The following is a 72,089-nucleotide window of genomic DNA, read 5'->3' as shown; positions in this document are numbered from 1 at the left end:
CTCATTTGGGGCAGGGTGGAGGTGGCACCCAGATGGGGCATATTGTCTGTGTTTCCAAAACCCCTTCCAATTTGTCATGACATGAAATGGGTCCAAAGATTTTGAATCCACTATGAGGGATCTTCGCCTTGCTGTTGTCCATGTGAATTCCACCCGAGTGGATTTGTCTGTTGCTGAGGGGCTGTAATCTTGGATTACCTCAGCCATGAATCACCTGAAAGAATGGGCGGGATTGGGAGTCATGGCAGTTATGCTGGTAGTGGCCTGTCTGGTGGGCTTATGTTGCATTTGCAAAATGAGGTTTGCTCAAAGGCGGCATGCAGCTATGGTGGCGCAAGCATTCGTGGCTATGGATGCTGGCTAGTCCCCTCAAGTATGGCTCTCCATGATGAACGAATAATCGGCACGCACAGGATGCAAACCTAAGCACTGCACTCCAGGTCAGCTTCTAGAGGCCCCGAGAAGAGCACGTCCGATTGCATACAGGTTGACATCCCAGATCCAATCTCTGAGAAAAAGATGTCACACTGGTCTGACCCTCACAGGGTGACAAGCCCTGCTATGAGTCGGTACAAGGTCCTTAAAATGGTTACAGAGATTGGACCTCTACTCTTTCCTGTTGCTTTTTATGAATAAAATAAAAAAGGGAGAACTGTGGGGAGCCATTTTGACGGGCCCTAAAGATGGCGCCTGGCTGTGCACCAGGCTCTCTGCCCGACAAATGGGCAGGTCCTTGTTTGAAAGAGCTTGAGCGCCTAGAACGCTTCTGCATGCAGCAGCCTATGAGCATCTGCCAGGTGGCTCATGGGGATTGGCTCACTATAATATATTCAAGGGGGTAGGGGAAGTGCCTCGGGAGTCAGAAAATTGTTCAAGGTTCCTGAATAGACCGCTTAAAGAAGAGTTCGTGTGTTGCGTCTTTCCTCGCTGGTCGAGATAGGCACGACAGTGGAGTACTTTTAGCATGTGCAAAGCCCTTGGTTTATTCCACAGCACCCCATACATATAAACGGGCAGCCAAAGAGATGAATAAATATGAAAATTGCTTATTATGCAAGCAGAAAAGCTTGGGTTCAGATTCCCAGCACCCATAAGAATGGTGGTGTGCATGCCTAATCCCATGTGAGCTCCAGGTTCAATAAGAGACCTTGTCTCAAAAAGTAAGGAGGAAGGCCGTTGAGGGAGGTCGGTGATTAAAGTTGTCGGGATTTAAGGTGAAGACCTGAGTTCAAATCCCAGAACATACCTGGTAGAAGAAGAGAATTAACTCCTCCAAATTGTCGTCTGACCTTCACGTGAACACACACACATCTTGGCACCTCTGCCCATACACAGTCACACACACACACACACAAACACATACACACAGGCGCACAAACACATGAACACATGCCTACAAATGTCTGTGGAAACTGGCATGAGGAAGTTCAAAAAAGTTACTAATGGATGAATATCAAAATTCTGAACAACAAACTAAATAACATGATATTGGATTGGGCTATAATAGAGAAATCACATATGCTGGTGTGGTGGCTGCATGTCAGATAAATAAATATGGATATAAGTCAGTGTTCTTACATCTTACAGAAGAATTCCTAGGGATCTATAGATGTTCCTCCTAGGAGTTGACCTCCCTTGGTGTGAGTTGTATTACAAGCTCTAAAGTTCTACATGATGGCCCAGTCATTGGAAAATTTGATGGGTGTACACACTTGAACCCTTGAGTTTCAGCCCTCAGAACCTGTGAGGTCCTCCAGGGACAAAGTGCACCCTGGTAACGTCAGTCCCAAAGAGTCCACCCAGGGCTCACTGGTCAGTCCATCTAGCCAAATCAACAAGCTCCAGGCTTAATAAGAGGCCCTGTTTCAAAAAATATAAGGTGGTCTTAGCTATAAAGAGGACCCAGATTCATTTCCATCACACACAGGGCAGCAAACAACCATCTGTAACTCCAGTTCCAGGGGATCCGTGCTCTCCTGTGACCTCCACAGGGAAAGCAAACATGACTGCATAAGATACTCAGGCAGCCACAATCCCCTCATACATAAAATAAAACTAAATAAAACCGATAAATCACAGACATATGTTTAAATATACATTTATATGTGTATGTATATACACATATATGTATGTAAAATGCATACATACATATATATAGGGTGGAGAGCAACTGAAGGCACTCACTGTCTGTCCCTGACCACCTGTTGCATACACATATGTGTGCCATGTGTCTTAGTTAAGATTGCTGTTGCTGTGATATGACACCATGACAGAAAACAGAGTAGTGTAGGGTCACCCAGCAGTAGACACTGGCTTAGCCACACTGTGTGCTTGTCCCCATTGCCAGCCCTGTACAGACGAGAAAGGCCCCCAGTGGGAACATTATACAGGCCTCCAGAGCCCTTGGAACATGGAAGACCATAAAAGCAAACACCAGTGGGCTCAGCAGACAGTTCACAAGTAGATGTCAGAACTTGGCACCTAATTGCCCAAACACTTACCGGATGTGAATCCTGTTTGGCACAGCTAACCAGTAAGTCTTTAGCAAACTTCATTCTGTCACCAGCTGATAGAGAGAAAGTGACAGTCAAGTGCCTTTTACAACAAACTGCTTAATTCTGACTTATCAAAACACTTACAAACTTTACTTTTAAAATGAAATACCAAACAAATCACACAAACACAAAGACTTATGGAATATAGGCATGGCAGGAGGAGCAGTTTGAGGCCAAGCATGAGTTATGAGGGAAAATGGTATTGGACATTTTAAGAAGGGTCTTGTTTATAGACCTGTGAGAAGTGATATAGCCCTTCAGCCAGTCTAACCAGCATATGTGAAGACCTCCTATGTGTGTTAATCCTGGGAGAGAGGATGGCCTTGCTACCCAGAGCCTTGAGACATCTAAAGAACAACAAAAGGCATCCAATACAAGAGAATCTAGGAAAGAGGAAGTGGAGTTTAGAACCTTCAGTATGGTGGAGGTGGGGAGATTTCTTATACACAAGGGAACCATCATGTACCCTGCTGGGTTGTAATCTGTGTTGTGTTGCTATGACAAAAGACACAAGACTAGGTAATGTATAATATAAAGAGATTAATTTGCTTCTTGGTCTACAATCTTGAAAGTCAAATATAAGACAACCTCAGGTATCCATGGCCTGGTGCTGTTTGTTCACTGGGTGCACAACAGAAGGGCAGCAGGGGACTATGGAAGACAGAGAGCAGAGACTCCACCCTACTTCTCAAGCACCTGCCATACACTGTTAAGCACTGCCACACGGGGACCCAGGCTTGACACGGGTCTTTGGTGTGTGCCCTAGGCATGTTGAAACCATACCTGACCCTCCCTCAGATATTCTGGTTTAGATGCAGTCTGGGAATTTAGGTGACAAATCTCCCAGACAGGTGAAGGAAAATCATTTCAAGCAGGGAGAGCAGAGCATATGAAGGCCCTGGTTCTCACTTGGCTCAAACTTATGGAAAAATCGTGTCCTTCCTCCTACAGAGGCACTGCACATGACAAACATGCTAGGTAAATGGCAAGTTCCAGGTTCATCTGTACACAGTGCAGTCATTTGGCTGGCAAAGTCCAAAGAAATGAAGTAAAGATGTGGCCCTTCTCTCCCATGATCCCCAGTTGAATGACTGGGATCCCTGTAACTTTAAATTTTTTCACACTCTAGTATTAATGATTATTCTTAAACACTTTAACATCCCTTTTAACCAAGCACACACCAGAGGTAGTGGGGAACAAAAGGCTATGAGGGGTGTGAACCTGTTTGGAAATGGTTCTTGGGAGCAGCTGCTGTGTATGTTTTCTGGAAATCGGCAGTTCAGTTCAGTTCACATGTTGACAACAGTACCTTAATCCATTAACAAACACTTCACTGATAGATCAGCAGTCCATTTCGGTAGATTTGGGATAGCAAGCCTGAATGAGTAGTGGTGGCACTATCTACCAGAGACAACCAAGTCCCAGCTGCAAGTTCAGTCAGCAGGCGGGGCTGGGGAAGAATCCCAGGAGAGGTTCTCTTGTGTGCCTCTCCTAGGGAAGAGAAAAATCAGCAGAGATCCAAGACCAAATAGACTGGCACAGTTAGCTGTACCAGCAAATCAAGCCCAACCTCTGTCACTGCCTGTCAAGTTCTATTTATACTCCCTCCAAGAACCATGTGTCCCCCATGGGTCCTGTGTCAGATGTGTGTCTGTCTCATCTGATATCACTCTGCAACACACCACTGGAAGTATTTTGGTAACTTTCTCCTATGGAGTCCTGAAAAACAGAAGTCAACTACACATTTAAGTCAAACCCATACATGTGTGTCATTATCAAAGAGTCCTTCATCCCATATCCTTTCACATGCTTGCTGTAGCAGAAAATCCTTTTGCCTGTGTCTGCTTCAGCCAAATGTTCCATCACAGGTCTGACTTTGCCTTTCACACCTGTTTACTTCAGGAAAACACTCCTTCACATCTTTGCTCCAGCAAAACAACATCTAACACAATTGACTCTTCAATGACCTCTTAAGTTCCCACTTCAAATCCTCTTATTCACAAAGATAGCAATTGTGCCTGGGCAAGGGAATGCTCTTTGGGGCTAAGTTTGGTCTCTTTCTTTGCCCACCACATGTGGCAGCAGTGAGCCAAAGCCTGCTGTAAATGAAGTATATATTCTAGCTAGCCTCTATTAAACACACAAAGGCTTGTAATTTTATTTGAAGTGCTGTAAGCCTAGATTGGCAGGTTCTGTACTATTTTAACTAATGACCAATCCATAGGCCCCGTGTTACTTACTGTTTCAGTGTTGCTCCCCATTATTCCTCCTCCATCAGCCTGTCCCTGAGCTCCACTGCTCCTGGTCACGTGCTTTTGAGCCATCAGGCCTCATGGCATCCTTCCTCTCTCTCCATCCTCTTTCTCCTCCTCTCTCCTCTTCTCTTGTCTTCTGATCCCTACATATGACTCCAGCCGGGAGAAAAAAACAAAGCCCAAAATACCACTCTTTTTTCCATCATTGGCAGAAAGACACATTTTTTTTAACGAGTCACAGATTAAGATGAGCAGATTTTACAAAGCAACATTTGGCATATGTGAGAATTTGTTTACCAAATTACCCAAGAATCAGAGGGTAAGGGCATCCAGATCATGGCATTTGAATGCACAGCAGCAGGAGACCAACCCCAAGAGCTGGAGGTGGTAGAGGCAGCAGTGGTGCCCTATGGTGAGCAGTCCTCACACTAGCATGGAACCCTGAGGTCTACCTATGCAGCAGATCCTCCACAGCATGGACAGGAAGCCTAGCCTCCCTGGAACTCTGCAGTGAGATGGTTCTAGACCCTGGTAGAGTCTTCAAAGCCTATACAGATCCCTAGATCTATTCTGGCAAACAGGAACAAAAGAGTCAGTCCTCTTGGTCCCTTTTGTCCTTTCTTAGAGTCTACCTCTGCCCTCTCTTCATTCCAGACCTTTCTATCTTCTGCCCTGCACCCCTGTCAAATGCTTCCACTACCACAGGGCAGCTGGCTCAAGGTACTTGGCCTAATTCACAGATAAGCCTGGTGACTACTCACCCCTGCCTCAGCCTTTGCTGTCTGCTGCCTCCTCCACTGCCATCTGTTCAACCCATACTCCTGATAGGAAGGCAAGAATCAGACCGCGCAATGGAAGACTTTCATGAGGCCTAACTGGCAGTGCCAGGGGAGCCATCTTGAGTGTGTATCCTGGCTGAGCGAGTGGGCCCAAGCAGTCTGCTTCCATCGGTGAGAAGAGCAGGTGCTCCACTTCCGGCCCAGGTAGAGATGGTTGAAGTGTCATCTGGAATTCTGTGGTAGCAAAGCTCATCTGGACACACTGGCACAGATGAACAGATGCTGAGCCCTCAGGAGCTGGGGTAATTCACTGAGATTGAACTCTACTTTTTAAAAAGAAGCTGTGGAATATTCAAAATGGCCATCACACTGGCTTTTGGACCAGCAGTCAGAGTAGCTAAAGTAGCAACACATAGTCTGGCAGTGGCCAGTTAGGGCATCAGGTTGCTCCAAACTGAAATATCCTTGCTGAGTTCTGAGAGAATGAATACCAGGCACTTGCAGCATGAACTTAATGAACACACTAATGATGTTTATAAACAAGGTCTCCCTGTATAATACTGGCTGGACTGGAACGCTCCAAGTAGACCAGGCTGACCTCTAACTCACAGAGGTTCGCCTGCCTCTGCCTCCTAAGAGCTGAAATCAAAGGTATGAACCACCATAGCTGGCCATTGTTAACAGATTTTGTCAGGGCTTACCACCAGCCCTAAGGAAACCTGAATCCACCACACACACAAACATACGGCATGTGTACACACACACACACACACACACACAAACACACATACACACACACCCACATACACACAAACACACACACACATACACACACACACACACACACACACACAAAATATTCTCAGGAGCGTTATAAGCTCAAGACTAATCCTGTCTCAAAAAAAAAAAAAGAATGAATGAATGATAGGAAGGAAGGAACAAAAAAACACAAAACATAAACCTCAAACAGGGGTTTAAGAGGTCAAGTTTAGCCAACTGTGGCAGTGCTTGCCTTAAGTTCAGCAGTCATGTGGTAGAGAGTCACAAAAACCTCTGTGAGTTCTAGGCCAACCTGGTCTACATAGTTTCAGGACAGCCTGGGATGTGTACAAAGATCCTATCTCAACAAAACAACCAACAAAGATAGATCAAGTTGAGATGCCTATACCAGCAGGAGGAGCTTGGGTTGAAGAGACTTGTTCAAGGGAAGCCACGAAGCAAATGGAAGACAGGCAGGATAGAGACAGGGCAGGGGTCACATGGACAGTGGTCTGAAGTCGGCCTTGTCTAGACACAGACTGTGAGCAAGGTTCTTATCTAAACATTGAGGTCCCCACTGTGATGGTGGGACACAGGCCTTACTTCTCACAGTATGATTGAGAGGCCATTTCACTCTCTCCCTAGTCATACTTTCCTTTGACCATCACATGACTTGTGACCTTAAGATCACTAAGATCCGGACTAGGCTAAGCCAGGTTTTCGACCAGGATCTTATTGTCTTGCCAAAATACACACCTTCCCAGGACACAAACATACAGTCCCAGGAAGTTTTAAGATGTGTCCTGGGAGGAACCTGGAGGGGATCAGACATGGGCCCCTCCCTGCCCACTGAGCAGACCAGGGCAGGGATAAAAGAGCACCAAGCTGGGAGGCAGCACCTGCCGCCATTACCATGAAGCTCCCTGGTGCTCTGGTGTTCCTCGGGGCTGCCCTGCTCCTGACTTCAGGGGGAGGTAGGTATTATTGTTAGGGGACAGGGATGCAGGCTCTCCAGGCTCTCACTCCCTCTATCCCCTGGGCTATGCTGATGCCTGACTTTGAAGGGAGGGTCACCTTGTTTTTGTCTTCCAGATTGTGGCCTTTTCCCAGTAATAGATAGAAAAGTTGAACTATATTTTCACGGGAACTCGAAGGACTATCTTCAGCATGTGAAAGCATACACTAATAACCCTGTCTTACTGGAAGAGGCTGAAAGAATGAAGAACTGTGTCGATAGCAAGTTGACAGAGGAAGACAAGACACACATAACCAATGTCATCCTGAGTTTCTGTGTCTGACTAGGGGTGGGGCTTGTGCCCCTCCCCACCTCTGAAGCTTCTCTGTGAATACTGAAATGTGACACACCTAATTGAGGATGGCAGGAGGATGGGGTAGGAAGGGACTCTCAGGCTGCCTGAATGGGGCCAGGCTGCTCAGCTCAGACAAGCCACACTAGATCCCTGCTCAAGTGTGGCCTCCAACAGTCTTCCTGACACAACCACCCAAGTCTAGCTGCACAAGCTTGGGGCCTGGCACCATTTCCCAGCCTGGGTCTTTTATCTTGACCTATCAAGCCTACCACACCAGCTCCAAAACAGTCCTCCTTTTTCCTGTTCTCTGTACCTCCAAGGCCACTGTGTGGATGCCAGGCCTGGGGCATTCGAGGATAGAATTAAAGTGAACCCTTATTGTCCCTAGAACTGGTAGGAAAATTCACTGCCTTAGCTGCAGAACTCTGAGGGTCATCATCACCATGCGACAGGAGTCAGTTCCCTGTGGGGACCCAGCTGCCCACAGGTTCACATGGAGCCCTGTCAGCTCCTCCCCTTTCTGTCCCACAGGTAAATATGGTATCCCACAATGTGCCCTCTCCCATCTGGCTGGATTGGAGGCTATTGACAGAGCTAGTCTCAACAGGTTGGGGAACAGGCTCCCTGGTCCTGGTGAGACACAAGAGAAATTGCAAATAGGCTGCAGGTCCTTCCAGGAGGTTTCTCGGTGCATGGTCAGTGGGGCATGAGTTCTCCTTTCCCTCTGAGGCCTCATTTGGCTTTCTCTTTGCAGGAAAGAATTAAAGCCAGCCCCTCTTGTTGATGTGAACCTCTTTGCTCTCAAGGAAGACTCAAGGAAGCCACTTGCCTGCTCACCTGCAGAGATGCAGCAAACCCCACCCCTTCCCCAAGGTGTCTAAAAACAGGAATCCAACAATAAAAGCCTTGCAATTCACAAGGGAGCCTGGAGTTTTAGATCCCAGGTTGGGACTGATTGGGTTGAAGGATACTGCAGGGACAACCAGGGTGACTTTAAAGTGCCACTTCTCAATTATGGTGCTGCCAAAATGCCCTGCAGACTGCATTAGAAAATGCTGAGACCATATTCACTGCACTTCTGTCTCTCTGGGACCTAGGGGTGGTCTAGGGACTGTCAAGTTGATGTGTTGTCTCTCCTCACTACACATGTGGGACCTAGAGGCTTGTCTACCATGCTACTTTCTACAGATTAAAATAAAAGTGTGTCTCCATCTGTTGCATAGCTTAGCTCATGCTGGCCTGGGACTTAATCAAAGCACTACAAAAACTAAGAATCCTGAGCTTCCCAGGAGATTGGCGACAGATGGGTTGGGTAGGCCTGGTCTTAAGTAGATAGAGTCCCAGCCCCCATGAGCCTGCCGGTGTCATATGCGAGACCTCAAAGTCTGAGCAGGACATGAGTGACAGTTTATGCTCCCTAGAATACAGCTGCCCACCCCTGCCCCCCCCCCACACACACCCAGTTCTTTGGGGACTTGCTCCAGAGTGACATTAGCTACTGTCCCTTCAAGGTCTTAGTTGTTTTCTCTGGCCTGAAGAGTCAGAGCCACCGGGGGCCAGAAGTAATCAGTATTTTTGAAAAGATTTATTTATTCTATGTAAGTACACAGTAGCTATCTTGTGGCACTCCAGAAGAGAGGGTCAGAGCTTGTTACAGATGGTTGTGAGCCACCATGTGGTTGCTAGGATTTGAATTCAGAAACTTTAGATGAGCAGTCAGTGTTCTTAACTGCTGAGCCATCTCTCCAGCCCCAGGAGTCAGTATTATATGACCTCCCAGATCTTTCTCTGTCTGACATCCAAGCCAACACACTGAGCTCCCCGCAGGCTGTGCAGGGTGCTCCAGGCTCCCAGCTTCGTGAGCTGTCACCCATGCTACTGTAAGTGTTAGTGTTGCAGCTGTCTTTGAGTCAGTTCTGCTCCTGTCAGTAACCCGGGAGAACTCACTGGGTCCCCCATTGGACTTCTGTGGGATCCGTCCTTTTGCTACTGACTCCCTATCTGTAGTGAATAATGACTTGATTACATCTTCCCTGGAGTAGTGTCACACAACAGCCAGTGAAATGGCTTGGTGGGTAAAAAGGTCCTTGCCACCCAGCCCGACCGACAGCCTGAATCTGACCCCCAAGATCCCTGTGGTGGAAGGAGAGAACTGACTCCCACACACTGTCTTGAACTTCCACACAGCTCCCTGCTGGGCACAGACTCATCTGCATACATACACATTCATTTCCAGTACTTGGGAGACAGAGGCAGGCAGACCTCTAAGAGTTCAAGGCCAGCCTGGTCTACACTGTGAATTCCAGAACAGTCAGACCTACTGTTGTATAAGAACTTCCTCCAAGATTGAACTATTCCTGCCTGCAGGAAGTTCCTTAAGCAGGAAGGAAAACAACTCAAAATAGCTCTACGAAGTCCCTAAAACAGAGTCAGTAAGCCAAAGAAAGCAAGAAAGGCTTAGAGCCCAAGGGCCAAGCTACCTGCATGCTGTAAGGTTTGTTCCAGGGCTCTCAGCTTTGTGACAACGGTGGGGCTGAGGTGGGCCTTGGTGATGCAGCTGTCTTTGAGTCACTTCTGCTTCTGTAAGTAACCCCCATAAAACTCATGTGATCACCAAGTTGGATTTCCAAGTTGATCTGTCATAGATTCCCTATCTGAGGTGGATAGATGTTGAGTGCTGCATCTCCCCAGGAAGGGTTTTGTCACACGACAACTACGTAGTAAGATTCTGACTCAATAAAAGAATGAATGAATGAATGTATAAACAAGTGAGATCTCAAAGAGACAACTTGTAGATCCATCCATGTTCATAGCAGAACTGTTTGTAAGCACAAAAATATAGCAATAACTTAACCTTGCAGAGGACAGGGGTTCAGTTACCATCACCTGCAAGAGAGCTCACAGGCATGCTGGTAATGCACATACATACACACAAGGAAACAAACACAAAAAAAAATATCTGAATGGATATTTTTTAAAAAACTGAAGAAAGAAGCATAGTCTGCCACCCACAGGGTGTCAGGCCAAGTGCAATGAAACAGCCCAAGACCTGGCTTGTTCAGCTCCTGGGAGTGTGTCTTAGTCAGGGTTTCTATTCCTGCATAAAAATCATGACCAAGAAGCAAGTTGGGGAGGAAAGGGTTTTTTCAGCTTACAGTTTTGCATTGCTGTTTATCACAAAAGAAGTCAGGACTGGAACTCAAGCAGGTCAGGAAGCAGGAGCTGATGCAGAAGTCATGGAGGGATTTTCCTTACTGGCTTACTTCAGCCTGCTCTCTTATAGAACCCAAGAAGGCCAGACAAGGGATGGATCACTAATTGAGAAAATGCCTCTCAGTTGGATCTCATGGAGGAACTTCCCCAACTGACACTCCTTTCTCTGCGATAACTCCAGCCTGTGTCAAGTTGACACACAAAACCAACCAGTACAATTGACCCCTTGTCAACTTGACACAAACACATCAATATTAAGCCTCAACCCTTACTTTCTTACTCATCCCCAAAATGTAAATTACTTTAAAAGTGCCACAGTCTTTACATATTAAAAGGTCAATCTCTTTAAAATGTCCAATATCTTTAAAATTCAAAGTCTTTTGAAAATTCAAAGTCTCTTAACTGCGGGCTCCACTAAAATACTTTCTTCCTTCAAGAGGGAAACATATCAGGGCACAGTCACAACCAACAGCAAAACTCAAATTCCAATGGTTCAATGTCTGGGATCCAAATCATGATCTTCCAGGATCCTCCAAGGGCTTGGGTCACTTCTCCAACTCTGCCCTTTGTAGCACACAGCTTGTCTTCTAGGCTCCAGCTGCCTGTACTCCACTGCTGCTGCTGTTCTTGGTGGTCATCCCATGGTACTGGCATCTCCAAAACACTGCTATCTTTCACTGTAATTAGGCTTCACCAATAGCCTCTCATAGGCTCTCTTCATGGTGACAAGCCCCTGCTCCTAAGCATGGACCATCAATTGCAACTGAGGCCTCACCTTCACCAATGGCCTTCCGTGGCCTCTCACTGTGTACCAAGAGCCTCAGCTGCTCTTCGTGACCCCTTCATGCCTTAAAAACCAGCAGCATCTGGGTGACTCTTACCCAGTACCAAATCCAGCGACAGCACAAAATACAACTGTGGCTATCTCTGGAACAGAGCCTCTGTGCTCTCAGAAAACACTTCCCAGAGGATTTCACCTCAGTGATGCTGGTTTCTTCTTAATCACCGCTAATTTCTTAGCTCCAGCCAACCAGTATCAATAGTCCCAGTAACACAAAGGTTTGCTTTAGTGGTTCTGGTATCTTGTTAATCACAGATGATTCTTCAACCCCAGCTAACCAAAACCACTGAATCTTCACAATCAAAACATGGCTCTGATAAGAGTCTTTAATCTTCCCTCTGAAATTTCACAAGTCAGGCCTCATTCTTCTGTAATGTTCTCAACATTATCTTCCAAGATCCTACAGATCATTACACCAAGTTCTTAATACCGAATGGATCATCTGACCCAAAGTTCCAAAGTCTTTCCACAGTCCTCCCCAAAACATGGTCAGGTTGTCACAGGAATAACCCCACTACAGAGGTACCAATTTGTCTTAGTCAGAATTTCTATTCCTGCACAAGTATCATGACCAAGAAGCAAGTTGGGGAGGAAAGGGTTTATTCAGCTTACACTTCTGCATTGCTGTTCATCACAAAAAGAAGTCAGGACTGGAACTCAAGGAGGTCAGGAAGCAGGAACTGATGCAGAAGCCATGGAGGGATGTTCCATGCTGGCTTGCTTCAGCCTGCTCTCTTATAGAACAAAAGAATGCCAGCCCAGGGATGGATCCACCCACAAGGGGCCCTCCCCCTTGATCACTAATTGATAAAATGCCACACAGTTGGATCTCATGGAGATACTTACACAGCTGAAACTCCTTTCTCTGTGATAACTCCAACCTGTGTCAAGTTGACACACAAAACCAGCCAGGACAGAGTGAGATGGCGGGATTAGTGTTTCTCTCCACTGTATGTCAAATACCTGAGAGAGACAACCTAGAGGGGGGATGGTTCATCTGGCCTCAGCCATCAGAAGTTTCAGTCCAACATAGTGAGGGATGTACAAGGGCCTGGTGGGATGGCAGTTGCTCCCCTTCCGGCCCAGGTAGAGATGGTTGAAGTGTCATCTGGAATTCTGTGGTAGCAAAGCTCGGGTGGACACACTGGCACAGATGAACAGACTAATGATGTTTATAAACAGGGTCTACCTGTGTAATTCGGGCTGGCCTGGAACTCTCCAAGTAGACCAGGCTGACCTCTAACTCACAGAGGTTAGCCTGCCTGTGCCTCCTAAGAGCTGGAATCAAAGGTTTGAGCCACCGTAGCTGGCCATTGTTAACAGATTTTGTCAATGCTTACCACCAGCCTCAAGGAAACCTGAATCCACCACACACACAAACATACGGCATGTGTACACGTGTGTGCGCGCGCGCGCACACACACACACACACACACACACACACAAAACTTTCTCAGGAGGGTTATAAGCTCAAGACTAACCCTGTCTCAAAAAAAGAAAGAATGAATGAGAGGAAGAAAGGAACACAAAACATAAACCTCAAACAGGGGTTTAAGAGGTCAAGTTTAGCCAACAGTGGCAGTGCTTGCCTTAACTTCAGCAGTCATGTGGTAGAAAGTCACAAAAACCTCTGTGAGTTCAAGGCCAATCTGGTCTAAATAGTTTCAGGACAGCCTGGGCTGTGTACAGAGACCCTATCTCAACAAAACAACCAACAAAGATAGATCAAGTTGAGATGCCTATAACAGCAGGAGAATTTGGATTGAAGAGACTTGTTCAAGGGAAGCCACGAAGCAAATGGAAGACAGGGGCAGGATAGAGACAGGGCAGGGGTCACATGGCCAGTGGTCTGAAGTATGCTTTGTCTAGACACAGACTATGAGCACGGATCTTAACTAAACATTGAGGTACCCAGTGTTATGGGGGGACACAGGCCTCACTTCTCATGGTCTAATTGAGAGGCCTTTTGACCCTCTCCCTAGCCATACTTTCCTTTGACCATCAAATGACTTGTGACCTTAAGATCACTAAGAACAGGACTAGGCTGAGCCAGGTTTTTGACCAAGATCTTATTGTCTTACCAAAATACACACCTTCCCATGACACAAACACACAGTACCAGGGAGTTCTAAGATGTGTACTGGAAGGGGTCTTGTGGGGCTCAGACACAGGCCCCTCCCTGCCCACTGAGCAGACCAGGGCAGGGATAAATGAGCACCAAGCTGGGGTGGGGCACCTGCCACCATTACCATGAAGCTCGCTGGTGCTCTGGTGCTCCTCTGGGGTGCCCTGCTCCTGACTTCAGGGGAGGTGGGTATTACTGTGTGGGGGCCATGGATGCAGGCTCTCCTGGCTCTCACTCTCTGTATCCTCTGGGCAGTGCTGATGCCTGACTTTCAAGGGTGGGTGACCTTGCTTTTGTGTTCCAGATTGTGGTTTTTGCCCAGTTATAGATAGAAAAGTTGAACTATTTTTTCAAGGGACCTTGGAAGACTATCTTAAGCATGTGAAAGCATACACTAATAACCCTGTCTTAGTGGAAGAGGCTGAAAGAATGAAGAAATGTGTCGATAGTTGACAGAGGAAGACAAGACACACATAACCAATGTCATCGTGAGTCTCTGTGTCTGACTAGGTGTGGGGCTTGTGCTTCTCCCCAACTCTGAAGCTTCTCTGTGAATACAGAAATGTGACACACCTGATTGAGGATGGCATGAGGATGGGGCAGGAAGGGACTCTCAGGCTGCCTGAATGGGGCCGGGATGCTCAGTTCAGACAAGCCACACTAGATCCCTGCTCAAGTGTGGCCTCCATCAGTCTTCCTGACACAACCTCCGAAGTCTAGCTGCACAAGCTTGGGGCCAGGCAACCTTCCCCATCCTGGATCTTTTATCCTGACCTTTCAAGCCTACCATGCCAGTCCTAAAACAGTCCTCTGTTTTCCTGTTCTCTGTACCTCCAAGGCCACTGTGTGGATACCAAGCCTGGGGCATTCGAGGATAGAACTAAAGTGAACCCATGTTGTCCCTAGAACTGGTAGGACAAGTCACTGTCTCAGCTGCAGAACTCTGAGGGTCATCATCACCATGTGACAAGGGTCAGTTCCCTGTGGGGCCCCAGCTGCCCACAGGTTCACATGGAGCCCTGTCAGCTCCTCCCCTTTCTGTACCACAGGTACCTATGGTGTCCCACAAGGGGCCTTCTCCCAACTGGCTGGATTGGAGGCTCTTTACAGAGCTAGTCTCAACAGATTGGGGACTAGGCTCCCTGGTCCTGGTGAGACACAAGAGAAATTGCAAACCGGCTGCAGGTCCTTCCAGGAGGTTTCTCGGTGCATGGTCAATGGGGCATGAGTTCTCCTTTCCCTCTGAGGCCTCATTTGGCTTTCTCTTTGCAGGAAAGAATTAAAGCCAGCCCCTCTTGTTGAGAGAACCTCTTTGCTCTCAAGGAAGACTCAAGGAAGCCACTTGCCTGCTCACCTGCAGAGATGCAGCAAACCCCACCCCTTCCCCAAGGTGTCTAAAAACAGGAATCCAACAATAAAAGCCTTGCAATTCACATGGGAGCCTGGAGTTTTAGATCCCAGGTTGGGTCTGATTGGGTTGAAGGATACTGCAGGGACAACCAGGGGACTTTAAAGTGCCACTTCTCAATTGTGGTGCTGCCAAAATGCCCTGCAGATTGCATTAGAAAATGCTGAGACCATATTCACTGCACCACAGTGTCTGTCACTCTCATGGGACAGGGTCCACAGAGTACATACATGACCTCCTAGACTGAACTCCCCAGGAACATGGAACTGAGTAGGATGAGGGACACCAAGGGTCTGCTGAGGACCACACAGGCTCTAAACAGCAGACTCTGTCCCTGCTCCCCAGTGTTGGGACATGAGCCAGTTGTGCACTGTGTGCATGTGTCTGTGCATCGGTGGTTGTCTTGGCTTCTGTGCCCCCATCTAGAAGACAAAAATAAAACTATCTACAAGGCTGTCGTGAGGCTTCTCACCCATCACAGTGAACAGAAGTTCAGCCTTGAAATGAGTGTGGGACCTGGCCAGAACCAGAAATCACTTCATCCTAATGTCAACTACCCAATTCTGAACCGAGTTACTTCCCCCTGGGTCTTACATGGAGTGGGACCCAGGGTGCTAGAGCTTTAGGACCTGTCCTGTGGCTCTGCTCTGAGGACATGACAGGACGTACTGTCCCACACCAGTTAGCAAACAGTTGCCTTGTGGCCAGTCCTAAGTCCACCTGCCTTACTGCTCCATCAATGAGCCATGTCCTCACATGGATCCCAGGCTTCACACCACCAGGCATACCCAGAAGAATACAGATAGGTTCCTCAGGATGCAGAGGCTTATGGAAGGCCCAGCGGGGGCAGGCTCTCTCATTACAGGGCATGCACTAAAAAGAGTAAAGTGTATTATTCTTTTTCCTAAGGATGTGATAAAATAACAAGCTGAGTATTTATAAAGAAAAACTCATCATATTGAAGGCTCCAGGTCCACAGTCCTGCAGCCTCACTTTTTAACCTCTGTTGAGGACCCGCTCACCAGCATGGAGTCAGAAAATAGCATGAGTCATGTTGCCACATCAGTGTGTATGTGGTCTCCAGCCTAAAGTACCTGGGGCCTTATTCACCCAGTCTATAGGATTTGTCCCTTCCTAGAGCAACACCCCAGAGACCTAATCATCCTGCTTCCTCATGACACCATCTCTAATGTTACCACACTGGGGACTAAATTTCCAGCACAGGAACTGGGTACACAAGGAAACCAGATTCAAACCACACAGCACAGGAGGAGGCCATCTTGCATAGACTGAGGCCTGATGTCTGTGAACCATGCCTCCAACTCACCAGTGTCTAGCCACAGCTTGCTTCTGAAGGGGGGCCTCCTGCCTCTCTGGGGCCTAGGGGTGGTCTAGGGACTGTCAAGTTGATATGACTTAACTATCCTCACTACACATGTGGGACCTGGAGGCTTGTCTACCATTCTTCTTTCTACAGATTAAAAAAAAAAAGAGCATCTCCATCTGTTGCATAGCTTAGCTCATGCTGGCCTGGGACTTAATCAACGCACTACAAAAACTAAGAATCCTGAGCTTCCTAGGAGATTGGGGACAGATGGGTTAGGTAGGCATGGTCTTAAGCAGATAGTGTCCCAGCCCCCCATGAGCCTACAGGTGTCATATGTGAGAGCTCAAATCTGAGCAGGACATGAGTGACAGTTTATGCTCCCTAGAATACAGCTGCCCACCCCTGCCCAAAGAAACACACAGTTCTTTGGGGACTTGTTTACATCTTCCTGGGAGTAGTGTCACACAATAGCCAGTGAGATGGCTTGGTGGGTAAAAAGGTCCTTGCCACCCAGCCCGACCTACAGCCTGAATCCCACCCACAGGATCCCTGTGGTGGAAGGAGAGACCTGACTCCCACACTGTCTTGAGCTTCCACGCAGCTCCCTACCATGCACAGACTCCTCTGCATATGCACACGTTCAATTCCAGTGCTTGGGAGACAGAGCCAGGCAGATTTCTAATAGTTCAAGGCCAGCCTAGTTCCACCTGGCTTCCAGGGTTCCAGCTCACTGATGACAGACCAGGACAGAGTAGCCCACTTGGAACTTGTGGGGACACCTCAGTGGTCCCTGCTGTTAGGCTCCTTTGAGTTGCTCCCAGGTGTCCTTTCTGACAAGTTCAAGGGCCTTTAAGTGGACTAAGAGGGGTTGGGAAAAAGAACCATCAGGGTCAAAAATCCCTCCTGCTTCTGCCAAAGGGGTTGGTCCCCCATGGTGGAGCTCAAATGGTGTGAGTTTGAATTTCTCTGAGGTGTTCCTTACTCAGGAGTGGGTAAAAGGAAGGAGGACTGTCCGATCTTTCCCCGCTGGTCTTCAAGGCTAATGTAGTCAAGGTCTCTTTTAATGTTCTATTCATCCTTTCTACCTGTCCTGAACTCTGGGGTCTATAAGCACAATGTAATTTCCAATCAATCCCCAGTTGTGCAGCCAGTCCCTGACTTACCTGGGCAACGAAGGCAGGGCCATTGTCTGATCCAATTACCTTAGGGATGCCGAATCTTGGAAAAATTTCTTCTAATATCTTCTTTGCCACCACGTTGGCCATCTCCTTTTTCGTGGGGAAGGCCTCCACCCATCCTCAAAAGATATCTATGAAAACAAGTATCTGTTACCATATTTTGCTGGTTGGACTTCTGTGAAGTCAACTTCCCAGTATACTCCTGGCCTATCTCCCTGCAGGCGCTTACCAGATGTGCCTATATGATGTGCAGCATTGGTTAAAGAACAAGCTTTACAATTTTGTACTGCCTCTTGAACAATATCTGAGAGGCCCATGACATGATAGTCAGAGTGGATTATAAGGTCTTTTAATTTCTTAGCTCCCAAGTGGGTCAATTGATGTAGATTGGTGACATAGTGTTGTCCCTCTTTTCAGGGTAACATAGATTTCCCATCTTCTGTCTCTGCTACTCCGTGGGGGGTGTAGTTATGTACTATTTTTAATCTTTCCATCTGATGGTGATCCTCAGGAGTATATCTGAAACTGGTCTCTCTGATGTTGTAATAGTTTTTGGACTCTTTGGCCCCTTGATTGGTTATAAGGATCATGGTCCCTTGGGCCACTTGTTTGGCCACCATGTCAGCCATCTGATTTCCTCTGGCAATGGCATCTGGGCACTTTAGGTGGCCAGGGCAATGTATGATGGCCAATTTTTTTCGCAGATGTACGCCTCTAGTAAACTCAGGATTTTGACTTTGTTTTTATTATATGCAAGTACACCTTAGCTGTGTTTAGACACCAGATATATTTATGGATGGTTGTGAGCCACCATGTGGGTGCTGGGATTTGAACTCATAACCTTTGGATGAACAGTCAGTCCTCTTACCCACTGAGCATTCTCTCAAGACCCCTCTTCTTTATTTTTAATGTCCTTTCCCACTGATATGAGTAGCCCCCTCTGTTTGTAAATTGCCCCATGTATTTGTGTGGTGGCGAAAGCATACCTGCTGTCCCTGTAGATGTTGACAGACTTCCCTTCTTCCAATCTCAAGGCTTGGGTTAGTGCAATCAGTTCTGCCTTCTGAGTCAATGTTCCTTCAGGCAAGCTACTGGCCCAGATGGCCTGTTTTCCATCCATCACCTCTGCCCCAGCTTTCTGCTTACCTTCAACCACGAAGCTGCTGCCATCTGTATACCAATTAAGGGACCCTGGCCAGGACAGGTCTGTGAGGTTCTTCAGCATTCCGGTTTCTTCTGCCAGGATGTCCATACATTTGTGTACAGGCAGAGAGTCTTCTGCCTCAGGTAGTAAGGTAGTGGGGTTGAGGATAGCCGGTGGGGCAAAAGTCACTCGCTCAGTTAACAGCAGGCTTTGATAGTGAGTCATGCGGGCGTTCATCATCCACCAGTCAGGGGGCTGCAGTTACCTGGTGTCCTAAGGTCAGTTTGACAGAATCCTTGAGCAGTAGGTTTGCTGCAGCGATGGCTTTCAGGCAAGATGGCCATCCACTGGCTACAGGGTCAAGACCCCTTGTGCAATTCCTGCTCTCTCATCCACATAGAGGGTGAAAGGCTTCGTTAAGTCAGGCAAGGCCAAGACTGGTGCACTGAGTAAAGCCTTTTTTATTTCTTTGAAAGTTTTCTGGGGTTCATGAAAAAGCCCCAGTTTCTTTGGTGAGAGGGTAAAGGGGTGCTGCTAAGGTGGCAAATCCTGGAATCCATAATCTACAGAAACCTGCAGTGCCCAGGAATTCTCTTACTTGCTTTGGGGTAGTAGGAGTGGGGATCTGGGTCACAGTTCTCTTCCTAGCTTCTGTCAACCATCGCTTCTCCTTCTTAAGAGTGTATCCCAAGTAAGTGACTTCTGTTCAGCATATCTGGGCTATTTTATCTGAAGCTCGGTACCCCAACTCACCCAACTCGGTCAGCAGTTACTCAGTCCGCCGTGTACACTCCTGTTCATTATCAGCAGCTAAAATCAAATCATCAACGTACTGCAGCAAAGTTCTTTGGGGGTTCTCTGATTTGAACAGAGCCAAATCTCGATGGAGGGCTTCGTCAAAGAGAGTTGGAGAGTTCTTGAACCCTTGAGGCAGTCGTGTCCCAGTTAATTGTCCAACCTGTCCCAACTCTGGGTCTCTCCATTCAAAAGCCAAAATCGGCTGGCTCGTGGGGTGCAGCTTCAGGCAGAAAAATGCATCTTTTAGGTCAAGAACAGTATACTATTTTCTGTGAGGAGGAAGAGAGCTGAGCAAGTTGTAAGGGTTAGGGACAGTAGGATGGATGTCCTGAACCCTCTTATTAACTTTTCTAAGATCTTGCACTGGCCGGTAACCGTTGGTACCAGGCTGCTTGACAGGCAGTAGTGGAGTCTTCCAGGGAGATTGGCAAGGTATTAGGATACCTAGTTGCATGAGCCTCTGTATGTGAGGTGTGGTGCCCTCCTGAGCCTCTTTACTCCTAGGATACTGCTGCACCCCAATAGGAACTGCATCAGTCTTTAAGTTAATGATGATGGGGGTACTCGTTTTGCTTCCCCCAAACCTCCCGTTTCTGCCCATGCCTTAGGGAACTTTTTCAGCCAGGTTTCCTCTAGTGTCTCAGTCACAGGGACTTGAGGCTCATGTAATCTATATTCTTCTTCTAGCTTTATAGCAGGGCCATAGACGTGGGAGTCTGCCAATCAAATGTTGCTCCTTCCGAGGAGAAAATTATTTGAGCCTTTAGTTTGGTTAGTAAATCTATCCCCAGTAGTGGCATGGGACATTCTTGGATGACAAGGAAAGAGTGGGTTACTTGTCACTTTCCTGGGTACATCTTCATGTCGGGAGTCCATGAATATGGTTTTTGAACAGTGGCCCCAATTGCTATAGTCTTTTTATCCTTTAATTGTCCTAGAGGCTTCTTTAAGACGGAAAATTCTGTTCCAGTGTCAACTAGAAAGTCCATAGGGGTCCCCTCCACTTTTAGGGATACCCTAGGCTCGGGGAGGGGATCCGAGCACCGTCTCCCCTATTCATTTTCTTCCATGGTGAGAACACTGGGTGCCTGATGTTTCTCCTTTGGGCAGTCCCTTGCCCAATGTCCATGCTCTCTACAAAAAGCACATTGGTTTTTATTTAAAGGTTGACGTGGGAGTCCTCCAGGGTTCAGTGGTCTTCTCGACCGTGAGCTGCCCAGGTACCCTGATTGTCTAGTTTCTCCTTTTCTCTGATAGCTTCCCTGTTGCCTACAGCTGTGGCCAGAATCTTATTCAACTTTCTTTCTTGTCTATGGTCCCGCCTGTCCTTTCTCTCTTCAACTTCCTTCTTTTCTCTCTCTCTCTTCTCCTCCTCACTCTCTCTCTTATGATATACTTTTTCTACCTTTTTAACCATGTCCTGTAAGGACAGGGTGTGCAGGCCTTCTAGACATTGCAACTTCTTTCTGATATGAGAGGCCGACTGCCCGATAAAAGCCATGGCTACTGCTGCCGGCTGATCCTCAGAAGTAGAGTCAAAAGGAGCATAACACCTGTAAGCCTCTATAAGCCATTCTAAAAACACAGAGGGAGGCTGCTTTTCCCCCTGAAGAACTTCCCTTACCATAGCCAGATTGGTGGGGCGTCGGCCTGCCCCTCGGAAACCTGCCACCAGAGCCTGGTGGTAGACTCTCAGTTGCTCCTTACCTGCAGCTTTATTGAAATCCCACTCAGGACGATTCAGGGGGAAGCTCTCATCTATCACATTCTGGAGCTGAGTTGGTTGGCCGTTGTGTCCAGGCACGTTTTGTCGTATCTCCAAGAGTATTCTTTCCCTTTCTTTGGTGGTGAAGAGAACCTGTAAAAGGTATTGGCAGTCATCCCAGATTGGTTCCTGTAAGAACATGAGGGATTCGACCAGACTGTTAAGGCTAGAGGGATTTTCTGAAAAAGAATCATGATTTCCTTCTCAATTATATAAATCGGCTGAGGAGAAAGGCCAATATTGGAGCTGGCCACTGTATGCACGCAGAGGCAAGGCTGTAGTGGAGTCTGGTCCTTTGGGGCTCTGAGCACATCGGCTTCGGGTCCCAACCGCCGGCCCCTTGGCAGTGGATGTAGGCCCTGCAGCGCTGGCCCCCTCTGTAGTGGCTGATCTCTCCGCTGGGGCTGCATCCCCCCACAGGTGGCTGGTCCCTCTGCCGCCCCTTCAGCGGTAACCTGTTGAGGATTCTGAGGAGGCATGGTGAGGCAGGAGGGGCTGAAACATCAAGCCATTCTGGAGTCCCCTCGATCTTGGGATAGATCTTGCGAGGAGCTGATAGATCAATTTTGTTTGGCAGGTCAGGCTCTGCCATTTTTGTTTCCCGCTCTCTGTTCCAAGTTATATAGTGCCAGGACTCGGGAGCCTGGCTTGTTTTTCTACGTCCAAGGCATTAACCAGGATGGAGGATCCTGTACTAGGTCTTCCCAGATCACACTTGGCCAGGGTGAGATCCTGGTCCTTCCTGCAACACTATGTTCTTGATGGCAGAAATTACAGTCAGGTCAAGTGTGCCCTCTGGTGGCCACTCGACGTTATACATCGGCCATTCTGAAGAACAAAACATTCTCCATCCTTTCTTCTTAACTTCTACAGACAGATTGTGTGCCTATTTCTAATTTCTGTCCAGTTGTCGAGAGTCTGACCAAGAGGGGTGCTGATAGTCTGTCCCATCGTCCAAGTCACACAGAACACAAACAGAACACACAGAAAAACCAAACAGAACACACAGAAAAACCACAGCCAGTGACAGCTTCCTGTGGGACTTTCAACAGACTTCCAAGAGGATGCGATATATTTCCTCCAAGGGAGTGACACGGGGTCCAAGTCGGTACACAAATGGGAGATTTCCAAGCATCCTCACAATTCCCACAGACCTCCCAGTATGTCTCCCGAGGCTATAGTCGGTTATCCCCTGACACGTCAGTCTGATAACACTCCTTCCTTCCAGGACAGGGAGTTTGTTGCTCTCCATGAGCACAGACGACTGTGAACCAAAAGTTTCAGGTATTCTGGACACCAGACAAGGACAGACAAGGGCATAGACAAAGATGGAATCTTACCTCCAAGAGGAGTCTCTTAGAATCTGGGGTAGCCGTCACTTCACGGCCAACGAACCAAATGAAAAGCCCCAAAGAAGGGAAAAGGCGACAACCCCAGAAAATCAAGAGAGACATTCTCGATGCAAACACACGAGGTTAATTGGGGAATCTAGTGCAGCACTAGGGCCGAACCTCATATTACATGCAAGGTCAGAAGACTTCGACCATGAGCTGTGGTGGTCGGGGGTTTTTAAAGGAAAAAAACACAAAGAAAAGGGGAGGTTTGACAGTGCATTAAACATCCTGTCAATGATTCAAAACCCCCATAAACCCAAGAAGAATGGAGAAGCCAACTAACCTCCAGGGGTGATAACAGGTTATCTAGAGCCAACATTCACACTTTTAGGATATTGTATGGCTAAACATTTAACAGAGCACTAAATGTGTCAGGGATGCTATACATTTACGGTCACTTTATCTTCGACAAAGGAGCCAAAAACATCCAGTGGAAAAAAAGATAGCCGTTTCACCAAATGGTGCTGGTTCAATTGGAGGTCAGCATGCAGAAGAATTCGAATTGATCCATTCTTATTTCCATGTACTAAACTTCACTCCAAGTGGATCAAGGACCTCCATGTAAAATCAGACACACTGAAACTAATAGAAAAGAAACTGGGGAAGACCCTACAGGACATGGGCACGGGGGAAAAGTTCCTGAACAGGTCACCAATAGCTTATGCTCTAAGATCAAGAATTTATAAATGGAACCTCATCAAATTACAAAGTTTCTGTAAGGCAAAGGACACTGTTAAAAGGACAAAACAGCAACCATCAAATTGGGAAAGAATATTCACCAACCCTACATCTGATAGAGGGCTAATATCCAATATATACAAGGAACTCAAGAAGTTAGACCCCAGGGAACCAAATAACACTATTAAAAAATGGGGCACAGATCTAAAAAAGAATTTTCACCTGAAGTAATTCGGATGGCCAAGAGGCACCTTAAGAAGTGCTCAACATCATTAGTCATTAGGGAAATGCAAATCAAAACAACCCTGAGATTTCACCTTATACCAGTCAGAATGGCTAAGGTCAAAAACTCAGGAGACAGCAGGTGTTGGCGAGGATGTGGAGAAAGAGGAACACTCCTCCACTGCTGGTGGGGCTGTAAGATGGTACAACCACTTTGGAAATCAGTCTGGAGGTTCCTCAGAAAACTGGACATGACACTTCGGAGGACCCTGCTATACCTCTCCTGGGCAAATACCCAAAGGATTCCCTGGCATGCAATAAAGACACATGCTCCATTATGTTCATAGCAGCCTTATTTATAATAGCCAGAAGCTGGAAAGTACCCAGATGCCCCTCAAAGGAGGAATGGATACAGAAAATGTCGTATATTTACACAATGGAATACTACTCAGCAATTAGAAACAATGAATTCACAAAATTTTTAGGCAAATGGTTTGATCTGGAAAATATCATCCTAAGTGAGGTAACCCAATCACAAAAGAATACACATGGCATGCAATCTCTGATAAGTGGATATTAATTAGCCCAGAATCCCTGAACACCCAAGGCACAAATCACATAACAAATGACTCCCATGAAGAAGTACGGAGAGGGTCCTGATCCTGGAAAGTATTGATCTAGCATTGGAGGGGAATATAAAAACAGAGAAAAAGGAGGGAGGTGATTGGAGAAGGAATGGAGAGAAGAAGGTTTATGGAACATATGGGGAGGGGGGATCCGGGAAAGGGTAAATCATTTGGAATGTAAACAAAAAATATAGAAAATAAAAATATTTTTTTAAAAAAAGAGAGCAATAAATGCATCAGGCATGCTATACATTTAACAGAGCACTAAATGTGTCAGGGATGCTATAAATTTAACAGAGCACTAAATGTGTCAGGAACTTGGTGGGGCTAGGGCAAACAGGCAACATTCTTGGGCCATTATGTGGTTGAAGATTTAGCAAAAGCTCTCAGCTGTGTAAAGACGCTGGCAGGCTAGGTCTGGGGTCAGGGATTGCCATCTTCTAGGGTAATCTCAAAGTCAAAGATGGGGGCAGTAGGGCAAAAGAGAAAGTTTCTATGTATTAGGCTAGCTGCTAGAAGTGTAAAAATATTGAGTTGGGGCTCACATTTTGAGTTAGGGTTTCACACATAACATCATAAAAAGGTTACAATGGCTCTCCCAGGATCACTTGGCTAATCAGGGGCTGTCACTCTGCTCTGAGTAACCACACGAGTCATTACTCTCACTGTCTCCCAGATCCTCTGAAGACCTCACAGGATTCCCGTTCAGCACACAGACATGGGGCACAGAACAGAGCTGCCGGCATTTACTAAAATCAGCTGAAGACACTGAAGGATGAGGGCAAAGGTGTCAGGAATCCAACTTCATGAAAAAGGACAGGACAGCAAGACGGCGCTCAAATCAGACATGGTGCAAAGATGGGTTGCCCAAGCCCATTAGACTATAAAGGCCATAAATTTGGTGAGCTGATCTACAATTTTCTAGATGATATCACTGCCATGTTATTTCAGGCATTCTGGGCTGAGGAGCATGTATTTCTGGAAAACAAAGAGACAGACAGGAACGGAGGTGGCTACAGTCAAGGTTCAGGACCTCAGCAGGGCTCCCCAACCACCCAGGATGAGATCACTCTTCAGCCACAAGAAAGAAAATCTTCTGTAATGATTCAGGTCTCCAGCAACAGAGTCTGCCTCAAGGGAACTGGATCCCACCCACAGCCTTCAGGAGGAAACCTGAAAGCGTCCATAGCCAGGCAGGAAAGAAGGGGAGAAGTTTCTAGAAGTCATGATGGGGGCTAGGTCTAGAAAGAGAAAGGATAGCTGAGTATGAGTTTGGTGATGTCTCCAGTACCTGAGCAAATCTCTCCAGGCACATTGGCTATATGGCCATGTTAAAAATACATCCCCCATGTGGGCTTGTTAGAAGAAATTCGTTTCTGGATAGCTTTGTGGTTTTGCAGGACCTAATACTCAACTAAAAGTACTTTCGGGAACAGGATGAGAGCTGCCCTGTTCAAAATATGTGTCTCTGCGATTCTGTTATGCTTGAAATGAGAGGCAACAGCTCAAGTATGATAGGAAGCGGCATGCAATCCCTGGGCATGTGTGTGGCATTTAAGCCTTTAGGGGAGGTTCTGACTATACCTCAGATGATGCCAGTGGAAGGCGCCTCCATCTGAGGCAGGGGAGTAGAGTCAAGGGAGGTTCCAAAGAAGACCCTGGCAAGTAGACAGAAATTTCTGGTATCTTAGCATAGACTTGTAACTACTGTACCTCTGCAGAGAGCAGAATAAAGATTCCCCTGTTCCTACTATGGGTGAGAACTCCATGTTTACCCAGCATGTAGGAATGAATTACAGGAACCTGCATGGAACATGCTGGATGTGTACCTGGCATGCTACTTTGACCTGTGCTATGGTGATCAAGGGTTTGATTCCTCAGTTACAGGTCACCTGACTTGTATTAATAGTCACATTGATCATTTGTAAACAGCTTTCCACCATTTGCTGCAGGGGCGAGTAAGTGAGGTTAGGGAGGACTTTACCAGAATTTCAGGATTAATAATTGTGGTGTGAACTCTTCCCTCTTTGTAGCAGCCCTGGCATTTTTCAAAGGCCTCCAATTCCTCCGTAGAAGCATCAAACGATGAAAGTTGGGACTTTATAATGTTCTCACTTCGAGAGAGCAATGACAAATAGACTCTGAAGAAAGGAGTGCATGCTTCTGCTGCAAACACAGATAGAAAATCATCATTATAAGGCTACAGGCTGGCAGAAACAGAGGCTCAAGTGTTCTTGACACATCTACAAATGCCTTCACTATCTTTTCCCATAGTCCTACCCTCCAAAAGGATGCAGTCTCACAGATATGACATGGTTTCCATGAGACACACACTTCATATGAGTGGACAGGCCCCCATAGCTGACCCTTCAGAAAAGTCCTCCGTTTGCCTCAGCCTCAACTGTACAACTAAGCATCATTGCCAGCACAACTCCACGTCCCTGTCACACCCACCCCAAGTGCTGTAACCCAGAGCAGAATGTATCAACCATCCTCTGCAGTTCCTTGCCTCCGGAAGACCCCTAGGTCTGTCTCAGGGCCCCACATAGAGATCTACATGGGACTGAGATGGTGGTGAGCGAGGGTTCCATTCTCACTTGTCGGGAAGCCCAGCTCTCCAATCACCAGCAAGGCCAGCAGAAGAAGTGTCCCCTTCATGGTGGAGAGTGCTAAATGCGATACTCAGAGCAGATCCTCTTCCTTATAAACCATTATAGCCCTTAGCTGAGCAAACCCCACCCCCAACCCTACATCCCAGGAGCTCCAAATACCTTTGGGCAAGAACCTAGCACTGGTGGATTCCTCTTCCCACTCGCTGAAGGGAAGGGGTATGCGAGCCCCTCCCACTCAGAAGAACAAACACCATGAGAAGGCCTGAAGTCATCCCTTTCTGGAGAGAAGTTGTTCTTTCTTTGCCAAAGAGGGGTTAGAGCTGACTTTGTAAGCAGCTCAGCTCGAGTGTTGAGCCAAACACCCCAAGGACCTGTCCTACTTGACAACTTTCCTTCCTGGTCAATTCCTCACCTCTCCTGGCTCCAAGCATGGCCTCTGCAAGTTCGGACAGGAAGGCACAGAGATCAAGGAGGGTTTCTGTCTCTGTAGGTAGTCAGCAGTCCAAAACACTGGATGTGCCTGAGGTCAAGGCTTAAGCAGAAGGATGCATGTCTGGGTTCTTGTAAGGCCCCTTAAACATCTTTAGCTACTGAGACCTTTGAACTGGATCCATGAGGACATGGAGGTGACATCTTACTCTTGGTTTCTCTCAGCCAGGGTAGTCCCCAGCTCTTTGGCCATTGGGTAACCTCAGGGGCTGATGATGGTTTTGTATCACCAATTCTGCTTCACTCCATGGTAGGTCAATCCTGTTGTCCTTCTCGCCCTGTCCCCTCTCAGCTCTGTCAGGAACCATGTCTCTAAGAGGTTTGATCAGTAGAGTCCATGTGGTGAGAGCAGTGAGTGGTAGAGTGAGGGACTCACCCCTCTACATGAGCTCCCCGTTGTCCACAACGCCAGGGGCTAGTGTGGACTGCCTGGCTGTAAACTACAGGGCTCCACAGGCCACAGGCAGTGCTCTGTGTGTATGCTATCTCAAGTTCAAAACAACCTATTTACCCAAAGGAAGACATTTACAACACAAAGGACATGTCCGCTGGGTGTTGTAGTCAATGCTTCTCAAGAAAGGAAGCTCTTCAGTCCAAGCTCACCATGCTTGCAGTGTGATGGTTCATCTTGATGATCATCCTGACTGGGTTGAGAGTTGCCATGGAAACACAGCTCTGTGTGGGAGTTTTTATGCTTTGTCAATTGATGACCACAGACTGGCTTTCATGTGTCAGCATGGACTATGGTCATAGAAGGGGTGGAAAGAAGAAAACAAGCTGGGCACATCCATTCGTACCTCTCTGCTTCCTGATTGTAGATGTGGTCAACCACCTCAAGTTCCTCACTGTGCCTAGCTCACCGTGATGGACTGTGTCCCTTCAAACTGTGAGCAGAAAGGTGCTTCTCCCCTGACATTTGGTCACTAGTTCACTACAACAGGGGTGGAGTATTTTTTAGCATGTGCAAAGCCCTTGGTTTATTCCACAGCATCACACATATAAAAAGGGGCAGACTAAGAGATGAATAAGTATGAAAATTGTTTATTATGCAAGCATAAAATCCTGGGTTCAGATTCCCAGCACCCATGAGAATGGTGGTGTGCATGCTTAATCCCATGTGAGCTCCAGGTTCAATAAGAGAACTTGTCTCAAAAAATAAGGTGGAAGGCTGTTGAAGGAGGTCAGTGATTAAAGGTGTCATGATTAAAGGTGAAGACCTGAGTTTAAATCCCAGAGGCCACCTGGTAGAAGAAGAGAATTAACTCCTCCAAATTGTCATCTGACCTTCACATGCACACACACACACATCTTGGCATCTGCGCATATACAGGCACACACACACACACACACAAGCACAAAAACACATGAACACACACCTACAAATGTCTGTGGTAACTGGCATGAGGAAACTGGAAAAAATTCCTAATGGACAAATATCAAAAAATCTGAAAAACAAACTAAACAACATATCAGATTGGACTATAATAGTAAAATCACCTATAAACCCATGCTGGTGTGAATGGTTGCATGGCAGATAAATGAATATGGATATAAGTCAGTGTTCTTATATCTCACAGAAGAATTCCTGGGGATCTGTAGATGTTCCTCCTGGGAGTTGACCTCCCTTGGTGTGAGATGTATTACAAGTTCTAAAGTTCTACATGATGGGCCAGTGAGGGAAGCATTTGCTGGGTGCACACACTTGAACCCTTGAGTTTCAGCCCTCAGAACCTGTGAGACCTGCCAGGCACAAAGTGCATTCTGGTAACCTCAGTCCCAAAGAGTCCACCCAGGGCTCACTGGCCAATCCATCTAGGCAAACCAACAAGCTCCAGGCTTAATAAGAGGCCCTGTTTCAAAAAATATGAGGTGGTCTCAGCTGTAAAGAGGACCCAGATTCATTTCCAGGACATACAGGGCAGCTAACAACTATCTGTAACTCCAGTTCCAGGGGATCCAGTGCTCTCCTGTGACCTCCACAGGGAAAGCAAACATGACTACATAAAACACTCATGCAGGCACAAACCCCTCATACATAAAATAAAACTAAATAAAATGTCAAAAAATCACCGACGTATGTGTGTGTGTGTGTGTGTGTGTATATATATATATATATATATATATATATATACATATATATATATTTATATGTGTTTGTATATACACATATATGTATGTAAAATGCATACACACATATATAGAGAGTGGAGAGCAACTGAAGGCACTCACTGTCTGTCCCTTACCACCTGTTGCATACACATATGTGTGCCATGTGTCTTGGTTAAGATTGCTGTTGCTGTGATATGACACCATGACCAAAAACAGAGTAGTGTAGGGTCACCTGGCAGTAGACACTTGCTTAACCACACTTTGCCCTTGTCCCCATTCCCAATCCTGTACAGAAGAGAAAGTCCCCCAATGGGAACATTCTACAGGCTTCCACAGCCCTTGGAACATGGAAGACCATAAAAACAAAGACCAGTGGGCTCAGGAGACAGTTCACAAGTAGATGTCAGAACTTGGCACCTAATTGCCCAAACACTTACCAGTTGTGAATCCTGTTTGGCTCAGCCAACCAGTAAGTCTTCTGCAAACTTCATTCTGTCACCAGCTGATAGAGAGAAATTGACAGTCAAGTGCCGTTTACAACAAACTGCTTAATTCTGACTTATCAAAACACTTACAACCTTTACTTTTAAAATTAAATACCAACCAAATTACACAAATACAAAGACTTATTTAATATACGCATGGCAGGAGGAGAGGCATGAAGGCAAGTCTGAGTTATGAGGGAAGATGGCGTTGCACATTTTAAGAAGGGTCTTGTTTATAGAACTGAGAGAAGTGAGATAGCCCTTCACCCAGTCTAAGCAGCATTTGTGAAGACCTCCTATGAGTGTTAACCCTGGGAGAGAGGATGGCCTTACTCCCCTGAACCTTCAGACATCTAAAGAACACCAAAATGCATCCAATAGAAGAGGAGCTAGAGAAGATGAAGTACAGTTTGGAGCCTTCAGTATGGTGGAGGTGGGGAGAATTCTTATACACAAGGGATCCATCATGTACCCTGCAGGGTTGTAATCTATGTTGGGTTGCTATGACAAAAGACAGAAGACTAGGTAATGTATATGGGAAAGAGGTTAATTTGCTACTTGGTCTGGAATCTTGAAAGTCAAGAATAGGATAACCGCAGGTAGCCATGGCCTTCTGCTGTTTGATCATCGGGTGCACAACAGAAGGGCAGCAGGGGATTGTGGAAGACACAGAGCAGAGACTCCACCCTGCGTCTCAAGCACCCGCTATACACTGCTCAGCCCTGCCACACTGGGGACCCAGGCTCGATACAGGTGTTTGACGTGTACCCAAGACATGTTAAAACCATGACTGGCCCTCCCTCAGATATTCTGGTTTCGATGCAGTCTGGGGATTTAGGTGAAAAATCTTCCAGACAGGTGAAGGAAAATCATTTCAGGCAGGGAGAGCAGGGCATATGAAGGCCCTGGTTCTCACTTGGGTCACACTTATGGAGAAATGGTGTCCTTCCTCCTACAGAGACACTGCACATGACAAACATGCTAAGGAAATGCTAAATTCCAGGTTCAGGTGTACACAGTACAGTCAGGTGACTTGCAAAATCCAAAGAAATGAAGTAAAGATGTGGCCCTTCTCTCCCATGATCCCCAGTTGCCTGTCTGGGATCCCTGTAACTTTAATTTTTTTAAAAACTATACTGTTAATGATGGTTCTTAAACACTTTAACATCCCTTTTAACTAACCACCCACCAGAGGTAGTAGGGAACAAAGGCCATGAGGGGTGTGGACCTGTTTGGAAATGGTTCTTTGGAGCAACTCCTCTGTGGGTTGTCTGGAAATTGCCAGTTCAGTTCAGTTCATATGTTGACAGCAATAGCTTGATCCACTCACAAATACTTCACTGATAGATCAGCAGTCCATTTCAGTAGAGTCGGGATAGCAAGCCTGAATGAATAGTGGTGGCACTATCTAGCAGAGACAGCCGAGTCCCAGCTGCAACTTCCTTCAGCAGGAGGGGCCGGGGCAGAATCCCAGGAGAGGTTCTCTGGTGTGCCTCTCCTAGGGAAGAGAAGATCAGCAGAGATCCAAGACCAAATAGAGTTGCACAGTTAGCTGTACCAGCAAGTCAAGCCCAACCTCTGTCACTGCCTGTCAAGGTCTATTTATACTCCCTCCAAGCACCATGTGTCCTCCATGGGTCCTGTGTCAGATGTGTGTCTGTCTCACCCATCATCACTCTGCAACACACTACTGGAAGTATTTTGGTACCTTTCTCCTATGGAGTCCTGACAAATGGAGCTCAACTACACAGTAAATCGAACCAATACATGTGTGTCATTATCAAAGATTCCTTCATCCCATGTCCTTTCACATGCTTGCTGTAGCAGAAAATCCTTTTGACTGTGTCTGCTTCAGCCAAATGTTCCTTCATGAGTCTGCCTTTGCCTTTCACATCGGTTTACTTCAGGAAAACACTCCTTCACATTTTTGCTCCAGCAAAACAACATCCAACACAATTGACTCTCCGATGACCTCTTAAGTTTCCACTTCAAATCCCCTTATTCACAAAGATGGCAATTGTGCCTTGGCAAGGGAATGCTCTTTGGGGCTAACCTTGGTCTCTTTCTTTGCCCACTCTATGTGGCATCAGTGAGCCAAAGCCAGCTGTAAATGAAATATATATTATACTTAGGCTCTATTAAACACAAAGGCTTGGAATTTTATTTGAAGTGCTGTAAGCCTAGATTGGGCAGGTTCTGTACTATTTTAACTTATGACCAATCCATAGGCCCTGTGTTACTTACTGTTTCAGTGTTGCTCCCCATTATTCCTGCTCCATCAGCTTGTCCCTGAGCTCCACTGCTCCTGGTCACGTGCTTTTGAGCCATCAGGCTGGATGGCATCCTTCCTTTCTGTCCATCCTCGTTCTCCTCCTCTCTCCTCTTCTCTTGTCTTCTGATACCTACATATGTCCTCCACCCCAGTGAAAAAAACAAAGCCCAAAATACCACTCATTTCTCCAGCATTGGCAGAAAGACACATTTTTTAACCAGTCACAGAATAAGATGAGCAAATTTTACAAGGCAACATTTGGCATATGTGAGAATTTGTTTACCAGATTACCCAAGAATCAGAGGGTGGGGGCATCCAGATCATGGCATTTGAATGCATAGCAGTAGGATACCAACCCCAAAAGCTGGAGGCAGTAGAGGCAGCAGTGGTACCCTATGGTGAGCAGTCCTCACACTAGCATGGAACCCTGAGATCTACTGATGCTGCAGATCCACTAACAGCATGGGCATGAAGCCTAGCCTCCCTGGCACTCTACAGTGAGATGGCTCTAGACCCTGGTGGAGTCTTCAAAGTCTATACAGATCCTTAGACCTCTTCTGGCAAACAGGAACTAAAGAGCCTGTCCTCTCGGTCCCTTTTGTCCTTTCAAAGAGTCTGCCTCTGCCTTCTCTTCATTCCAGACCTTTCTATCTTCTGCACTGCACCCCTGTCAAATGCTTCCACTACCACAGGGCAGCAGACTCAAGGTACTTGGCCTATTTCACAGCTAAGCCTGATGACTACTCACCCCTGCCTCAGCCTTTGCTGTCTGCTGCCTCCTCCACTGCCATCTGTTCAAACCATACTACTGATAGCAAGACAAGAATCAGACTGCTCAATGGAAGACTTTCATGAGGCAAAACTGGCAGTGCCGGGGGAGCCATCTTGAGTGTGTATCCTGGCTGAGCAAGTGGGCCCAAGCATTCTGCTTCCATCGGTGGAAAGAGCAGATGCTCCCCTTCCGGCCCAGGTAGAGATGGTTGAAGTGCCATCTGGAATTCTCTGGTAGCAAAGCTCGGCTGGACACACTGGTACAGATGGACAGATGCTGAGCCCTCAGGAGCTGGGGTAACTGGCTGAGATTGGACTCTACTTTTTCCAAAGTAGCTGTGGAATATTCAAAATGGCCATCCCGCTGGCTTTTGGACCAGCAGTCAGAGTAGCTAAAGCAGCAACACATAGTCTGGCAGTGGCCAGTTAGGGCATCAGGTCACTCCAAACTGAAATATCCTTGCTTAGTTCTGAGAGAATAAATACCAGGCACTTGCAGCATGGACTTAATGAACACACTAATGATGTTTATAAACAGGGTCTCCCTGTGTAATTCTGGCTGGCCTGGAACTCTCCAAGTAGACCAGGCTGACCTCTAACTCACAGAGGTTGGCCTGCCTCTGCCTCCTAAGAGCTGGAATCAAAGGTATGAGTCACCAAAGCTGGCCATTGTTAACAGATTTTGACAGTGCTTACCATCAGCCCCAAGGAAACCTGAATCCAACACATACACACACACACACACACACACACACACACACACACACACACACACACACACACACACACACCTTTCTCAGGAGGGTTATAAGGTCAAGACTAATCCTGTCTCAAAAAAAAAGAATGAATGAATGAATGAGAGGAAGGAAGGAACCCAAAAAACACAAAACATAAACCTCAACCAGGAGTTTAAGAGGTCAAGTTTAGGCAACTGTGGAAGTACTTGCCTTAACTTCGGCAAGCATGTGGTAGAGAGTCACAAAAACCTCTGTGAGTTCAAGGCCAATCTGGTCTAAATAGTTTCAGGACAGCCTGGGCTGTGTACAGAGACACTATCTCAACAAAAAACCAACAAAGAGAGATCAAGTTGAGATGCCTATACCAGCAGAAGCTTGGATTGAAGAGACTTGTTCAAGGGAAGCCACAAAGCAAATGGAAGACAGGGGCAGAATAGAGACAGGGCAGGGGTCACATGGACAGTGGTCTGAAGTCTTCCTTGTCTAGACACAGACTGTGAGCACGGTTCTTATCTAAACATTGAGGTCCCCACAGTGATGGGGGGACACAGGCCTCACTTCTGATGGTCTGACTGAGAGGCCATTTGATGCTTTCCTTTGACCATCACAAGACTTGTGACCTTAAGATCACTAAGAACAGGACTAGGCTGAGCCAGGTTTTTGACCAGGATCTGATTGTCTTGCCAAAATACACACCTTCCCAGGACACAAACACACATTTCCAGGAAGTTCTAAGATGTTTCCTGGAAGGGGTCTAGACGGGCTCAACACAAGCCCCTCCCTGCCCACTGAGCAGACCAGGTCAGGGATAAAAGAGCACCAAGCTGGGATGGGGCAACTGCCGCCATTACGATGAAGCTCGCTGGTACTCTGGTGCTCCTCGGGCCTGCCCTGCTCCTGACTTCAGGGGGAGGTGGGTATTACTGTATGGAGGCCAGGGAGGCAGGCTCTCCAGGCTCTCACTACCTCTATCCCCAGGGCAGTGCTGATACCTGACTTTCAAGGGAGGGTGACCTTGCTTTTGTGTTCCAGATTGTAGCCTTTGCCCAGTTATAGAGAGAAAAGTTGAACTATTTCTTCATGGGACCTTGAAGACTATTTTAAGCATGTGAAAGCATACAGTAATAATCCTGTCTTACTGGAAGAGGCTGAAAGAATGAAGAACTGTGTCGATAGCAATTTGACAGAGGAAGACAAGACACACATAAAACAAATGTCATTGTGAGACTCTGTGTCTGACTAGGGGTGGGGCGTGTGCTCCTCCCCAACTCTGAAGCTTCTCTGTGAATTCAGAAATGTGACACACCTGATTGAAGATGGCAGGAGGATGGGGCAGGAAGGGACTCTCAGGCTGCCTGAATGGGGCCAGGCTGCTCAGATCAGACAAGCCACACTAGATCCCTGCTCAAGTGTGGCCTCCATCAGTCTTTGTGACACAGCCTCCCATGTCTAGCTACACAAGCTTGGGGCCGGGAACCCTTCCCCAGCCTGGGTCTTTTCTCCTGACCTTTCAAGCCTACCAAACCATCCCCAAAACAGTTCTCTGTTTTCCTGTTCTCAGTACCTCCACTGTGTGGATGCCAGGCCTGGGGCTTTTGAGGATCAAATTAAAGTGAAGCCATGTTGACACTAGAACTGGTGGAACAAGTCACTGCCTCAGCTGCAGAACTCTGAGGGTCATCATCACCATGTGACAGGAGTCAGTTCCCTGTGAGGCCCCAGCTATGCACAGGCTCACATGGAGCCCTGTCAGCTCCTCACCATTCTGTCCCACAGGTGCCTATGGTGTCCCACAAGGTAGATCCTCCCAACTGGCTGGATTGGAGGCTCTTTACAGAGCTAGTCTCAACAGGTTGGGGACCAGGCTCCCTGGTTCTGGTGAGACACAAGAGCAATTGCAAACCGGCTGCAGGTCCTTCCAGGAGGTTTCTCAGTGCATGGTCAGTAGGGCATGAGTTCTCTTTTCCCTCTGAGGCCTCATTTGGCTTTCTCTTTGCAGGAAAGGATTAAAGCCAGCCCCTCTTGTTGATGGGAACTTCTTTTCTCTCAAGGAAGACTCAAAGTAACTACTAGCCTGCTCACCTGCAGAGATGCAGCAAATCCGACCGCTTCCCCCACGGTGTCTAAAAACAGGAATCCAACAATAAAAGCCTTGCAATTCACAGGGGAGCCTGAAGTTTTAAATTCCAGGTTGGGTCTGATTGGGTTGAAGGATACTGCAGGGACAATGAGGGGGACTTTAAAGTGCCACTTCTCAATTGTGGTGCTGCCAAAATGCCCTGCAGATTGCATTAGAAAATGCTGAGACCAAATTCACTGCACCAAAGTGTCTGTCACTCTCATGGGACAGGGTCCACAGGGTACATACATGACCTCCTAGACTGAACTCCCCAGGAACATGGAACTGAGTAGGATGAGGGACACCAAGAGTCTGCTGAGGACCACACAGGCTCTAAACAGCAGACTCTGTCCCTGCTCCCCAGTGTTTGGGACATGAGCCAGTTGTGCAGTATGTGCATTTGTCTGGGCATCTGTGGTTGTCTTGGCTTCTGTGCCCCATCTAGAAGACAAAAATAAAACTCCCTATCGCCAAGTCTGTCATGAGGCTTCTCACCCATCACAGTGAACAGAAGTTCAGCTTTGAAATCAGTGTGGAACCTGGCCAGAACCAGAACTCAGTTTATCCTAATATCAAATACCCAGTTCTGAACCCAGTTACTTCCCCCACAGGGTGTTACACAGAGTTAGACCCAGGGTGCTGGAGCTTTAGGACGTGTCCTGTAGCCGGCTCTGCTTTGTGAATGTGGCAGGAAGTCCTTTCCCACACCGGTCAGCAAATAGTTGCCTTCTGGCCAGTCCTAAGGTCATGTGACTTACTGCTCCATCAATGAGCCACGTCCTCACAAGGGTTCCAGGCTTCACACCACCAGGCATACCCAGAAGAATACATATAGGTTCCTCAGGATCCAGAGGCTTATGGAAGGCCCAGTGGGGGCAGGCTCTCTCATTACTGGGCATGCGCTGCAAAGAGAAAAGTGTATTATTCTTTTTCCTAAGGCTGTGATAAAATAACAAGCTGAGTATTTATAAAGAAAAACTCATCATATTGAAGGCTCCAGGTCCACAGTCCTGCAGCCTCACTTTTTAACCTCTGTTGAGAACCCACTCACCAGCATGGAGTCAGAAAATAGCATGAGTCATGTGGCCACGTCAGTGTGTGAGTGCTCTCCAGCCTAAAGTACCCGGGGCCTTAATAACCCAGTCTATAGGATTTGTCCCTTCCTAGAGCAACACCCCAGAGACCTAATCATCCTGCTTCCTCATGATACCATCTCTAATGTTACCACACTGGGGACTAAATTTCCAGCACATGAAGTCTTAGGGTACACAAGGAAACCAGATTCAAACCACACAGCACAGGAGGAGGCCATCTTGCATAGACTGAGGCCTGATGTCTGTGAACCAGGCCTCCACCTCACTAGTGTCTAGCCACAGCTTGCTTCTGAAGGGGTGGGGCTTTTGCCTCTCTGGGACCTACGGGTGGTCTAGGGAATGTCAAGTTGGTGTGATTTAACTCTCCTCACTACTCATGTGGGACCTGGAAGCTTGTCTACCATGCTTCTTTCTACGGGTTAAAAAAAAAAGAGTGTCTCCATCTGTTGCATAGATTAGCTCATGCTGTCCTGGGACTTAATCAAAGCACTACAAAAACTCAGAATCCTGAGCTTCCCAGGAGATTGGCAACAGATGGGTTGGGTAGGCCTAGTCTTAAGCAGATAGTGTCCCAGCCCTCCATGAGCCTGCCAGTGTTATATGTGAGACCTCAAAGTCTGAGCAGGACATGAGCGACAGTTTATGCTCCCTAGAACACAGCTGCCCACCCCTGCCCACACACACACCCAGTTCTTTGGGGACTTGCTCCAGAGTGACATTAGCTACTGTGCCTTCAAGGTCTTAGTTGCTTTCTCCAGCCTGTAGAGTCAGAGCCACCAGGGACGAGAAGGAATCGGTATTTTTTAAAAGATTTATTTATTCTATGTAAGTACACAGTAGCTATCTTGAGACACTCCAGAAGAGAGGGTTAGAGCTTGTTACAGATGGTTGTGAGCCATCATGTGGTTGCTAGGATTTGAATTCAGGACCTTTGGATGAGCAGTCAGTGCTCTTAACCACTGAGCCATCTCTCCAACCCCAAGAATCAGTATTATATGACCTCCCAGATCTTTCTCTGTCTGACATCCAAGCCAACACACTGAGCTCCCCGCAGGCTGTGCAGGGTGCTCCAGGCTCCCAGCTTCATGAGCTGTCACCCATGCTGGGGTCACTGTTAGTGTTGCAGCTGTCTTTGAGTCAGTTCTGCTCCTGTCAGTAACCCCAGGAGAACTCACTAGGTCCCCCATTGGACTTCTGTGGGATCCGTCCTTTCGCTACTGACTCCCTATCTGTAGTGAATAATGATTTGATTACATCTTCCCTGGAGTAGTGTCACACAACAGCCAGTGAGATGGCTTGGTGGGTAAAAAGGTCCTTGCCACCCAGCCCGACTGACAGCCTGAATCTGACCCCCAGGATCCCTTTGGTGAAAGGAGAGACCTGACTCCCACAAGCTGTCTTGAGCTTCCACACATCTCCCTGCTGGGCACAGACTCATCTGCAAACGCACACATTCATTTTCAGTACTTGGGAGACAGAGGCAGGCAGACCTCTAAAAGTTCAAGGCCAGCCTGGTCTACACTGTGAATTCCAGAACAGTCAGACCTACTGTTGTATAACAACTTCCTCCAAGATTGAACTATCCCAGCCTGCAGGAAGTTCCTTAAGCAGGAAGGAAAACAACTCAAAATAGCTCTAGGAAGTCCCTAAAACAGAGTCAGTAAGCCAAAGAAAGCAAGAAAGGCTGAGAGCACAAGGGCCAGGCTACCTGCATGGTGTAAGGTTTGTTCCAGGGTTCCCAGCTTTGTGACAACAGTGGGGCTGAGGTGGGCCTTGGTGATGCAGCTGTCTTTGAGTCACTTCTGCTCCTGTAAGTAAACCCCATAAAACTCATGTGATCACCAAGTTGGATTTCCAAGTTGGTCTGTCATAGATTCCCTATCTGAGGTGGAGAGATGTTGTGTGCTGCATCTCCCCAGGAAGGGTTTTGTCACACAACTACGTAGTAAGATTCTGACTCAATAAAAGAATGAATGAATGAATGAATGAACAAACAAGTGAGATCACAAAGAGACAGCTTGTAGATCCATCCATGTTCATAGCAGAACTGTTTATAAGCACAAAAATAGCTCAATAACTTAACCTTGCAGAGGACAGGGGTTCAGTTACCGTCACCTGCAAGAGAGCTCACAGGCATGCTGGTGACACACATACATACACACAAGGAAACAAACACAAAAAATCTGAATACGAATGGATCTTTTTTAAAAAACTGAAGAAAGAAGCATTGCCTGGCACCCACAGGGCATCGGGCCAAGTGCAATGAAACAGACCGAGACCTGGCTTGTTCAGCTCCTGGGAGTGTGTCTTAGTCAGGGTTTCTATTCCTGCACAAAACTCATGACCAAGAAGCAGGTTGGGGAGGAAAGGATTTTTTCAGCTTACAGTTCTGCATAGCTATTCATCACAAAAGAAGTCAGGACTGGAACTCAAGCAGGTCAGGAAGCAGGAGCTAATGCCGAAGTCATGGAGCGATGTTCCTTACTGGCTTATTTCAGCCTGCTCTCTTATAGAACCCAAGAATGCCAACCAAGGGACGGATCACTAATTGAGAAAATGCCTCACAGTTGGATCTCATGGAGGCACTTCCCCAACTGACACTCCTTTCTCTGTGATAACTCCAGCCTTTGTCAAGTTGACACACAAAACCAACCAGTACAATTGACCCCTTGTCAACTGGACACAAACACATCAATACTAAGCCTCAACCCTTACTTTCTTATTCATCACCAAGATGTAAATTACTTTAAAAGTTCCACAGTCTTTACATATTAAAAGTTCAATCTCTTAAAAATGTCCAATATCTTTAAAATTAAAAGTCCTTTAAAAATTCAAAGTCTCTTAACTGTGGGCTCCACTAAAATACTTTCTTCCTTCAAGAGGGAAACATATCAGGGCTCAGTCACAACCAAAAGCAAAACACAAACTCCAATGGTTCAATGTCTGGGATCCAACTCATGATCATCCAGGCTCCTCCAAGGGCTTGGGTCACTTCTCCAGCTCTGCCCTTTGTAGCACACAGCTTGTCTTCTAGGCTCCAGCTGCGTGTACTCCACTGCTGCTGCTGTTCTTGGTGGTCATCCCATGGTACTGGCATCTCCAAAATGCTGCTATCTTCCACTGTAATTAGGCTTCACCAATAGCCTCTCATAGGCTCTCTTCATCGTGACAAGCCCCTGCTCCTAAACATGACCCCATCAAGACCTGGGCCATCAATTGCAACTGAGGCCTCACCTTCACCAATGGCCTTCCGTGGCCTCTCACTGTGTGCCAAGAGACTCAGCTGCTCTTTGTGACCCCTTCATGCCTTAAAAACCAGCAGCATCTGGGTGACTCTTACACAGTACCAAATCCAGCGACAGCACAAAATACAACTGTGGCTATCTCTGGAACAGAGCCTCTGTGCTCTCAGAAAACACTTCCCAGAAGATTTCACCTCAGTGATGCTGGTTTCTTCTTAATCACCGCTAATTTCTTAGCTCCAGCTAACCAGTATCAATAGTCCCAGTAACACAAAGGTTTGCTTTAGTGGTTCTGGTATCCTGTTAATCAAAGCTGATTCTTCAACCCCAGCTAACCAAAACCACAGAATCTTCACAATCGAAATATGGCCCTAATAAGAGTCTTTAATCTTCCCTCTGAAATTTCACAAGTCAGGCCTCCATCTTCTGCAATGTTCTCAACATTATCTTCCAAGCTCCTACAGAACATTACACCAAGTTCTTAACACCGAATGGATCATCTGACCCAAAGTTCCAAAGTCCTTCCAGAGTCCTCCCCAAAACATGGTCAGGTTGTCACAGGAATAACCCCACTACATGGGTACCAATTTGCCTTAGTCAGGGTTTCTATTCCTGCACAAGCATCATGACCAAGAAGCAAGTTGGGAAGGAAAGGGTTTATTCAGCTTACAGTTCTGTATTGCTGTTCATCACAAAAAGAAGTCAGGACTGGAACTCAAGCAGGTCAGGAAGCACGAACTGATGCAGAAGCCATGGAGGGATGTTCCTTGCTGGCTTGCTTCAGCCTGCTCTCTTATAGAACAAAAGAATGCCAGCCCAGGGATGGATCCACCCACAGGGGCCCTCCCCCTTGATCACTAACTGGGAAAATGCCTCACAGTAGGATCTCATGGAGACACTTACCCAACTGAAACTCCTTTCTCTGTGATAACTCCAACCTGTGTCAAGTTGACACACAAAACCAGCCAGGACAGAGTGAGATTGCTGGATTAGTGTTTCTCTCCACTGTGTGTCAAATACCTGAGAGAGGGAGCCTAGAGGGGGGATGGTTCATCTGGCCTCAGCCTCCGGAAGTGTCAGTCCAACATAGTGAGGGATGTAGAATGGCCTGGTGGGATGGCAGTTGGAATGATGGTAGATCAGGGAGCAGAAAGAAGGCCATACTGGTACTTTCTGGTTCTCTCCCTTTCCCCTTCAGGCTTCTCCTCTGCAGGCTTTTGTCTCATACTATACAATGGGCCTTCTATGCCTCAGCTAATCCTCTTTGAAAATGTCCTTGCAGAGGCATTCAGAGCCATGCCTCCTTTGAAGTGACTCTAAATCTAGTCAAGTTGACCAGTGAAGTCAAGCCATCAGGCTTGGAGGAGGTGAGCGGGAGCTGCCAAGGGACTAAAATTTCCACTATGCAGATTAAAACATCTCTAAAGGTCTGGAGCATTGCACCATGCCTGCCTGGATGCTGCCATGCTTCTGCCTTGATGACAATGGACTGAACCTCTGAACCTGTAAGCCTGCCCCAATTAAATATCATTTATAAAACTTGCATTGGTCATGGTATCTGTTCACAACACTAAAACCCTGACTAAGACAATATCTAATGCCTGCTCTTTTTAAATCTTCAACACATAAATTTAAACTATTTTAATTCTTTCTAATTAAGGCTTTCTTTTACTATATACCAAAACGACCTTCAATGACACACACATAGCCATATGGAATTTTATTGTTGGTAAATTTTATATCACTCATAATAATTTTGTAAATGGTATAAAAAGCAAAGTGTTGGTTTCCCCCGGGATAAAGTCATGTGAGTGACCCCATCTCAAGGGATGGTTTCTTTCCCTTTAATACTTGCTTGAGATCTTGGCCTAGGCTACCAGGAACCTGTAACTAAAGAATGAAAGAAAACAAAACAGATAAATTGCCATGAGAACTATGGCTCAATATGTTTGCTCTGGCGAAGAGTTCCACGATCACTTCCAGAAGACTTCCTTCCTTTAAAGTCTAATGCCTCAGTCTGTGGAACTCTTCACACAGATTCTACTGGGGTTGGTGTGCCACTGCCCAACTATTTTGATGCTTAAGGCTTATTGCAAATATAAAGGGCATGAGTGTGTCTGTCATCTAACAACTCAATGATCTAGGAAGTGTCAAAGCATGAGATTTTTGCTATTTTTTACTACACATGAATCCATTCATTGTGTGGAAATGCTTTAGCCAACTATCCTCCCTTAATCTGCATTAGAGAGTTTATACTGGGGAAAGGCATTACAAAGGCAGTGGGTTCAGGAAATCCCTTAGCTTTATATTAACCCCTGCTCAGCATTAGAGTGCACATAGTAGAGAGAAACCTCACAGGTACAATGAGTGTAAAATGCTCCTCCCACCCCTTCCAAGGCTAACCTCTTTTTTGTTTGTTTGTTTGTTGTTGTTCTATTTTGCCTGTTTTATTAATTAGTTCACCCTGCTCACTGCCCCATCTCACAATCCTTCCTCTCATTCCTCATCTCCTTATGGTTTGAGTGGGTAGGCCCTTCTTGGGTTACCTTCCCCTCCAGTACATCATCCCTGCAAGGCAATGTGCATTTTCTCCCACTGAGGCCAGAGAAGGCAGCCCAGCTAGAAGAACATATCCCACAGACAGGCAGCAGCTTTTGGAATAGCCACCGTTCCAGTTGTTCCAGACATACATAAAGACCAAGCTGCACATCTGCTACATATGTGCAAAGAGGCTTAGGTCCAGATTGATGACTTAGTCTCTGAGAGACCCACAGGTCCAGGTTAGTTGACTCTGTTGGTCTTACTGTAGAGTTCTTATCACCTTTGGGGCCAGCGTTCCTTCCCCTTATTGTGTAGGTGTACCCAAGCAGCGGTCACTGTTTTGCAGTGGGTGACTGCATCTGTCTGTGTCAGATGCTGTTTGGAGCTTCTCAGAGGACAGCCATACTAGACTCGTGTCTGAGAGCATAACAGAGTATCATTAATAGTGTCGGGGATTGGTGCTTGCCCATGGGATGGGTCTCAAGTTTGACAGGTTATTGGTTGGCATTCCCACAGTCTTTGCTCCATCTCTGAACCCCACCAACTTCTCTGGGATCTTACTACTGTGAACAGACACCATAACCAAGGCAGTTCTTATAAGGACAGCATTTAATTGGGACTGGCTTACAGGTTCAGAGGTTCAGACCATTATCGTCAAAGCAGGAACATGACAACATTCAGACAGACATGCTACAGGAAGAGGTCTACATCTTCATCTAAAGGCTGCTAGCACAGTACTGGCTTCCAGGCAACTAGGTTAAGTGTCTTAAAGTCCATGCCCACAGTGATACACCTACTCCAACAAGAGCACACCTATTCCAACAGGACCACACTTCTAATTGTGCCACTCCCTGGGACACGCACATACAAACCATCACAAAAAGCCAGCCTCTTTATATACCAAAGAGCTCACAATGAAGGAGACCTTAAGCAACTGACTCTCCCTCCTTTGATATAAGAAGATTTACTTTGTAGTAAGACCTTGACATTCATGAAATGTGCGACTTCTTCAGACAGTTTATGACTGACAGCAGAAATGACTGCCAAAGTGGCCCTTCTGATACAACCATCACTCACAAGTTGATTGCGTCTAGACATGAGCGTGGAGACCTGAGCTATGGGTGACATGTATGTGAGAGGCGTCAGTAGCCCCAAAGCTCTTGTAATCTACACAAATCCCTTTCCAGAGTCCTAACACTATTGGTCCTTGCGACTGAAGCAGGCTCAGTTCTGGAAGCTGGTGTGTATCATGTCGCACAGTGTTCCAAGCTTAACATGTATGACTTCGTGTATAATCCTTCAAGGGTATCAGGTGTAGAACAAGCCCATTGCAGTCTGCAATAATTACATCCATACACCATGTTTGATTAGTAAAAATGGAGGGTAGCAAACCCAAGAAGGCTCTTAGAACTGTGAGCCATTAGGGCCTTCTCTGGTTTTTTTCTCTATAAGCAAATATTCAAATGTTTCTGGCTACACACGCCAGAAAATGGAGAAAGAGAAAAGATATGATAGTCCCTTGACCTGAAACTCAAAGCCAGTCTTTACTGTTCATGATATTTTGCTTCAGTCAAAGACGACATCTCTTCCAAAGACTGTGGGACCAGTGGGCATTTGATTTTCCAATAGATAGAGGAAATCAGATTTTTGTGACGGTGTACTGGCTAGTTCTGTGTGTCAACTTGACACAGGCAGGAGTTATCACAGAAAAAGGAGCTTCAGTTTTGGAAGTGCCTCCATGAGATCCAGCTGTGGGGCATTTTCTCAATTAGTGATCAAGTGGTGATGGCCCCTTGTGAGTAGGTAGTTTCACCTTTGGGCTGGTGCTCTTTGGTTCTATAAGAGAGCAGGCTGAACAAGCCAGGGGAACCAAGCCAGTAAGAAGCATCCCTCTGTGAACTCTGCATCAGCTCCTGCTTCCTGACCTGCTTGAGTTCCAGTCCTGACTTCCTTTGGTGATGAACTGCAACGTGGAAGTGTAAGGTCAATAAACCCTTTCCTCCCAACCTGCTTCTTGGTCATTATGTTTGTGCAGGAATAGAAACCCTGACTAAGACATATGGTTTAAAAAATAATTTTTGTACTGAACCATTTCTTTTATTAAAGCTCGGTTGAAGCAGAATTGATGTGCCCTCTACTGTGCATAAATTATAAAATGTGAGAGGTTTGTTGTTGTGGATGGTGGTGGTAGTGGTTTTGTATTGTGAGGCAAGATTTCTATATGTAGCACTGGCTGTCCAGGATGTCTCGCTGTTGACCACGATGGCCTCCAACTCAGAGATATTTCTACTTCTGCCTCCCAAGTGCTACAATTAAAGTCCTGTGCCAACACTGCCTGGCATGGTAGGTATTATTTAATGTATAAACTCAAGAAATCACTGTAGTCATGATAATGAACACCTACCTTCACTGGTCCTAATGTGCCCTCCTTTACATTCACACCTTTCCTAACTGCCCATCCTGGTGTTCATTGATTTGTTTTCCCCTTTGAGAAGTTCTTGTAAATAAAATAAGTGTCTTTCATTCCTGTATAACCATGAAGATTTTCCATTAAAATACAAATGTGGGATCATGTGTTCTAAGGCAGTTCCTCCCATGTCATTAGTCCAAAGACGTTTAGCAGCCTTCTGGTTGGGACCATTGCAAATAAAGCTGCTCTGAGCTTTTGCCTGTCCCTCTCTTCCATGTATCAACATCCAGACATCAAGGCCTGCATGTCTCATTTCTACATGTTAGACTTTACCTTCTAGACATGATGGCACAGGTCAACAATGAAGGATTATAATACGAACATACTGCAAGAGAAGGCACACATGTCATGCCACACAGACCTATGTCAGACAGACCATGGTTGAGCAGGAGACAGAACAAAATGAGGAGGAGTAGGCCTCAAACTTTACTTGGGGAACCATGGGCACAGCAAACAATTCTTGGATTTATTGGTTTGAATAATCTCAATAGTGTTCAGGTTCAGGACCATGCCTGGAAAGATGCTTTGGAAAGACACTGGCTTGGGCACTAAAAGGTGGAGGTGGTCATTTTCTCAGGAGTCATTGGATTGCTTGTGAGAGCTTTGTCCCTGGGGGGGACATTTCACTTCCCAAGGACCAGCTGCCTTCCTTAGGAAGCCTTAGGTGTTATCATGTCACATCAGGAAACAGATGAACAGAGAAATGGCTTCATGCTTGTCAGTCTTACACACTGACCAATGTGTCCTGTTTGTATGACTTTCAGTCAGTCCCTCAGCCCACTCACCAACACTTGCTCTGTTCAACAAGTCTTCACAATGTTTGCCACACTTAAACAGAATAAGAGTTGTGGTATAGATTGATCAAATCTGTTTTCCAGTACATGTTGACAAACTGACTAATATTACTAATATCATCTATGGAGAAACACCTGTAGGAGTTCCTCTCATTATGTAGTTTCGATTTGGCTCAGTAAGGAGGTGGCAGCTGGTGTGGAGTGTGAGCAGACACCTGCTTAGGAAGCCAGTCTCCTGGCAACTGAGGAAAGCCTGTACTGAGGGTGAAATACAGCCCATCCATTGCCAAGTCCTAGCACTCATAAAGATGTAAAGTTGTAAAGATGAATTAGATGTTCTGAGGCAATTTATTGTGCAAAATTTAAGTACTGTGAGATAAATCTTAGAATCCATTCCACATTCCACATTCCAGTAGAAAATATACAACGGATTTTGGCACATGATCAGTGTAAATTATGTGAATATTTCACAGTAGTTAATCTGTAGAAAATTGTAATAAATAAAATAAGATAAAGACCTACATCCTTCTCCCTTTAAAAAAAGAGTTTTGGTATTGTGCTGTGTGTCCATTATAACTGATGGAGTTCGTCATTTCTCTTTACACTGCTTGCCATTCCTCTCCCTCTTAGCTGTGTGGCTGCTGTTAGGAGCTTGAATATATGTGGGAGAGAGGGCAAGCACATGGAACAGTGTGCATGGAGATCACAGGAAAATCATCAGTCATCATTTAAGACAGCTCTCTGGGAGTCTGACATTGTGGACTGCCAGGCTAGCTGGCCTAAAAATGTCTGGGATTTCACCTGTCTCCTCGCTTCTCTCACCAGGAGCACTAGGACTACAGACACATGCTAACAAGTCTGGTTTACTCGGGTTCTGGGAATTGAGCTCAGATCCCAAATAACACTCAGTAGGACTCTGCCCATCGAACTTTCTTCCCAGCCCTTCCCTCTTTTTCCTTTAGTTGGACATGGAAATATATCTCTTTCCCCATTGAAGTGTTATTATTAAGTTTCTGGTTTCTTTTAAAGATTTATTTATGTATTTTATGACTATGGCTACACTTTTGCTGTCTTCAGATATACCTGAAGAGTGTCACCGATGGTTTTGAGCCACCATGTGGTTCCCCAGGAAGTGAACTCAGGTCCTCTGGAACAGCAGCCACCTCTTAATTACTGAGCCATCTCTCCATGCCCTGGTTTTGTTTTTGACGAGGGTCTCTCTATGTACACCTGGCTGTCCTGGAAATTGCTATGTCAACGATGCTGTAAAAAATGATGACTCTCCCTAGGAAACCAAGAGAATCTGAGAAACACACCCATGTGATTACTGAGTTACTCCGCTATTATAACTGGACACAAGTACCCCCACAGTCCTATGATAAAGCCCAGAGGCAACACATGAGGGGTCTGTAAACCTCCTTTCTGTCCTGCCATCTGGTGAAGCCTAAGGCTGCTTACATGCTATTTGCCCTCAGACAAACCCAGTCTACACAGTCTCACACAGCTGCAGTAAACTGAGCGTGGGTGAGCACACCTACAATCCCAGCACTTGGGAGGAAGAGACATATGGATCTCTGTGAGTCCAAGGTCAACCTAGACTGCATAGAATCATAAAAAGAAGGTTGCAATGGCTCTCCCAGGATCACCTGGCTAATCAGGGGCTGTCACTCTACTCTGAGTGACCACACAAGTCATTAATCTCACTGTCTCCCAGATCCTCTGAAGACCTCACAGGATTCCCACTCAGCACAGAGATATGGGGCACAAAACAGAGCTGCAGGCATTTATTAAAATTAGCTGAAGAGACTGAAGGATGAGGGCACAGGTGTCAGGAATCCAACTTCAGGAAAAAGGACAGGTCAGCAAGATGGAGCTTGGAGCAGACACGGTGGAAAGATGGGTTACCCAACCCCATTAGACTGTAAGCACCTTAAAGTTGGTGAGCTGATGTACAATATTCTAGACGATATCATTGCTCTGGTATTTCAGGCATTCTGGACTGAAGATCATGGATTCCTGGAAATCAAAGAGACAGACAGGAATAGAGGTGGCTACAGTCAAGGCGCAGGACCTCAGCAGAGCTCCCCAACAACCCAGGATGAGATCACTCTTCATCCACAAGAAAGAAAATTTTCTGCAATGATTCAGGTTTCCAGCAACAGACTCTGTCTCATGGGAACTGGAGCCCACCCACACAGTATTCAGGAGGAAACCTGAAAGACTCCATAGCCAGGCAGGGAAGAAGGGGAGAAGGTTCAAGAAGTCATGATGGGGACTAGGTCTAGAGAGAGACAGGATAGCTGAGTATGAGTTTGGTGATGTTTCCAGGACCTCAGCACATCTCTCCAGGAACATTGGCTATATAACCGTGTTAAAAATACATCCCCCACGTGGGCTTGTTAGAAGAAATTCATTTTTGGATAGCACTATGGTTTTGCAGGACCTGACACTCAAGTGAAAGTACTTATGGAAACAGGATGAGAGTGGCCCTGTTCAAAATATATGTCTCTGCAATTCCGTTATGCTTGAAACAAGAGGCAACAGCTCAGCTATGGTAGGCAGTAGCAGGCAATCCCTGGGTGTGGGGGTGGCATTTAAGCCTTTGGGGAGGTTCTGACTATACCTCAGATGAGGCCAGTGGAAGGTGCCTCCATCTGAGGCAGGGGAGTAGAGTCAAGGGAGGTTCCAAAGAAGACCCTGGCAAGTAGACAGAAGTGTCTGGTATCTTAGCATACACCTGTGATTACTGTACCTGTGCAGAGGCCAGAATAAAGACTCCCCTGTTCCTACAATGGCTGGTACATGTTTACCCAGAATGTGGGAGTGAATTGCAGGAACCTGCATGGAACAGGCTGGATGTATACCTGGCACAATGCTTTGACCTGTTCTATGGTGATCAAGGGTTTGATTTCTCAGTTACAGGTCACCTGACATGTATTAATGGTCACATTGATCATTTGTATGCAGCCTTCCAACATTTGCTGCATGGGCGAGTAAGTGAGGTTAGGGAGGACTTTACCAGAATTTCAGGATTAATAATCATGGTGTGAACTCCTCCCTCTTTGTAGCAGCCCTGGAGTTTCTCAAAGGCCTCCAGTTCCTGGGTAGAAACATCAAACGAGGAAAGTTGGGACTTCATAATGTTCTTACTTCCAGAGAGCAATGACAAATAGACTCTGAAGAAAGGAGTGCATGCTTCTGCTTCAAACACAGACAGAAAAACAACATTATAACGCCAGAGGCTGCCATAAACAGAGGCTCAATTGTTCTTGACACATCTGCAAATGCCTTCACTAACCTTTCCCATAGTCCTGCCCTCCCAAAGGCTGCAGTCTCACAGATATGGTTTCCATGAGACACACACTTCACATGAGTGGACAGGCCTGCATACCTGACCCTTCAGAAAAGTCCTCCATTGGCCTCAGACTCAAATGTACAACTAAGTATCATCACCAGCACAACTCTGCCTCCCTGTCCCACCCATCCCAAGTGTTGTAACCCACAGCAGAAAGTATCAACCGTCCTCTGCAGTTCCTTGCCTCCCGAAGACCCCTAGGTCTGTCTCAGGGCCCCACATGGAGATCTACAAGGGACTAAGATAGGGGTGAGCGAGGGTTCCACTCTCACTTGTCTGGAAGCCCAACTCTCCAATCACCAGCAAGGCCAGCAGAAGTGTCCCCATCATGGTGCAGAGTGCTATATGCACTACTCAGAGCAGATCCTCTTCCTTATAAATCATTATAACCCTGAGCCGAGCAAACCCCACCCCCAACCTAACAACACCCCAGGAGCTCCAAATACCTTTGGGAAAGAACCTAGCACAGGTGGATCCTCTTCCCACTTGCTGACAGGAAGGGGTATGCGAGCCCCTCCCACTCAGAAGAACAAACACCATGAGAAGGCCTGAAGTCATTCCTTTCTGGAGAGAAGTTGTTCATTCTTTGCCAAAGAGGGGTTAGAGCTGACCTTTGTAAGCAGTTCACCTCGAGTGCTGAGCCAAATGCCCCAAGGACCTGTTCTACTTGACAACTCTCCTTCCTGGTCACTTCCTCACCTCTCCTGGCTCCAAGCATGGCCTCTCCATGTTCAGACAGGAAGGCACGGGCGTCAAGCAGGGTTTCTGTTTCTGTGGGTATTCAGCAGTCCAAAACACTGGATGTGCCTGAGGTCAAGGCTTAAGCAGAAGATTGCATGTCTGGGTTCTTGTAAGGCCCCTTGAACATCTTTAGCTGCTGAGGCCTTTGAACTAGATCCCTGAGGACATGGAGGCACCTTCTTACTCTTGGTGACCCTCAGCCAGGGTAGTACCCAGCTCTTTGGCCATGTTGGTATCCTCAAGGGCTGATGATGGTTTTGTATCACCAATTCTGCTTTACTCCACGGTAGCTCAATCCTGTTGTCCTGCTCACCCTGTCCCCTCTCACCTCTGTCAGGAACCATGTCTCCAAGAGGTTTGATCACTAGAGTCCATGTGGTGAAAGCAGTGAGTGGTAGAGTAAGGGACTCATCGCTCTACATGAGCTCTCGGTTGTCCACAACCCCAGGGGCTAGTGTGGACTGCCTGGATGTAAACTACAATGCTCCACAGGCCAGAGGCAGTACTCTGTGTGTATGCTATCTCAAGTTCAAAACAACTTATTTACCCTAAGGAAGACATTTTCAGCACAAATGACATGTCACCTGGGTGTTGTAGTTCATGCTTCTCAAGACAGGAAGCTCTTCAGTCCAAGCTCACCCTGCTTGCAGTGTGATGGTTCATCTTGATGATCATCCTGACTGGGTTGAGAGTTGCAATGGAAACACAGCTCTGTGTGGGAGTTTTTATGCTTTGTCAATTGATGAGCACAGACTGACTTTCATGTGTCAGCATGGACTATGGTCATAGAAGGGGTGGAAAGAGGAAAACAAGCCGGACACATCCATTCGTGCCTCTCTGCTTCCTGATTGTAGATGTGGTCAACCACCTCAAGTTCCTCACTGTGCCCAGCTCACTGTGATGGACTGTGTCCCTTCAAACTGTGAGCAGAAAGGTGCTTCTCCCCTGACATTTGGTCACTAGTTCACTACAACAGGGGTGGAGTATTTTTAGCATGTGCAAAGCCCTTGGATTATTCCACAGCATCACACATATAAAAAAGGGCAGCCTAAGCGATGAATAAGGATGAAAATTGTTTATTATGCAAGCATAAAATCCTGGGTTCCGATTCCCAGCACCCATGAGAATGGTGGTGTGCATGCCTAATCCCATGTGAGCTCCAGGTTCAATAAGAGACCTTGTCTCAAAAAATAAGGTGGATGGAGAGGGGCGGCGGCGGCGGCGGCGGCGGCGGCGGCGGTAGCAGTGGCTGCTCCAGCTGAAGGGCCATCAGCAGTGGAACCAAGGCGACACAGGGTCCAGTTAGGCCCTGCGCCCACGACCACTGACCTTCGCTGACCAGCCGGGCGGCAAGCAACTGCGGTTCTGCGGAGCCTTTCGCTGCACGGAAGCCACTTCAGAACTCGGCTGCCCGCCAGTCAGGAGAGACTCACCGCCATCTTGATCCCGGGCTCCAGAGATCGGTCAGACTGAGGTACACAAACATAATCCTAGGCCCAACACCGCAGGGGTCTGAGCCAGACGGGCGTTGGCCTGCACCCAGGCCCTGGGCTGTTCGAGTGGCCATCGGGGCGCCAACCCAGCCAGGAGTTTTTTTTTTGCCCCGGCCGGCGCACGCGCCGCCATTTTGCCTACAGGAGCCAGAGTGCTCGGGAGGGCAGAGACTGCTAACAAGCGTAGCCTGAGGCTAACAAAACGGGGGTCTAGGCCCCAAAAGGCACAGGACTGACCCCAAGAACTGGGCGGCTTGGTGGGCCATCTGTGTGGCAACCAGCCCAGGAGGTTATTAGCACAACAGACTCTCCCGGTGCTTTCGCGGAGCGCGGACGCGCACGCCCGCCATCCGGGTCACCTGGCGGACCCAAATAACAGACATAGCCCTAGGGGAACTTTGCTCGGACCTTGGCCTCCCAGGCGTTTGCCTGGACTCAGGGCCCAGGCGACAAGGCTAACCTAGTGTGCGCCAGCCCGGTTGGGGAAATCGGCTGCCCAGCGGAGTGAGCGGAGCACAGGGGAGGTCACAGCAACATTCACCTTCGGAGCTCCCTGGGGGTGCACACGGGTTCCACCTGGTCCACAGACACAATCTGGGGCAAGGCCTCAGGCAGAAGCCCCCAGCTCAATTCTCTCCGCTTCAGATCAGCCTGGGTGGCCGCCACATCTCCAGGTCCCTCAAGAGGCTAGTGGGGGCTTCCGGGCGGCCAGCTGGGAGAAGTCGGTGTGCTCCAATAAATCCTGCGGGCCCCAGCGGGAGCCTTCAGGTGCCTGCTTCGGGATCTGAACAGCCTGGACAACAGCACCCTGTCTATAGGCAGTGCAGAGTGTAAGCTGTGCACCAGAGGCCAACGGGGAAGGGGCAGCTTGCACTGGTGAGTCCAGCACTGACAAGACCAAGTAACACCAGTGAGAGCCAGATGGCAAAAGGCAAACGCAGAAACGTCACTAACAGAAATCAAGGCAATATGGCAACATCTGAACCAAATTCTCCTCTACCAGCAAGTCCTGGATACCCCATCACACCAGTAAAACAAGATTTGGATTTAAAATCACTGGTCATGATGCTGGTACAGGAACACATGAAGGTCATTGAGGAGAAAATGGATCAAAAGTTAGAAGCCCTTGCAAGGGAAACACAAAAATCATTGAAAGAAATCCAGGAGAATACAAAAGCCAACAAGGAGGAAATGCAAAAAACACTTAAAGAAATACAGGAGAACTTTGCTCAACAGGCTGAGGTCATGAAAGACGAAACACAAAAATCTCTTAAAGAAATACAGGAGAACTTTGGTCAACAGGCTGAGCTCATGAAAGAGGAAACACAAAAATCTCTTAAAGAATTACAGGAAAACACAAACATGCAAGGGAAGGAGCTAAGCAAAACCATCCAGGATCTAAAATCAGAAGTAGAAACAACTAAGAAAACTCAAAGGGAGACAACTTTGGAGATAGAAAGCCTTGGGAAGAAATCAGGGGACAGAGATGCAAATATCAACAACAGAATACAAGAGATAGAAGAAAGAATCTCAGATGCTGAAGATTCCATAGAAACCATGGACTCAACAGTTAAAGAAAATGCAAAGTGCAAAAAGCTTGTAACCCAAAATATCCAGGAAATCCAGGACACAATGAGAAGACCAAACCTAAGGATTATAGGCATAGATGAGAGTGAAGATTTACAACTTAAAGGGCCAGCAAATATCTTCAATAAAATTATGGAAGAAAACTTCCCTAACCTAAAGAGAGAGATGCCCATGAATATACAAGAAGCCTACAGAACTCCAAACAGACTGGACCAGAACAGAAATACTTCCCGTCACATAATAATCAAAACACCAAATGTTCTAAACAAAGAAAGAATACTAAAGGCAGTAAGAGAAAAAGGCCAAGTAACATATAAAGGAAGACCTATCAGAATCACAGCAGACTTTTCACCTGAGACTATGAAGGCTAGAAGGTCCTGGGCAGATCTCATGCAGACTCTAAGAGAACACAAATGCCAACCAAAACTACTATATCCAGCAAAACTCTCAATCACCATAGATGGAGAAACTAAGATATTTCACGACAAAACCAAGTTCACCCAATATCTATCCACAAACCCAGCCCTAAAAAGGATAATAGGAGGACAACACCAATACAAGGAGGGAAACTCCACCCTGAAAAAAGCAAGATAGTAACCTTTCATCAAACCCAAATAAGTTAAGCAATCAAATTTAAAAAATAACGTCAAAAATGATAGGAAGTAACAATCACTATTCCTTAATATCTCTTAACATCAATGGACTCAATGCCCCAATAAAAAGACACAGACTAACTGACTGGATACGTAAACAGGACCCTACATTTTGCTGCTTACAGGAAACACACCTCAGGGTCAAAGACAAACACTACCTTAGAGTAAAAGGCTGGAAGACAATTTTACAAGCAAATGGTCTCAGGAAACAAGCTGGAGTAGCCATTTTAATATCAGATAAAATTGACTTTCAACCCAAAGTCATCAAAAGAGACTCTGAGGGACACTTCTTGCTGGTCAAAGGAAAAATACAACAAGAAGAACTCTCAATCCTGAACATCTATGCTCCAAATGCAAGGGCACCCTCTTTCATAAAAGAAACTTTATTAAAACTCAAAGCACACATTGCACCTAACACAATAATTGTGGGTGACTTCAACACTGCACTTTCCTCAATGGACCGATCAGGAAAACAGAAACTAAACAAGGACACAATGAAACTAATTGAAGCTTTGGACCAATTAGATTTAACTGATATATATAGAACATTCTATCCTAAAACAAAAGAATATACCTTTTTTTCAGCACCTCATGGTACCTTCTCCAAAATCGACCATATAATTGGTCACAAGACAGACCTCAACAAATATAAAAAGATAGAACTAATCCCATGCCTCCTATCTGATCACTATGGAATAAAAGTGGTCTTCAATAGCAACAGAAACAACAGAAAACCCACAAACACGTGGAGATTGAACAATACTCTACTCAATGACACCTTGGTCAAGGAAGAAATAAAGAAAGAAATTAAAGACTTTTTAGAACACAATGAAAATGAAAACACAACATACCCAAATCTATGGGACACAATGAAAGCAGTGCTAAGAGGAAAACTCATAGCCCTGAGTGCCTCCAAAAAGAAAATGGAGAGAGCATACATTACCAACTTAATGACACACCTGAAAGCCCTAGAACAAAAAGAAGCTATTTCACCCAGGAGGAGTAGAAGGCAGGAAATCATCAAACTCAGGGCCGAAATCAATCAAGTAGAAACAAAGAGAACCATACAAAAAATCAACAAAACTAGGAGCTGGTTCTTTGAGAAAATCAACAAGATAGATAAACCCTTAGCCAGACTGACCCAAGGGCACAGAGAAAGTATCCAAATTAACAAACTTAGAAATGAAAAGGGAGACATAACAACGGAAACTGAGGAAATCCAAAAAATCATCAGATCCTACTACAAGAGCCTGTACTCAACACAACTGGAGAATCTGGAGGAAATGGACAATTTCCTTGACAGATACCAAATACCAAAATTAAATCAGGACCAACTAGACCATCTAAACAGTCCCATAAAGCCTAAAGAAATAGAAGGAGTCATAGAAAGTCTTCCAACCAAAAAAAGCACAGGACCAGATGGTTTCAGTGCAGAATTCTACCAGACCTTCAAAGAAGAGTTAACACCAATACTCTTCAAACTATTCCACAAAATAGAAACAGAAGGAACACTACCCAATTCCTTCTACGAAGCCACAATTACGCTGATACCAAAGCCACACAAAGATCCAACAAAGAAAGAGAACTTCAGACCAATTTCCCTTATGAACATCGATGCAAAAATACTCAACAAAATTCTTGCCAACCGAATCCAAGAACACATCAAAACGATCATCCACCATGATCAAGTAGGCTTTATCCCGGGAATGCAGGGTTGGTTCAATATACGGAAATCCATCAATACAATCCACTACATAAACAAACTCAAAGAACAAAACCACATGGTCATTTCATTGGATGCTGAAAAAGCATTTGACAAAATTCAGCATCCTTTCATGCTTAAAGTCTTGGAGAGAACAGGAATTCAAGGCCCATACCTAAACATAGTAAAAGCAATATACAGCAAACCGGTAGCCAGCATCAAACTAAACGGAGAGAAACTTGAAGCAATCCCACTGAAATCAGGGACCAGACAAGGCTGCCCCCTTTCTCCTTATCTTTTCAATATTGTACTTGAGGTACTAGCTCGGGCAATTCGACAACATAAGGAGGTCAAAGGGATACAAATTGGAAAGGAGGAAGTCAAACTATCATTATTTGCAGACGACATGATCGTCTACCTAAGTGACCCAAAGAACTCCACTAGAGAGCTCCTACAGCTGATAAACAACTTCAGCAAAGTGGCAGGTTACAAAATCAACTCAAGCAAATCAGTGGCCTTCCTATACTCAAAGGATAAGCAGGCTGAGAAAGAAATTAGGGAAATGACCCCCTTCACAATAGCCACAAACAGTATAAAGTATCTTGGGGTGACTCTTACCAAACATGCGAAAGATCTGTATGGCAAGAACTTCAAGACTCTGAAGAAGGAAATGGAAGAAGACCTCAAAAAATGGGAAAACCTCCCATGCTCATGGATCGGTAGAATCAATATAGTTAAAATGGCCATTTTGCCTAAAGCACTATACAGATTCAATGCAATACCCATCAAAATCCCAACTCAATTCTTCACAGAGTTAGAAAGAGCAATTATCAAATTCATCTGGAACAACAAAAAACCCAGGATAGCTAAAACTATTCTCAGCAACAAAAGAAAATCTGGGGGAATCAGTATCCCTGACCTCAAGCAATACTACAGAGCAATAGTGTTAAAAACTGCATGGTATTGGTACAGTGACAGGCAGGAGGATCAATGGAACAGGATTGAAGATCCAGAAATGAACCCACACACCTATGGCCACTTGATCCTCGACAAAGAGGCTGAAAACATCCAATGGAAAAAAGATAGCCTTTTCAACAAATGGTGCTGGTTCAACTGGAGGTCAGCATGCAGAAGAATGCGAATTGATCCATCCTTGTCTCCTTGTACTAAGCTCAAATCCAAATGGATCAAGGACCTCCACATAAAGCCAGACACTCTGAAGCTAATAGAAAAGAAACTGGGGAAGACCCTTGAGGACATCGGTACAGGGAGAAAGTTTCTGAACAGAACACCAATAGCGTATGCTCTAAGAGCAAGAATTGACAAATGGGACCTCATAAGGTTACAGAGTTTCTGTAAGGCAAAGGACACCATCAAGAGGACAGATCGGCAACCAACAAATTGGGAAAAGATCTTCACCAATCCTACATCAGATAGAGGGCTAATATCCAATATATATAAAGAACTCAAGAAGTTAGACTCCAGAAAACCGAACAACCCTATTAAAAAATGGGGTACAGAGTTAAACAAAGAATTCTCACCTGAAGAACTTCGGATGGCGGAGAAGCATCTTAAAAAATGCTCCACTTCATTAGTCATTAGGGAAATGCAAATCAAAACAACCCTAAGATTTCATCTTACACCAGTCAGAATGGCTAAGATTAAAAATTCAGGAGACAGCAGGTGTTGGAGAGGGTGCGGAGAAAGAGGAACACTCCTCCACTGCTGGTGGGGTTGCAAATTGGTACAACCACTCTGGAAAGCAGTCTGGCGGTTCCTCCGAAAACTGGGCACCTCACTTCCAGAAGATCCTGCTATACCACTCCTGGGCATATACCCAGAGGATTCCCCACCATGTAATAAGGATACATGCTCTACTATGTTCATAGCAGCCCTATTTATAATTGCCAGATGCTGGAAAGAACCCAGGTATCCCTCAACAGAAGAGTGGATACAAAAAATGTGGTATATCTACACAATGGAGTACTATTCAGCCATTAGAAACAATGAATTCATGAAATTCTTAGGCAAATGGATGGAGCTAGAGAACATCATACTAAGTGAGGTAACCCAGACTCAAAAGGTGAATCATGGTATGCACTCACTAATAAGTGGTTATTAACCTAGAAAACTGGAATACCCAAAACATAATCCACACATCAAATGAGATACAAGAAGAAAGCAGGAGTGGTCCCTGGTTCTGGAAAGACTCAGTGAAACAGTATTTGGCAAAACCAGAACGGGGAACTGGGAAGGGGTGGGAGGGAGGACAGGGGAAGAGAAGGGGGCTTACGGGACTTTCGGGGAGTGGGGGGGGGCTAGAAAAGGGGAAATCATTTGAAATGTAAATAAATTATATCAAATAAAAAAAAAAGAAAAAAAAAGAAAAAAAAATGATTTTAAGGCAGCAAAAAAAAAAAAAAAAAAAAAAATAAGGTGGAAGGCTGTTGAGGGAGGTCAGTGATTAAAGGTGTCGTGATTAAAGGGGAAGACCTGAGTTCAAATCCCAGAAGCCACCTGGTAGAAGAAGAGAATTAACTCCTCCAAATTGTCATCTGACCTTCACATGCACACACACACATCTTGGCATCTGCCCATACACAGGCACAGGCACACACACACACACACACACACACACACAAGCACAAAAATACATGAACACACACCTACAAATGTCTGTGGTAACTGGCATGAGGAAACTCGAAAACGTTCCTAATGGACAAATATCAAACAATCTGAAAAACAAACTAAACAACATGATATCAGATTGGACTATAATAGTAAAATCACCTATAAACCCATGCTGGTGTGAATGGTTGCATTACAGATAAATGAATATGGATATAATTCAGTGCTCTTATATCTCACAGAAGAATTCCTGGGGATCTGTAGATATTCCTCCTGGGAGTTGACCTCCCTTGGTGTGAGATGTATCACAAGTTCTAAAGTTCTACATGATGGCCCAGTGAGGGAAGCATTTGCTGGGTGCACACACTTGAACCCTTGAGTTTCAGCCCTCAGAACCTGTGAGGCCTGCCAAGCACAAAGTGCATCTTGGTAACCTCAGTCCCAAAGAGTCCACCCAAGGCTCACTGGCCAGACCATCTAGGCAAATCAACAAGCTCCAGGCTTAATAAGAGGCCCTGTTTCAAAAAATATGAGGTGGTCACAGCTGTAAAGTGGACCCAGATTCATTTCCAGGACATAAAGGGCAGCTAACAACCATCTGTAACTCCAATTCCAGGGGATCCAGTGCTCTCCTGTGACCTCCACAGGGAAAGCAAACATGACTACATAAAACACTCATGCAGGCACAAATCCCTCATACATAAAATAAAACTAAATAAAATGTCAAAAAATCACAGACATATGTTTATATATATATATATACATATATATATGTATATATATATGTGTGTGTGTGTGTGTGTTTGTATATACACATATATGTATGTAAAATGCATACACACATATATAGAGAGTGGAGAGCAACTGAAGGCACTCACTGTCTGTCCCTGACCACCTGTTGCATACACATATGTGTGCCATGTGTCTTAGTTAAGATTGCTGTTGCTGTGATATGACACCATGAGCAAAAACAGAGTAGTGTAGGGTCACCCAGCAGTAGACACTTGCTTAACCACACTTGGCGCTTGCCCCCATTCCCAACCCTGTACAGAAGAGAAAGTCCCCCAATGGGAACATTCTACAGGCTTCCACAGCCCTTGGAACACGGAAGATCATAAAAACAAAGACCAGTGGGCTCAGCATACAGTTCACAAGTAGATTTCAGAACTTGGCACCTAATTGCCCAAACACTTACCTGTTGTGAATCCTGTTTGGCTCAGCCAACCAGTAAGTCTTCTGCAAACTTCATTCTGTCACCAGCTGATAGAGAGAAAATGACAATCAAGTGCCATTTACAACAAACTGCTTAATTCTGACTTATCAAAACACTTACAACCTTTGCTTTTAAAATTAAATACCAGCCAAATTACACAAACACAAAGACTTATTTAATATAGGCATGGCAGGAGGAGCAGTTTGAAGGCAAGTCTGAGTGATGAGGGAAGATGGAGTTGCACATTTTAAGAAGGGTCTTGTTTATAGAACTGAGAGAAGTGAGATAGCCCTTCAGCCAGTCTAAACAGCATTTGTGAAGACCTCCTATGTGTGTTAACCCTGGAAGAGAGGATGGCCTTACTCTCCTAAACCTTCAGACATCTAAAGAACACCAAAAGGCATCCAATAGAAGAGGATCTAGAGGAGATGAAGTGGAGTTTAGAGCCTTCACTATGGTGGAGGTGGGGAGACTTCTTATACACAAGGGATCCATCATGTACCCTGCAGGGTTGTAATCTGTGTTGTGTTGCTATGACAAAAGACACAAGACTAGGTAATGTGTATGGGAAAGAGGTTAATTTGCTTCTTGGTCTGGAAACTTGAAAGTCAAGAATAGGATAACCGCAGGTAGCCATGGCCTTCTGCTGTTTGATCATTGGGTGCACAACAGAAGGGCAGCAGGGGATTATGGAAGACACAGAGCAGAGGCTCCACCCTGCTTCTCAAGCACCTGCTATACACTGCTCAGCTCTGCCAGACTGGGGACCCAGGCTCGACCCAGGTGTTTGGTGTGTGCCCTAGACATGTTGAAACCATGACTGTCCCTCCCTCAGATATTCTGGTTTTGATGCAGTCTGAGGATTTAGGTGACAAATCTCCTAGACAGGTGAAGGAAAATCATTTCAGGCAGGGAGAGCAGAGCATATGAAGGCCCTGGTTCTCGCTTGGGTAACACTTATGGAGAAATGGTGTCCTTCCTCCTACAGAGACACTGCACATGACAAACATGCTAAATAAATGCTAAATTCCAGGTTCAGGTGTACACAGTACAGTCAGGTGACTTGCAAATTCCAAAGAAATGAAGTAAAGATGTGACCCTTCTCTCCCATGATCCCCAGTTGCCTGTCTGGCATCCCTTAACTTTATTTTTTTTAAACTATACTGTTAGTGATGGTTCATAAACACCTTAACATCCCTTTTAACTAACCACCCACCAGAAGTAGTAGGTAACAAAGCCTATGAGGGCGGTGGACCTGTTTGGAAATGGTTCTTTGGAGCAGCTCCTGTGTGTGTTGTCTGGAAATCGCCAGTTCAGTTCAGTTCACATGTCTACAGCAGTAGCTTGATCCACTCACAAATACTTCACTGATAGATCAGCAGTCCATTTCAGTAGAGTCGGTATAGCAAGCCTGAATGAATAGTGGTGGCACTATCTAGCAGAGACAGCCGAGTCCCAGCTGCAACTTCCTTCAGCAGGAAGAGCCGGGGCAGAATCCCAGGAGAGGTTCTCTGGTGTGCCTCTCCTAGGGAAGAGAAGATCAGCAGAGATCCAAGACCAAATAGAGTTGCACAGTTAGCTGTACCAGCAAGTCAAGCACAACCTCTGTCACTGCCTGTCAAGTTCTATTTATACTCCCTCCAAGCACCATGTGTCCTCCATGAGTCCTGTGTCAGATATGTGTCTGTCTCACCCAAAATCACTCTGCAACACACCACTGGAAGTATTTTGGTACCTTTCTCTCTATGGAGTACTGACAAATGGAGCTCAACTACACAGTTAAGGTGAACCAATACATGTGTGTCATTATCAAAGAATCCATCATCCCGTGTCCTTTCACATGCTTGCTGTAGCAGAAAATCCTTTCCCCAGTGTCTGCTTCAGCCAAATGTTCCATCACATGTCTGCCTTTCCTTTCACATCTGTTTACTTCAGGAAAACACTCCTTCAAATCTTTGCTCGAGCAAGACACCATCCAACACAATTGACTCTCCAATGATCTCTTAAGTTTCCACTTCAAATCCCCCTTTTCACAAAGATAGCAATTGTGCCTGGGCAAGGGAATGCTCTTTGGGGCTAACTTCGGTCTCTTTCTTTGCCCAATCTATGTGGCATCAGTGAGGGAAAGCCGGCTGTAAATGAAGTATATATTCTTGCTAGCCTCTATTAAACACACAAAGGCTTGGAATTTTATTTGAAGAGCTGTAAGCCTTGATTGGGCAGGTTCTGTACTATTTTAACTTATGACCAATCCATGGGCCCTGTGTTACTTACTGTTTCAGTGTTGATCCCTATTATTCCTGCTCCATCAGCCTATACCTGAGCTCCACTGCTCCTGGTCACGTGCTTTTGAGCCATCAGGCCTCATGGCATCCTTCCTCTCTCTCCATCCTCTTTCTCCTCCTCTCTCCTCTTCTCTTGTCTTCTGATCCCTACCTATGGCCCCCACCCCAGTGAAAGAAACAAAGCACAAAATACCACTCTATTCTCCAGCATTGGCAGAAAGACACATTCTTTTTAACCAGTCACAGACTAAGATGAGCAGATTTTACAAAGCAACATCTGGCATATGTGAGAATTTGTTTACCAGATTACCCAAGAATCAGAGGGTGGGGGCATCCAGATCATGACATTTGAATGCACAGCAGCAGGAGACCAACCCCAACAGCTGGAGGTGGTAGAGGCAGCAGTAGTACCCTATGGTGAGCAGTCTTCACACTACCATTGAACCCTGAGGTCTACCTATGCAGCAGATCCTCCACAGCATGGACAGGAAGCCTAGCCTCCCTGGCACTCTGAAGTGAGATGGCTCTAGACCCTGGTGGAGTCTTCAAAGTCTTTACAGATCCCTGGTCCTCTTCTGGCAAACAGGAACTAAAGAGTCTGTCCTCTTGGTCCCTTTTGTCCTTTCTTAGAGTCTGCCTCTACCCATCTTCATTCCAGACCTTTCTATCTTCTACCCTACACCCCTGTCAAATGCTTCCACTACCACAGGGCAGCAGGATCAAGGTACTTGGCCTATTTCACAGCAAAGCCTGATGACTACTCACCCCTGCCTCAGCCTTTGCTGTCTGCTCCCTCCTCCACTGCCATCTGTTCAACCCATACTCCTGATAGGAAGACAAGAATCAGACTGCTCAATGGAAGACTTTCATGAGGCCAAACTGACAGTGCCAGGGGAGCCATCTTGAGTGTGTATCCTGGCTGAGCGAGTAGGCCCAAGCATTCTGCTTCCAAGGTGTGAAGAGCAGATGCTTCCGTTGCGACCCAGGTAGATATGGTTGAAGTGCCATCTGGAATTCTGTGGTAGCAAAGCTCGTCTGGACACACTGGCACAGATGGAGAGACGCTGAGACCTCAGGATCTGGGGTAACTGGCTAAAATTGGACTCTACTTTTTCCAAAGTAGCTGTGGAATATTCAAAATGGCCATCACACTGGCTTTTGGACCAGCACTCACAGTAGCTAGAGCAGCAACACATAGTCTGGCAGTGGCCAGTTAGGATATCAGGTCGCTCCAAACTGAAATATCTTTGCTTAGTTCTGAGAAAATGAATACCAGGCACTTGCAGCATGAACTTAATAAACACACTAATGAAGTTTATAAACAGGGTCTCCCTGTGTAATTTGGGCTGGCCTGGAACTCTCTAAGTAGACCAGACTGACTTCTAACTTACAAAGATTGGCCTGCCTGTGCCTCCTAAGAGCTGGAATCAAAGGTATGAGCCACCATAGCTGGCCATTGTTAACAGATTTTGACAGTGCTTACCACCAGCCCCAAGGAAACCTGAATCCACCACACACACAAACATACAGCATATGTACACACACACACACACACACACACACACACAAACACAGAAACCTTTCTCAGGAGGGTTATAAGCTCAAGACTAATCCTGTCTCAAAAAAGAAAGAATGAATGAGAGGAAGGAAGGAACCCAAAAACACAAAACATAAACCTCAACCAGGGGTTTAAGAGGTCAAGGTTAGCCAACTGTGGCAGTGCTTGCCTTAACTTCAGAAGTCATGTGGTAGAGAGTCACAAAAACCTCTGTGAGTTCAAGGCCAATCTGGTCTGCATAGTTCCAGGACACACTGGGCTGTGTATAGAGACCCTATCTCAACAAAACAACCAACAAAGATAGATCAAACTGAGATGCCTATAACAGCAGGAGAACATGGGTTGAGGAGATTTGTTCAAGGGAAGCCATGAAGCAAATGGAAGACAGGGGCAGGATAGAGACAGGGCAGGGGTCACATGGACAGTGGTCTGAAGTCTGCCTTGTCTAGACACAGACTGTGAGTACAGCTCTTAACTAAACATTGAGGTTCACAGTGAGACGGGCGGGACACAGGCCTTACTTCTCATGGTCTGATTAAGAGGCCATTTGACCCTCTCCCTAGTCATACTTTCCTTTGACCATCACATGACTTGTGACCTTAAGATCACTAAGAACAGGACTAGACTGAGCCAGGTATTTGACTAGGATCCTATTGTCTTGCCAAAATATACACCTTCCCAGGACACAAACACACAGTCCCAGGAAGTTCTAAGATGTGTCCTGGAAGGGGTCTTGAGGGTCTCAGCATAGGCCCCCTGCCCACTGAGTAGACTAGGGCAGGGATAAAAGAGCATCAAGATGGGAGGGAGCACCTGCCACCATTACCATGAAACTCGCTGGTGCTCTGGTGCTCCTCGGGGATGTCCTGTTCCTGACTTCAGGAGGAGGTGGGTATTACTATGTGGGGCCAGGGATGCAGGCTCTCCAGGCTCTAACTCCCTCTATCCCCTGGGCTATGCTGATGCCTGACTTTCAAAGGAGGGTGACCTTGTTTTTGTGTTCCAGATTGTGGCCTTTGCCCAGTTATAGAGACAAAAGTTGAACTATTTTTTCTCGGGACCTTAGAAGACTACCTTAAGCATGTGAAAGCATACACTAATAATACTGTCTTACTGGAAGAGGCTGAAAGAATGAAGAACTGTGTCTATAGCAAGTTGACAGAGGAAGACAAGACACACATAGCCAATGTCATTGTGAGACTCTGTGTCTGGCTAGGGGCATGCCTTGTGGCCCTCCCCACCTCTGAAGCTTCTCTGGGAATACTGAAATGTGACACACCTGATTGAGGATGGCAGGAGGATGGGACAGGAAGGGACTCTCAGGCTGCCTGAATGGGGCCGGGCTGCTCAGCTCAGACAAGCCACACTAGATCCTAGCTCAAGTGTGGCCTCCATCAGTCTTCCTGACATAGCCTTCCAAGTCTAGCTGCACAAGCTTGAGGCCTGGCACCCTTCCGCAGCCTGGGTCTTTTATCCTGACCTTTCAAGCCTACCACACCAGCCCCAAAACAGTTCTCTGTTTTTTTGTTCTTGGTACCTTCAGGCCACTGTGTGGATGCCAGGCCTGGGGCATTCGAGGATAGAATTAAAGTGAACCCATGTTGTCCCTAGAACTGGTAGGATAAGTCATTGCCTCAGCTGCAGAACTGTGAGGGTCATAATCACCATGTGACAGGAGTCAGTTCCCTGTGATGCCCCAGCTACACACAGGCTCACATGGAGCCCTGTCAGCTTCTCCCCTTTCTGTCCCACAGGTGCCTATGGTGTCCCACAAGATGGCTCTTCCCATCTGGCTATATTGGAGGCTCTTTACAGAGCTAGTCTCAACAGATTGGGGACCAGGCTCCCTGGTCCTGGTAAGACACAAGAGCAATTGCAAACTGGCTGCCGGTCCTTCCAGGAGGTTTCTCAGTGCATGATCAGTGAGGCATGAGTTCCCTTTACCTCTGAGGCCTCATTTGGCTTTCTCTTTGCAGGAAAGAATTAAAGCCAGCCACTTTTGTTGATGGGAACCTTTTTGCTCTCAAGGAGGACTCAAGGGAACCACTTGCCTGCTCACCTGCAGAGATATAGCAAATCGGACCCCTTCCCCCAGGGTGTCTAAAAACAGAAATCCAACAATAAAAGCCTTGCAATTCACAGGGGAGCCTGGAGTTTTAGATCACAGGTTGGCTTCACTTTTTAACCTCTGTTGAGGACCTGTTCACCAGCTTAGAGTCAGAAAATAGCATGAGTCATGTGGCAACCTCAGTGTGTGAATGCTCTCCAGCCTAAAGTCACCCAGTCTATAGGATTTGTCCCTTCCTAGAGCAACACCCCAGAGACCTAATCATCCTGCTTCCTCATGACACCATCTCTAATGTTACCACACTGGGGACTAAATTTACAGCACAGGAACTGGGTACAAAAGGAAACCAGATTCAAACCAAACAGCACAGGAGGAGGCCATCTTGCATAGACTGAGGCCTGATGTCTATGAACCATGCCTCCAACTCACCAGAGTCTAGCCACAGCTTGCTTCTGAAGGGGGGGCCTCCTGCCTCTCTGGGGCCAAGGAGTGGTTTAGGAACTGTCAAGTTGATGTGATTTAACTCTCCTCACTACACATGAGGAACCTGGAGGCTTGTCTACTATGCTTCTTTCTACAGATTTAAAAAAAAGACTGTCTCTATCTGTTGCATAGCTTACAGTTCTGCATTGCTGTTCATCACAAACGAAGTCAGGACTGGAACTCAAGCAGGTCAGGAAGCAGGAGCTGATGCAGAAGCCATGGAGGGATGTTCCTTGCTGGCTTGCTTCAGCCTGCTCTCTTATAGAACAAAAGAATGCCAGCCCAGGGATGGATCCACCCACAAGGGGCCGCCCCCTTGATCACTAATTGAGAAAATGCCTCACAGTTGGATCTCATGGAGACACTTACCCAACTGAAACTCCTTTCTCAGTGATAAGACACAAAAAACCAGCCAGTACAGAGTGAGATCGCTGGATTAGTGTTTCTCTACACTGTGTGTCAAATACCTGACAGAGACAGCCTAAAGGGGGATGGTTCATCTGGCCTCAGCCTCTGGAAGTGTCAGTCTAACATAGCAAGGGATGAAAGATACCCTGGTGCGATTGCAGTTGGGGTGATGGTAGACCAGGGAGCAGAAAGAAGGCCATACTGGTACTTTCTGGTTCTCTCCCTTTCCTCTTCAGGCTCCTCCTCTGCAGGCTGGTGTCTCATAGTATACAATGGGCCTTCTATGCCTCAGCTAATCCACTTTGAAAATGTCCTTGCAGAGGCATTCAGAGTTGCGCCTCCTTTGTAGTGACTCTAAATCTAGTCAAGTTGACCATAAAGTCAAGCCATTAGGCTTGGAGGAGGTGTTGGGGATCTGCCAAGGGTCTAAAACTTCCACTGTGCAGATTAAAACAACTCTAGAGGTCTGGAGCATTGCACCATGCCTGCCTGGATGCTGCCATGCTTCTGCCTTGATGACAATGGACTGAACCTCTGAACCTGTAAGCCAGCCTTAATTAAATATCTTTTATAAAACTTGCATTGGTCATGGTATCTGTTCACAACATCTAATGCCTGATTTTTTTAGAACCTTCAACACATAAATTAAAACTATTTTAATTCTTTCTACTTAAGGCTTTCTTTTACTATATAGCAAAACCACCTCCAATGACACACATAGCCATATGGAATTTTATTGTTGGTAAATTTTATGTCTATCATAATAATTTTGTAAATGATTTAAAAAGTAAAGTGTTGGTTTCCCCCAGGATAAAGTCATGTGAGTGACCCCATCTCAAGGGATGGTTTCTTGCCCATTAATACTTGCTTGAGATCTTGACCTAGGCTACCAGGAACCTGTCACTAAGGAATGAAAGAAAACAAAACAGATAAATTGCCATGAGAACTATGGCTCAATATGTTTGCTCTGGCCAAGAGTTCCACAATCAGTTCCAGAAGACTTCCTTCCTTTAAAGTCTAATGCCTCAGTCTGTGGAACTCATCACACAGATTCTACTGGAGTTGGTGTGCCACTGCCCAACTATTTTGATGCTTAAGGCTTATTGTAAATATAAAGGGCATGAGTGTGTCTGTCATCTAACAACTCATTGATCTAGGAAGTGTCAAAGCATCGGATTTTTGCTATTTTTTACTACACATGAATCCATTCATTGTGTGGAAATGCTTAGCTAACTATCCTCCCTTAATCTGCATTAGAGAGTTTATACTGGGTCGTACAAAGGCAGCGAGTTCAGGAAATCCCGTAGCTTTATATTAACCCCTGCTCAACATTAGAGGACGCATAGTAGAGAGAAACCTCACAGGTGCAAAGAATGTAAAATGCTCTTCCCACCCCCTGCAAGGCTAGCCTCTTTTTGTTTGCTTGTTGTTGTTGTTCTATTTTGCTTGTTCTATTAATTAATTCAGCCTGCTCACTACCCCATCCCACAATCCTTCCTCTCATTCCTCATCTCCTTATTGTTTGAGTGGGTGGGTCCCTCTTGGGTTACCTTCCCCTCCAATACATCATCTCTGCAAGGCAATGTGCATTTTCTCCCACTGAGGCCAGACAAGGCAGCCCAGCTAAAAGAACATATCCCACAGACAGGCAGCAGCTTTCAGAATAGCCACCGCTCCAGTTGTTCCAGACATACATAAAGATCAAGCTGCACATCTGCTATATATGTGCAAAGAGGCCTAGGTCCAGATTGATGACTTAGTCTCTGAGAGACCCACAGGACCAGGTTAGTTGACTCTGTTGGTCGTACTGTAGAGTTCTTATCCCTTTGGGGCCAGCGTTCCTTCCCCTTATTATGTAGGTGTACCCAAGCAGCGTTCACTATTTTGCAGTGGGTGACTGCATCTGTCTGAGTCAGATGCTGTTTGGAGCTTCTCAGAGGACAGCCATACTAGACTTGTGCCTATGAGCGTAACAGAATATCATTAATAGTGTCAGGGATTGGTGCTTGCCCATGGGATGGGTCTCAAGTTTGACAGGTTATTGGTTGGCCATTCCCACAGTCTTTGCTCTACCTCTGAACCCCACCCACATCTCTGGGATCTTACTACTGTTAACAGACACCATAACCAAGGCAGCTCTTATAAGGACAGCATTTAATTGGGACTGGCTTACAGGTTCAGAGGTTCAGACCATTATCATCAAAGCAGGAACATGACAACATTCAGACAGACATGGTACAGGAAGAGGTCTACATCTTCATCTAAAGGCTGCTAGCACAGTACTGGCTTCCAGGCAACTAGGTTAAGTGTCTTAAAGCCCATGCCCACAGTGATACACCTACTCCAACAAGACCACACCTATTCCAACAGGACCACACTTCTGATTGTGCCACTCCCTGGGCCACGCACATACAAACCATCACAAAAAGCCAGCCTCTTTATATACCAAAGAACTCACAATGAAGGAGACCTTAAGCAACTGGCTCTCCCTCCTTTGATATAAGAAGATTTACTTTGGAGTAAGACCTTGACATTCATGAAGTGTGCAACTTCTTCAGACAGTTTAATGACTGAAAGCAGAGATGACTGCCAAAGTGGCCATTCTGATACAACCATCACTCACAAGTTGATTGCGTCTAGACATGAGCATGGAGACCTGAGCTATGGGTGACATGTATGTGAGAGGCGTCAGTAGGCCCAATGATCTTGGAATCTACACAAATCCCTTTCCAGAGTCCTATCACTATTGGTCCTTGCGACTGAAGCAGGCTCAGTTCTGGAAGCTGGTGTGTATCATGTCGCACAGTGTTCCAAGCTTAACATGTATGACTTCCTGTATAATCCTTTGAGGGTATCAGGTGTAGAACAAGCCCATTGCAGTCTGCAATAATTACACCAGGTTCGATTAGTAAAAATGGAGGGTGGCAAACCCAAGAAGGCCCTAAGAACTGTGAGCAATGAGGGCCTTCTCTGGTTTTTTTTCTCTATAAGCAAATATTCAAATGTTTCTGGATACACAGGCCAGAAAATGGAGAAAGAAAAAAAGATATGATAGTCCCTTGACCTGGAACTCAAAGCCAGTCTTTACTGTTCCTGATGTTTTGCTTCAGTCAAAGAAGACATCTCTTCCAAAGACTGTGGGACCAGTGGGCATTTGATTTTCCAATAGATAGAGGAAATCAGATTTTTGTGATGGTGTACTGGCTAGTTCTCTGTGTCAACTTGACACAGGCAGGAGTTATCACAGAAAAAGGAGCTTCAGTTGTGAAAGTGCCTCCATGAGATACAGCTGTGGGGCATTTTCTCAATTAGTGATCAAGTGGTGAGGGCCCCTTGTGGGTAGGTCCACCTTTGGGCTGGTGCTCTTGGGTTCTATAAGAGAGCAGGCTGAGCAAGCCAGGGGAACCAAGCCAGTAGGAAACATCCCTCTGTGACCTTTGCATCAGCTCCTGCTTCCTGACCTGCTTGAGTTCCAGTCCTGACTTCCTTTGGTGATGAACTGCAACGTGGAAGTGTAAGGTCAATAAACCCTTTCCTCCCCAACTTGCTTCTTGGCCAGGATGTTTGTGCACGAATAGAAACCCTGACTAAGACAAATTGGTACCAGCATAGTGGGGTATTCCTGTGACAACCTGACCATGTTTGGGGGAGGACTGTGGACTTTGGAACTTTGAGCTAGAAAATCCATTAGAATATTGAGAGCTCTGTTGAAAGTTCTGTAGGAGCTTGGAAGACAATACTAAGAACACTGCAAAAGATGGAGGCCTGGCTTGTGAAATTTCAGAGGGAAGATTAAAGATTCTTACAGTGGCCATGTTTTGATTGTGAAGATTCTGTGGTTTTGGTTAGCTGGGGCTGAAGAATCAGCTGTGAGTAACAAGATACCAGAACCACTAAAGCCAACCTTTGTGTTACTGGGACTATTGATGCTGGTTAGCTGGAGCTAAGAAATTAGCAGTGATTAAGAAGAGACCAGCATCACTGAGAGGAAATCTTCTTGGAAGTGTTTTCTGAGAGCACAGAGAGTGTGTTCCAGAGATAGCCACAGTTGTATTTTGTGCTGTGTATGGACTTGGGACTGTGTAAGAGTCAACCACATGGTACTCATCTTGAAGGCATGAAGGGGTCATGAAGAGCATCTGAGGCTCTTGGCACAGTGAGAGGCCACGGAAGGCCATTGGTGAAGATGCAGCCTCAGTTTCAATTGATGGCCCAGGACTTGAAGGGGTCATGCATAGGAGCAGAGGCTTCTCACCATGAAGAGAGCCTATGAGAGGCTGTTGGTGAAGCCTAATTACAGTGGAAGATAGCAATGTTTTGGAGATGCCAGTACCATGCGATGACCACAAAGAACAGCAGCAGCAGTGGAGTACAGGCAGCTGGAGCCTAGAAGACAAACTGTGTGCTACAAAGGGCAGAGCTAGAAAAGCCCTTGGAGGAGCCCAGAAGATCATGAGTCCCAGACATTGGACATTTGGAGTTTTAGTTTTGCTTTTGGATGTTGACTGTGCCCTGATATGTTTCCCACTTGAAGGAAGAAAGTATTTTAGTGGAGCCCACAGTTAAGACTTTGAACTTTTAAAAGAATTTGAATTTTAAAGATATTGGATATTTTAAGGTGATTAAACTTTTAATATGTAAAGACGGTGGGACTTTTAAAGTAATTTAGATCTTGGGGATGAATAAGAAAGTAAGGGTTGAGGAATAATAGTGATGTGTATGTGTGTCAAGTTGACAAGGGGTCAATTGTACTGGCTAGTTTTGTGTGTCAACTTGACACAAGCTGGCATTATCACAGAGAAAGGAGCTTCAGTGGGGAAGTGCCTCCATTAGATCCAGCTGTGGGGCATTTTCCCAATTAGTGATCAAGTGGTGAGGGTCCTTGTGGGTGGTTCCACCTTTGGGCTGGTGCACTTGGGTTCTATAAGAGAGCAGGCTGAGCAAGCCAGGGAAAGCAAGCCAGTAAGAAACATCCCTCTGTGACCTCTGCATTAGCTCATGCTTCCTGACCTGCTTGAGTTTCAGGCCTGACTTCCTTTGGTGATGAACTGCAACGTGGAAGTGTAAGGTCAATAAACCCTTTCCTCCTCAACTTGCTTCTTGGTCATGATGTTTGTGCAGGAATAGAAACCCTGACTAAGACATACAAAAATAATTTTTGTACTGAACCATTTCTTTTATTAAAGCTCAGTTGAAGCAGAATTGATGTGCCCTCTACTGTGCATAAATTATAAAATGTAAGAGGTTTGTTGTTGTGGATGGTGGTGGTGGTGGTTTTGTATTGTGAGGCAAGATTTCTATATGTAGCCCTGGTTGTCCTGGATTTCTCTCTGTTGAACACGATGGCCTCCAACTCAGAGATATTTCTACTTCTGCCTCCCAAGTGCTGCAATTAAAGTCCTGTGCCAACACTGCCTGGCATGGTAGGTATTATTTAATGTATAAACCCAAGAAATCACTGTAGTCATGATAATGAACACCTACCTTCACTGGTCCTAATGTGCCCTCCTTTACAGTCTGCCCTTTCCTAACTGCCCATCCTGGTGTTCATTGATATGTTTTCCCCTTTGAGAAGTTCTTGTAAATAAAATAAGTGTCTTTCATTCCTGTATAACCATGAAGATTTTCCATTAAACCTCAAGTGTGGGATTGTGTACAGTTTCTCCCATGTCATTTGTCCAAAGACGTTTAGCAGCCTTCTGGTTGAGACCATTGCAAATAAAGCTGCTCTGAGCATTTGCCTGTCCCTCTCTTCCATGCGTCAACATCCAGACATCAAGGCCTGCATGTCTCACTTCTACAT

At 46.1% G+C, this 72,089-nt stretch overlaps 1 protein-coding gene and 1 pseudogene across 1 annotated transcript; one reads left to right on the top strand and one right to left on the bottom strand.

The window, feature by feature from the left end:
* Positions 1–19,663: 19,663 nt before the first annotated feature.
* Positions 19,664–49,794, bottom strand: LOC127695919 (uncharacterized; annotated as a pseudogene).
* Positions 49,795–64,154: 14,360 nt separating this feature from the next.
* LOC127682743 (major allergen I polypeptide chain 1-like) lies at positions 64,155–65,333 on the top strand. Its single transcript, XM_052179338.1, has 3 exons — positions 64,155–64,215; positions 64,334–64,521; positions 65,304–65,333. The coding sequence occupies exons 1-3, from the start codon at positions 64,155–64,157 to the stop codon at positions 65,331–65,333; spliced, it is 279 nt and encodes a 92-aa protein (XP_052035298.1).
* Positions 65,334–72,089: the final 6,756 nt, after the last annotated feature.

This window comes from Apodemus sylvaticus, chromosome 1, assembly GCF_947179515.1.
Source record: "Apodemus sylvaticus chromosome 1, mApoSyl1.1, whole genome shotgun sequence".
NCBI classification, from domain to species: Eukaryota; Metazoa; Chordata; class Mammalia; order Rodentia; family Muridae; genus Apodemus; species Apodemus sylvaticus.
This window is presented reverse-complemented; position numbering and strand designations above follow the sequence as displayed.

Bases quoted from the DNA above. Each gene is read 5' to 3' on its own strand.
- LOC127682743 (XM_052179338.1), top strand. From the start codon at position 64,155: ATGAAACTCGCTGGTGCTCTGGTGCTCCTCGGGGATGTCCTGTTCCTG. The intron at 64,216-64,333 runs GTGGGTATTACT...TTTGTGTTCCAG, and splicing joins GTTCCTGACTTCAGGAGGAG to ATTGTGGCCTTTGCCCAGTT. The intron at 64,522-65,303 runs GTGAGACTCTGT...TTCTCTTTGCAG, and splicing joins CACACATAGCCAATGTCATT to GAAAGAATTAAAGCCAGCCA.